The 69,401-nt window shown below is 57.6% G+C and overlaps 2 protein-coding genes across 2 annotated transcripts; both read right to left on the bottom strand.

Moving 5' to 3' along the window:
* Positions 1–40,538: 40,538 nt before the first annotated feature.
* IFITM10 (interferon induced transmembrane protein 10) lies at positions 40,539–54,618 on the bottom strand. The gene is made up of 4 exons (XM_052661708.1): positions 54,476–54,618; positions 53,433–53,721; positions 52,116–52,568; positions 40,539–41,150 (listed from the first exon to the last, which is right to left on the bottom strand). The coding sequence occupies exons 1-4, from the start codon at positions 54,616–54,618 to the stop codon at positions 41,001–41,003; spliced, it is 1,035 nt and encodes a 344-aa protein (XP_052517668.1). The 3' UTR covers positions 40,539–41,000.
* Positions 54,619–57,229: 2,611 nt separating this feature from the next.
* Positions 57,230–66,781, bottom strand: CTSD (cathepsin D). The gene is made up of 9 exons (XM_052661769.1): positions 66,627–66,781; positions 64,456–64,615; positions 62,613–62,736; positions 61,873–61,991; positions 60,508–60,734; positions 58,786–58,908; positions 58,304–58,448; positions 58,120–58,218; positions 57,230–58,032 (listed from the first exon to the last, which is right to left on the bottom strand). Exons 1-9 carry the CDS (start codon positions 66,698–66,700, stop codon positions 57,865–57,867), a joined length of 1,239 nt encoding a protein of 412 aa, XP_052517729.1. The 5' UTR covers positions 66,701–66,781; the 3' UTR covers positions 57,230–57,864.
* Between the last annotated feature and the right edge of the window lie 2,620 nt (positions 66,782–69,401).

Raw genomic sequence — 69,401 nt, 5'->3', positions numbered from 1 at the left:
GACCAAGGGCCCTGGTCAGGGGCAGTGATATTGCTAGAGGAGGTGCGGGTCACAGACAGGGTCCTGGGATGGCAAAGCAGCGGGGGTCAGAGGGCCTGGTCTGGCCCCCACGTCCGCCTGACCTGCCCCCTCCTCCACCTCCAGAGGCGGCTGGGCTGCTCTGGAGGCTGCGGCCCTGCAGACACCTCCAGCCATGCCCTCTCCCCAGCCGGCCCCCTCACAGGGCCACCCCCCCTCTGTGACCCCCGTGGTGTCGGTCCTTCGATTCTGTCGGCCCTGCCCGAGTGACCCAGGCGCGTGGGACGCCTGCTCAGCCGACCTCGGCTCCTCTGCCGGACACACCAGGCTGCCCTGTGCCGCCGCTCCCCTGGGGGAGCCCCGCACGGCCGCCACCCGTGTCCCACCCTCGCTCACAGCAGCTGTCGTCGCAGGCCGGGGTCCCGGCCACCCAAGAAGGATGGGGACATGTTGGCAAACACCCAGGCAGGCAGGAGCCTCCTTGTTCCTTTGTTTTCCTCCCCCCTTTCTTCCTCTCTGCTTTCAAAATTCTGATAAAGTGTGCACACCATCGATGTCGGCATTTCACTAGTTTCTAGGTGCGCAGCTCAAGGGCACGAAGCACACTCACTCGGGCGTGTTGCCTTCACACCAGTATCTCCAGAAGGTTCCATCTTCCCAACTGACACTCTGACCCCGCGGAACACTCACCCCTTCCCCTCCCGCTGCCCCTGACCCCACCATCTGCTTCCCGTCTCTATGAACCTGACCCCCCCAGGGACCTCCTGAGAGTGGAGTCGGACAGCAGTCGTCCTTCTGAGTCTGGCTAATGTCACTGAGAGACATGTCCTTGACTTCCTGTAGCTCGAACGGTAAAGAACCTGCCTGCGATGCAGGAGACCAGGGTTCGATCCCTGGGTTGGGAAGTTCCTCTGGAGAAGGGACTGGCAATCCGCTCCAGTTTTCTTGCCTGGAGAATTCCATGGACAGAGAAGCCTGGCAGGATACAGTTTGTGGGATCGCAAAGAGTAGGACACGACTGAGTGACTCACACACACAGACACACACAGACACACACACACACACACGTCCTCAAGCTTCGTCCACGTTTGCAGCCTGTGTCAGGACTTCTTCCTTCTTAAATTAAGGCTGAGCACTATTCCACTGTGTGGACGGACCACACTTAGACTGCTGTGAATGTGTGTGCCAATATCTATCTGAATCCCCACTTTCAATTCTTCGGGTCTAGACCGAGGAGTGGGTTGCCGGGCCATGTGGAAATTCTATGTTCAACTCTCTTCTGCAAAGGGGGCACGTTCTCCTGGCCGGCACACTCTTTGGTCACTTCCTCGATGCTCCTCTCGGCTTTCTGGAAGGCTGGTGCAATGGCAGGTGCTCCAGCAGCCATCCTGAACGTGAGGGATGGATCCCTCCTGCTAGGAGTGTGGAGCAGCAAGACAGAGGAGCTCGGGCGCCAGGTCATCTGCTGGTGCCTAGAGTACCAGCCTCAGCAGACGCCACCTCTAGACTTGGAAAGTGTGACTGAGCATTAAAACCCTACCTTGTTTAAGCCAATGTTGCTGTGCGTTTCCTGTGATGCACCGTCTCTTTAAAAGCAATACTAGACTGGGGACAAATTGGAAAAATTCTTTTTATTTAGGAAAAGAATGAAAGAAATTAAAGGGGGCCGTAATCTCACCACCCAGATGGGTGCAGGCTCTGCAGTCTTTGATACGGTCTCCGGTTTCCTGCGATGTCCGCCTGACTTTCCCTTGCAGATTGTGGGACTGTTTGCATAGCGCATTCTGCTTGTGTGATTCTCAGCACATTAATGGTTTTTACATCCAGGATTTTAACATTAGTCCGAGTGAGGCTGGACCCCTCTGTTATAACGTTAGATACCTTTAACCAGTACGCCCTTTATGCATCAGGCTGTTAGCGCTCTTGCAGATAAAATGGCATCAGGGAAACTGCTGTTTCCAAGCGCAGGGAGAGGGTGAGGTTCTGGAGCGTTCTGTCAGTTGCTTCCAGAGATGGAGGTCAGCAATCAGTCTGCCCCTGAGCAAACGCCGATAGCGTCTTCCCAGCTGCCCTCGGAGATGAAAGGGCACCTCACTTTTCTCTCCGTGGTGTCCCCTTTCTTTCTCTCTTTTGAACAAGAGGGTGGGCATCATACATGCGGCCAGCATCTCAGCGTGCTTGTTTTATGTGGGTTTTGGCATTTTCTTCATTCTTTATATCCTCCAGATATTAACGGTAACAAGTTTGTCATTATATTTAACAAGTGTTTGACCACAGCCTGAATTTGTTTGGCTATTAATTTAATCTGGTTACTGAAAAATACCATTATTTGTGTTTGTTTAATGGCAAAGGGACATACGGCCAGGGCGACAAATCCCAACAGTGCCTCCATGCACGAAGAGTAAGGCGCGCAAGTTCAGCGCATTTTCTCAGGTGACGTTGCCTGGGGCGACGTAAACACTCACTCGTCCCTGGGGCTGATGGGAGGCCCAGCTTCTCCCTGTCCGGGTAGTGACCTGATGATGTGATTACCTTCTGCCTCTCCCACTCCTCATTCTGGCTGAGACAGAAACCCCTCCATCTTCATGAGAAGGAATCTAGTCGGGAGCCCTTCTTTCAGCTCACACAGAAGGGCTGGTCATGGATTCAGATCGCAGCGGGTAAAGGGCTCTCACTAGTGGCTCCTGGTCAGACCAGGGCTGCTGGGCCATGACAGAGGGCTCTACCCCAGGGGAAGGTTCAGGGAAGGAGTGAACGTGCAGAATGGAGGCTGAGGCCCTGGGTCCCGCCACGGTCCGAGGGAGCCGCCCCCGCCCCCTGCAGCCCGCCAGCCCCGCTTGGGGCCGAGACTGTCCTCCAGGCCCAGGTGCACACCTGCTCCTGCCCCCTGCGGGGCAGCTGGTCCCAGGAGACCCCAGCCCCGTGAAGGCCCCCGGGGAGGCCCCAGTCCGGCCCTCGCACCCCGCCCTGACTCCTGTGGGCTCCAGCCCCACACCCCGCAGGCCCTCCGCACCGCGGGTCACACGGGCCTGGACCTGGTGAAGCCGCCCGCTGGTGAGCCTGCAGGTCCCGGGGAGCAGGGGCTGAGCGGGGTGGCTGCCCTGCAGGGTTTGCTGCGGCCGCAGGGTTGGTGCTGGGGGCCATGCTTGCTGAGCGTCTGCTCCCTGCTCCAGCGTCGCTGGGCGGCCGGGGTTGTCCGGGCCTGTGGGTGTCTCGGGCCCCGATCCCTGCTGGACACTCGGGGCTGCTGGGAGCCTCGAGGCCTTTGTGTCCTGGGGTGGATGGACCTGGAGGAGCCAAGCCCTCGCTGTAGGAGACAGCAGCGGTGATCCCTGGAGCTGAATGCTCAGGGCGAGGGGTCGGTGCAGCTGCTCTGTGTCTGGGGTAGCCCGGCATCCTTGGGGGACCCCAGGTTCCGGGAGCCGGGGGCTCCTGGAGTGTACCCATGGGGCTTGGGACGGGCAGGCGTCCCCGCTTCTCTGATGCAGCAGCCCTGAGCTGGTCCTGCTGCTTTCCCTCTCGGCCTGAGCAGCAGCTCAGCAGCCTGCAGCACCGCTGATCCCAGCCACGGTGGCCTCATCCTTACCCTCCTCCCCTGTCGCCTGCAGGGACCACCCCCTGGCTTCCCAGAGACCAGCAGCCTTTCCCCAGCCCTGCCTCCCTCACCTCCGCGTCCCCGGGGCCTTTCTTCCCCCTGCGCTCTTTGTCAGGGTCCATCTCTGATCACAGCCATTTTCCAAAATCCTCTCTGGGATGCTGCCCTGTCACTTCAGCGAGCGCTGGTCTTTGAGGGAAGGTCTTGGGCTTCCCAGGTGGCCCAGTGGGAAAGCGACTGTCTGCCCCGCAGGAGACTCGGGTTCAATCCGTGGGCTGGAAGATCCCCTGGAGAAGGAAGTGGCAAGACACTCCAGTATTTTTGCCTGAGACTGCCACGCACAGAAGAGCCTGGTGGGCTGCAGTCCACGGGGTTGCCAAGAGTCTGACACGACTGAATGACTCAACAACGTGGGCTTTTAGGCTGCATCTGTAACTCCTCTGTTGATTAGACAGAGGATGGATTGCTTTATAGTGAAAACTCGATAAATGGTACAGACAGCGGCACCGCCTTCCACGCAGGTGAAGGCCGCCAGGTGGCCTGGCCCCATGGTCTCCGTTTGACCCAGTGGTGCTTTGTCCACGTCTGGGCGGCTGTAATGTCTTTTCCGTGGGCCTGTGGGGACCTGACCAGCGGGGGACACAGACTCCTGAGACCCCAGCAGATTCTTGCAGACCCCAGACCCTGAGCCCCAGCGGAACAGTATCTGGACGCCCGCCTTCCGGCCCCGGGCGGGCCCCCGCCGTGTGCTGCTCCCGCCACCAGGGGGCGCCGTCTCACCCCCGCCCACACCTGCCGTCCAGAGCACCTTCCCCGCTTGGCTTCCCATCAGTGGGGATGGGCCCTGCTGTTACCAGGGTCTTTCCAGAGCTGGGGGAAGGAGGTCCTGGGAGCAGGAGCAACCTGGCAGCAGCCACGGCCAGGAACAGAGTCCGCCCTGGAAGCAGTCCCCCCTGAGCCAGGGGCAGGGCTTGGATGAAGGACCTGAGGACCACAGGTGCCGATGAGGGAGACGGACAGGGCACTGAGAGGCCACCACAGGCAGGGCCACTTCCTCTGGGGCCTGGCCCTGGTGGCCCAAGGCCCAGGAGGCGGTCTCAGCTGCAGAGGGACAGGCAAGGCAGGGGTCTGCAGGCACGGGCCAGTCTGGCACAGGGTGAGTGAGAGAGGCCTTGCTCTGACCCCACTCCCCTGCCCAGTCCCGTCCCGCCCTGAGGCAGCTCAGCTCGGTCCGCATGGAGGGACGGGGCCAGATGAGAACGCACGTCACCTCAGGGCCAGGGCTCTGCTCCTGGGAGGAAAGGGCTGCGGTACTGGCCTCTCCGAGTTCTCTGCCCAGGGAACCAGCCTGTCACAACAGCCAGGTCCAGACTGTCCCGCCTGGAGCCATGCTCCCACCCTGACTGCGTGCAGACGCAAAGCTCACGGCACCAGGGGGCACCCACGGGTTCCCGTTGGCCTCTGCTCATCCACTCGGTTCCTCGTCCTCAAAGTCAGCTCCTCTCGTGAGACAGGGGGCCTAGCAGAGGACGAAAGGCCAGAATGACACGGTCACAGCACCTCACAGGGAAACTGCAAGGCCGGTGGCTTTTTGTCCCTTGCACTGGGCAGTCCCGGGTCACTGCGGACCCCACTTGACAGATGGGGAAGCTGGGGCCAGGGAGGCTGCCTGACTGCCTGCGGCCATAGGCGGGCAGGGAAGGGCGGTGGGGTGGGCTCCGAGGCAGTGTGGTCCCACGAGACTCCATTCGGCAGCCGTGTGGGAAGGCCGTGCCCACGGGAAGGCCGTGCCCACGGGAAGGCCGTGCCCACGGGAAGGCCATGCCCACGGGAAGGCCGTGCCCACGGTGCTTAGGGCTGATGTGGTGGCAGGGCTTGCAGGCACCTTCACTGGGGGGTGGGTGGTGGGAGGTGAATATAACCAACTTGAGATGCGGCTGCACTAGGTAAGGACGGCCCGGGTCAAAGGACGGGTGTTCTTAGGAGAGAGATGAAGACTTGAGGTGCAGACACGGGGCAGAGAAGCCGTGTGAGAGCTCAGGGGGCCCCGGGAACGAGGCTGTGGGAGCTGCCCCAGAGCCGGCAGGGGGGCGCAGCCCTGCTGACACCCTGCTGGTGGACTCTGGCTGGCCCCCAGAGCTGGGAGAGAGTTCACGCCTGTTTTCTAAGCATCTGACCGGCTCAATGAACAACTCCGGGAGACGGTGAAGGACAGGGAGGCCCGGCGTGCTGCAGATCACGGGGTCGCAAAGAGTCGGACACGACTGAGCGGCTGAACAACAGCAGCAGTTTCAGTCACCTTTTCCAGCCTCCGTGGAAAACCGGCAGAGGCCGGCAAGGTGAGCAGAGCCTCAGGCCAAGGACCCTGCGCGGCACGTCCCGCGACACGGGAAAAGGGGCTTTGCTGTTTCTCAGGAGTCATGTGATGGAAAATCATGAACTAGAGAGAGAGGGCAAAACCATCACCCCAAGGAGGTCATTTTAGAATAAGTAAACATGTACACGCGTAGAGGAGAAAAGGCACAGACGGGAACCAGAAAGGGACCACGTGCCCAGCATCTCACCTGTCCTGGCAGGCGGGCTCCCAGCCCCGGAGGCCCCACACTGAGCCCCTTCTCTCTCTCCACCTGCTCCTCTGACCTTTTCCACCCTCAACCCACCAGAACCATGGGCTGCTCTGGCTGCTCCGGGGGCCGCGGCTCCAGCCGTGGGGGCCGCGGCTCCAGCCGAGGGGGCCGTGGCCTGTGTGGCTGCTCCCTGTCCAGCTGCTGTGTCCCCGTTTGCTCCCAGTGTTGGACCCGAGGCTCCGGCCTCGGGCCTTGGGGGGATCCGCTCCCCACAGGGCGTGACCAGCGCCCCGTCCCGGCTCTGCATCTCCCGCACCCGGGAAAACTGTCCTGTGGGCTCTGAGGACGGGAATGGCCCTGTCGCGTCCTTGGCCTTCATGCGACCCCTGTGCTGTAACAGTCTCCTTCCCCAGCTGGGAATCTGACAGCTTCAGAGCTCTGAGAACCTGGGATCTCCAGCAAGCCTTCGCTGGGCCCAGCCCAGATGGGACCCCTGCCCCCCACCGGCCCCACTTCCTGGCCCTTCCTCTGCACTCGCCCCATCTCAGCCAGCCTCAGAGCAAAGCGGAGCTCAGAACTGGGGAGAACGGAACGAGGAACTGTCGAGCCCTCACTGTGGTTCTGGTCAGCAGACGCAGCTCACCCACCATCTTGCCTTCACGTGTACTGAGCGCCCACAGCATCTCCAGCTCCCTGTCACCCTGGGGACGCAGCCGTGAGGAACACGGAGACCCCCGCCTGGGGGTCAGCGTCTGTGGGGCGGGCTCCCCCAGTCCTGCGGCCGCCCTGGGGGCTGTCCTCCTGGCAGATGAGCCCCAAGCACTGGGCACACACCGGGGCGAGGCCCGGGTGTAGGCGCACAGGTGAGGGTTGGCGCCTCTGTCTGCCTGCGTGTCCTGCCCATGACCGGGACAGGACTCCCGGCCAGCACCCAGGGCCTCCATCTGTAGAGGCTGCTGGGAGGGCCGAGGAGAGACAGGGTCTGGGGTGGGGTCGTGCACACGCTCTGTTCCCGGGCTTGGAGGGATGGCTCAGGCTTGAATACTCTGACACCTCCTCGCCTGGGGACCTGGGTGGTGGGAGGGGGCTGCCCCGCACCTGCCTGGGGCTCAGGCCCTCCCAGGCCCACGGGGCACACAGGCTGCTGAGGGCCACTCTGGGCTCCGCCTGGGGGCTTCCTTCCTGGGCCTGCTCAGCCTCCAGGTCTGGGGAAGGTCAGGTCCCCGGTGGCCATCAGACTCAGGCCTGCAGAGCCCCATGCCTCCTCCAGGTTGGCCTCGGGCCCCCATTCCCGCCCCTCCTGCTCAGCGAGGGCTCATGGGAGCCACGCCACAGGAAAGGCAGGCATCCCCAGGGCGGTGGGGCTCCTCGGTCACTCACCAGGTTTGACACTTTTGATGCCACTGTCCCAGGCTGGGCTTCAGCCCTGCCAAAGCCTCTGCCCACTGCCAGTCACACGAGGAGGTGGCCCAGAGGGGAAAGGGGCTGGGAGCCCGTCTCCCCACCCCTCCCTCCTGCCCGTAACGCCCTCCCCTGATCACCCATCCCTCCTCTGTCCTGTCAGGAGCCCCGTTTAGTCCTGGGGTCACCATGATAAAGGCTGGGGTCACCTCACACCCCTCTTCACTGGGGCTTCTCCCTGGCCCCAGGGCCAGTGAGGATCTGGGGGTGGGGGCAATGCTGCCCGCTAGCCCCCAGGAGGACCCCGCCAGGCAGTGGCACCTTCTGCCTAGGCCACCCCTGACCCCCAGGTGTGGGCATCCCCCCGTCCCCAGGGACCGGTCTCGGGCAGCAGGGAGGCCTGGCCTCCTTCCGCCCGCTCTCCTTGGGCTGGCACTTTCCCAGCAGCCGGAGGTGCCCTGTCCTTTGACATCTGATTTATGGTTTCCCTTAACATGGAACTGTGATTTAAGAATAATAACAGTAATAGCTAACTTTTACTGACTGTCACACGCCAGGTTAACCGTTAATGGAGTTAAATGGTCTATATACTCTCATGAGTCAGGTTAAATGTTAACTGAGTTATAAGTTAACCGCTTTATATACTTTATCCTAAATGTATAATTAAAAAACAAGGGGTCAAGAGGTAAAGGAATTTGCCCCAAGTCACGGAGCCGGTAAGTCCAAAGCGAGGGTCCAAACAGGGTCACTTGGTTCCCAAGGCCCGATTCCCTTGGATGCTCTTGACTTACCCAGAAGGTGTAGATTATTTCAGAGCAAAAGTTCAGCAGGAACGCAGCCTCCCACAGGAAGAAAGAGCAGGACAATGACATCCTTGCGTCCGGATCTGGGGCGGTGGGAGCCTGGGAGCCCAGCTTTTGCTCTGAATCCCCAGCTCTTTCCGAAAGGGAAAGAAGGGTCTCACCGGCCTTGTCCCCTGGGGGAGGGCGCAGAGCGCTTGCAGAAGCCCTTCCATCCTCTAGAGAGGGGAGGGTCACACAGGGTGGTGGGCCCCCAGGACAGAGGACTCCGCGTGGCAGGGCTCCCGGTGGCTGCCTCAGCGGGGCTCAGGGACCTGTTCTCAGACCTGCCTGGGAAGTTCTGCAGGCCGTGTCCCGTGTAATTCGTGCACGATCGGCAGGTCTGAAGTTCCAGTTCAGGGAAAGCGTGTCTGGTCCTGTGTAAGCGAGGGTGGGACCCGACACGTCCTGGCAGCATGGCCAGGCCACGGCGCCTGGGTGTTGGGTCAGACATCTGGATGTTTCCGTGAGGGTGTCTGTGGGTGAGATGAGCATTTGACTTGGTAGATGCTGAGTGAAGCAGATGGCAGTCCATGAAGCAGGTGGCCCCACTCAATCAGCTGAAGGTCTGAGCCAAATAGAAGGCCGACCTCCCCCAGCGAGAGGAGATTCCGCCTCGGCGGCCTTTGGGTTCCGGCTTGCCAGCAGACCGCCTTCCAACTCAAACTGCCACCCCGTCCTCCTCTGCACCCCCGGCCCCTTTCAGCGGGGGACTCGCCAGGCCTTGGTGATGGTTCGCCAGCGGGGGACTCGCCAGGCCTCGGTGATGGTTCGCCAGCACCTTAAAGTGGGTGTCTTTCTGGAGACACACGTCCTGCTGGCTCTGCTGCCTTGGAGGAGCCAACCAGCGGGCTGACCGCTGGCCACGGGAACGCTGCCCATAGAGGCCTGTCCGCACCCGGAGGTTCCTGGCCCTCCGAGCTGCCTCTGTGAGATGGCACTGAGGATGCTGGAGCCCAGAATTCAGGGAAGACCTCAAGTAACCAGTCCCGGGAAGATGCCTCCCTATCAGAAGGCCTCTGGCCCTGAATCCGGGCAAGCCCGCACACATCCTGGGATCCACGCTGAGGTCTGGGCTGTCAGGCAGGGTGCTGTGTGTGTGTGGGTCTCAGCCTTCTTGTGAGAAGCAGGCTGCCCAGCCAGCTGCTGGTGGTGGTGGTGGAGTGTTGGGTAACCGACACCATTGAACAGTAGAAACCCCACGTGAGATGCTGCAGGGGCCTGACCTCAAAGGCAGCCTGGGTCGGCCGTGGGGGAGGCCAAGGGCCCGATCAGGCCTGGGAGCCCAGCCTCTGTCTCCTCCGCTGGCCCATGGGACCTGGTCCTACCAGCCCTCACCTGTGGGCCGTGCGGCTTCTGGCCTTGCATGCATCGTCCTTGGAGTCCTCCCAGCTCCGGCACACCAGAGGGTGCGGGGCCTGGGGAGTTCCTTGAGCTGAAAAGAAAATGGGACTGTTGGGTAGAAGGAAAGTCCTTCTCAGGCCACGGCTGACGCACGATTTCCAGGCCGGTTGCCACGGGCCAGGTGAGCGCTGCTGGAGGTGGCTGTGAGGGGCAGTGGTCAGGCCCACCCTGCTGTTGCCCCCAGACCCCCAGGCACCGCCTTCCCCGGCCTCGGCTCCTTACACTGGAAAAAGAGAAAAGAAAACCCACAGGAAAGGGGGCGACTAGTACAGCGCCTGTAACTGCGCACGCTGGCCGCCTGCTACAGCCGGCGCTCGGGTGGGGGCAGAAGCTTCCAGCACCCAGGGAGCCACCGCGAGCTGCTGTCCGCCGCTGCCCCCCAGGGCCCACTCGCAGTCCTCCAGCCCGGCGAGTCCTGCTGGTCACGGGTGGTCACACCAGCGCCGCACACTCTATGCGTCCCTCGTGTCCTTTGGCTCCGAGTCCCTTCCACCCAGGCGTGCTGGCGGCTCCGTCCACGCCGTGCAGGGGACGGCGGAGCGCCCACCAGGCGCACGTGCCGCTGTGTCCTCGTGCAGGCGGGGTGCACGGTGGGTGGTCCGAGGGGCTGGGCTGCACCGGCAGGAAGCCCACCCACCCTCTGAAGGAGGGAGCAAGGAAATGTCCTTCCCGAGTCAGAGCTGCAGGTGAGAGAGCGTCTGCCTGAGCGAGGCCCGGAAACAAAGGGCATACAGCTAGAATTCAGGAAAGATGAAGAGAAAGGAAAGCCACGGGCTTGTGCTCATCCCCTCAAACTCAACCGAGCGCTAGCACGGGAAATCCAGCTGTTCTATATGCGTAGACGTAACATGTGTATCTGTTAGATGTAACTACGTGCACGCTATGTAAATATCTATAAATGTGTGTAAGTCGGTGTGTGTGTGTTTTGTGGTAGAACAGGATGAGGGAGGGAAGTAGAGATTTTCATAGGAACTTGTTTAAAGATTAAATACAGGGACTGCTCAAAAATATATAATATATAAAATGCATATTTCCGTGTTAACCATATACGTTATACCCATCATCTGTCTCGTCTATCTAGCTACCCATGTATCCATCTATCTGCGTGTCACCCATCGACACCTTCCTGTCTGCCTGTCAATCATCTGCCTCCCACCTGCCATCTGAGTCCGCCTCCTGGAGCCCCCACGCCGGCGGCGCCCAGCCCAGGCCTCAGCCTCCAGCAGAGCCGCGGTGCCAACCGCTGCCGCCAGGTGGCGCCTGAGGGCCTCTTCTGAGGGCCGGTCCCGGTCCCGGTGCATCAAGGCACCGTTTTCCTCTTTTCTTCTGTTTGACTCACCTCGTGGGGACCGCGAGGCGTTTGAGTTTTCTCTCATGTACATTTTATTTCTCGCCCCCGCAGACTGGAGTGAAGCTTTGGGGGGGAAACCAGGAGGCTCCCGAGTCGCCTCCCTTTGTTCCCCGGCTTTCAGATGGTGCCCGAGGGCCTCACTTCGCTTGCAGCCGGAGGCGGGGGCAGGACAGGGCACGTACCCCACCCGGGACTCCCCGCAGGCTGGGAGGAGGGCAGGCCGCCGCCCGGCCGCCCGGCCCAGCCCTCCTCCCTGCATGAAGACCAGCCTGACCCTCAGCAGCTGCAGAGCCTGCAGAAACCTGGCTCTTTCCAAGGGAGGGTTTTTTCTTGTTTCTTTCATTCGCCTTTTAAAATCACTCAAAAATGTTTCAAAAGTCACACACACACAAAAAACCCAACCTCAAAGACACTATTTGAAAATCCAGAAACAAAATGGTTTTGTTTTTTTTTCCTCAAGAAATGACGTTGGAACAATTGAATGCCGATAGGAAAACAAAGGACCTTGACCTAAACCTCTTACTTTATATAAAATTAACTGTATCAGTCACAGGTCTAAATGCAGACTGCGCAGCCAGGGAGCACTTGCTTTCTTCACTTTTGTCTGGGCCACGCAGCATGTGGATGTTAGTTCCCTAACCAGGGACTGAACCCACGCCCCCCTGCAGCGGAAGTGCAGAGTCTTAAGCAATGAACTGCCAGGGAAGCTCTGTGAAACTTCGAAGCATGTAGAATAAAGCCCAGGGGAGCGTCTCTGTGGCCTTGGGAAACACAAACAGCCAGCAATGAGAGCGTGTATGTGTAGGCTGAGTCCCTTTGCTATTCAGCTGAAACTTTCACAGCATTGTTAATCGACGGCGTGAAGCAGAAGTGTTAGTGGCTCAGTCGTGTCTGACTCTCTGTGACCCCATGGGCTGTAGCCCACCAGGCTCCTGTGTCCTTGGGGATTTCCCAGGCAAGAAAATACTGGAGTGGGTTACCATTTCTTTCTTTACCGTCTGAGGCACCAGGGAAGCCCATACCCCAATACAAAATAAAAAGCTTACAAAAAGAAATAATAAATTAAGCGGCATTTATTACAGTTTGGATGTACAGGGTAAGGGAATAAAACCCTGTGCGTTTGCCAAGGAGGAAGCGCTGGACAGCGGGCAGTGGCCGCAGGAGGAGAGCTGAGTGGGGGGTCCCTTTGGAGGGACCGTGTGTTTCCTGCACCATTTTCCCATCAAGCACGTAGCCGAAGGGGAACTCATGAAAACCTTGCACTGAAATGTCCCTGAATCATAAAGCGGCATGGCACCCTGCTCTCAGCACGACAGCAAGGGGGCTCTGTGGCTCCACTTAATGTAAAACCGGAGAAGACTATTTTTTAAAAAATGCAAATGGCTGTTCTCTGGAAATGACCCTGGAGCCATTTCAAATGAAGAAACATTCATCCCATAAAATCTGCCAGAACTTGGTAAGAACTGGAAGAGTCCAGGGTCTGTGAACCTAGGTGTGTACCCCCGAACCCCTGCACTCTGGCTCACCCCAGGCCGAGAGCCACGCCTGCAGGGGCGCCCACACCTGCCCCCGCCCCCAGATCCCACCGTCGGGCTACCTGCCCGGGAGGGCAGCTTGTCAGCGTTTCCTGCCCTGGCCCTCCAACATCTGCGTTTGAGGCTAAATCCTGAGTGAGCGTGGCTGAGGAAAGGGGGTCCTTCTCTAGCTCAGACCCCACCTGGGCCCCACCCTGGGCTCAGGCGCCGAGGGTGCAGGTTCCCTTCCTCCACACCCTGGCTCGTGGCGGGGCGGGGGGGTTCCCTGCCGAGCCTTGGAGTGGCCGGACCCTGCCCACCAGGCGCTCAAAATCTTCCTCTCCTCTTAATGTTTACTTTTCGGCTTTGCCCCGCAGCGTGTGGGATCTTAGTTCCTCGACCAGGGGTCGAACCTGTGTCCTCTGCAGAGTCTTAACCACTGGACCACCAGGGACGTCTCCAAGCACTCAATTTCTAAAGTGGGGGTGAGATCCTGCGAGCCCGTGGTTCCTGCCCCCAGTTTCAGGGCTGTGGTTCAGAGAGCTTTCCAGGGGAGAAGCAGGCTGTGGAACCAGGCTAAATCCTTCTGCAAAAGAATGACTCCATCTGCAGCAGAGTGAAGTCACCTCTCAGGACCAGTGGCTGCGATTGGGAGGAGAGAGAGATCCTCTAGAGACGCAGGGTAAGAGAGCCGGGAAGAGCGGCGGCAGCCAGGAGCCTCCTGGGTCAGAACAATCTCAGACCCCTGTCCCAGGAGCAAGGAACAACCCCATGGACTGTAGGCCGCCAGGCTTCTCTGTCCACGGGATTCTCCAGGCAAGAACGCTGGAGCGCATAGCCATTCCGTTCTCCAGGGGATCTTCCCAACCCAGAGATCGAACCCACATCTCCTGTATTTCAGGCAGATTCTGTACAGTCTGGGCCACAAAGGAAGTCCCAGGAGAATAATTTGTCCCGCGCAAAGTCTCAAGCTGCAGCGACTGATAGACGTGGACAGAACTGAGCCCGGGCGTAGGAGATGAGGTCCCAGGGCGCTCACAGCTCCTCCGCCCCATGACAGCTCGTGGTTCGTTTCAAGTGCGTGTGGGACAGTAACGCATTCTGGAGCAGGAAGTACGTTTCAGCCAAGTTTTAAAGTTTTGTGTCATAGAAAATACGTTATCTGACCAGATGGAGTTAAATTAGGTCTTAATAGCAGGAAGAGATCTTTAAAATACCTGTGTATTTGGAAACACAATACCAAACCGCTACGAAATCCATAGATCAAAGAATAGGTCAGGATGTAAGTTAGACATTACTTCCAAAGAAAGAAAGTGAAGTGAGTCACTCTCTGAATTTCTGTTTTCACAGTTTAGAGTATTAATGTACAGATTATAAAAGAAGTTCTCAATGAAAGGGCCTCAGTTCTCACCTTAACTGATTAGAGAAAGAAGGAGTTAATTCAACTTAAAAAAGAAAAATGTGAACGATCAGAGTGAGAATCGGTGGAACCGCAGAAGAGCAGTAGAGAGAATCTGAGACTGAAGGCTGGTTCTCTGAGACCAACAGGATTGACTGACTCTCAGCCAGGCTGACCGTAGGAAGAGAGGAAACAGAAGTCCGCAGGATCACCCAAGACAAAGCATTGCTGCTGCTGCTCACTCCCTCAGTCGTGTCCGACCCTTTGCGACCCCATGGACGGCAGCACGCCAGGCCTCCCTGTCCATCACCAGCTCCTGGAGCTTGCTCAAACTCCTGTCCATTGAGTTGGTGATGCCATCCAACCATCTCATCCCCTGAGAAAAGCATAATCACTACATATTCCACAGATATTAAAAGAAAGAAAAGGGAACCATAAGAGCAGCTTTGCATCAATACTTTTGATAATTTAGATAATAAATTAAACTGGACAAAATCGGTGAGTGACACAATCTTCCACAGCTCACTCAAGAAGAAACAGAGATCAGATAACTTTATTTACTAAAGAAGTTTAATTTTGGCTTCAAAAAAAAAAAAAAAGAAACTTCCTTCTAAGAAAACTTCAGGCCCAGACGGCTTCATAGGGTGAATTCTACCAAACACGCTGAAAAGAGGTAAGTATAAAGTCTGCACAGATCCTTCCAGAAAACTGAAGAGGGAGGAAGTGTTCTATTAAAATACACACAGAAATGAAAAAGGTCTGGGTTAACCGAAGCAACTTAGGAAGAGAAGAGGACTGAAGTCACCTGACTTCAAAGCTTATCGTAAATCTGCAGAAATCTCAGAAACCGTGGCCGAGAGGATGCGTTCAACAGGGACATTTGCACGGGGGGAGTTGGGGCCCCAGATCCCTATGTTTGAGTCCTCACGCCCAGGGCCCCTGAGTGTGGCTGTGTTTGGAGCTGGGCCTTTAAAGAGGTGACTATGGCACAGTGAGGTCACGGGGGCGCCCTAGCCCCGCAGGACTGGTGTCCTGTGAGACGAGGCCACAGGGCCCAGGAGGGGGGCCTCCGGAGGACCAGCCCTGCCCGCGCCGGAGTCCGGGGTTCCAGCCTCCACGACTGCAGTCGGGGAGTGTCTGCTGTCTAAGCCCCGTGGGCTGTGCATGTGGGAAACCCACATTAAGAATTCTCAAAGCTGAGAAAGGAACTGAATATCAAAAATGAGCCAGAGGCTGAACAGATGCTTCACCGAAGGAGATACGCAAATGCCGAGGAAGCACGTGGAAGAATACAGGCCTACCTCTGGCCCATCCGTGTCGAGGTTTGACGGAAAAAAAACACAAAATCCTAAAGCAATTATCCTTCAATCGAAAAAAAAGTTCCGCATCATATGCCATCAGGGAGATGCAAATAAAACCTCCGAGAGGAGGCGCTGCGTGCTTTTTGTTTTATTGTTATTTGGCTGTGTTGGGCCTTGGTTGCGGTGCCGGAACCTGTGCTGTGCACGGGGGACCTGTCATCGAAGCTTGCGGGCTGTGCTTCTGTCTCACGGGCTTACTTGCCCCTCGGCATGCGGGATCCTAGCTCCCCAACCAGGGATCGAACCGGCGTCCTCTGCATGGCAAGAGGGTTCTTAACCACTGGAGCACCGGTAAGTCCCCTACGCACGTTTCAGAGCATCTAGAATAAAAAACCCAGACCGTCCCAAGTGCTGGCCCAGATGGCAGCAATGGAAGCGCACACGCCGCTGGCCCTGGTGTCGAATGGGGCGGTCCCGTGGGAGTGAGCTTGCTGGGTTCGTATAAGCTAAGCATAAGTTTATCATATGACTCAGCAATCTGACTTAGTGTCATCCACACAAATGAGATTAAAAAAAAAACCTGTGTTCACACTGAAACCCGGCGGTGAGTGCTGTGTGTTGAGGTTTTGCTCTTGTTGCTGTTTGTGTTTTTGCCGAATGGCTTGCAGGATCCTAGTTCCCCGCCCAGTGGTGGAACTCGGCCTGGGCAGTGAAAGCTCTGAGTCCTAACCCCTGGATCACAGGGGACTCCCTAAATGCTTACTTGTAACTACCAAACCCCAAAATAGCCCAGACTGACCCGCATTAGGGAATGGAAGGTTGCTTAGTGATACAAAGAAGCAGATTCCTATCCATACATCCACTCTCAGAGGCATCGTTACCACTGAGAGAGGATAGACCCGTACACACATGTGAGATTCTGTTTACATTGTTCAGAGTCTCAGTCATGTCCACTCTGCGACCCCAGGCGCCCCTGTCCTCCACCGTCTCCCGGAGCTGGCTCAAACTCACGTCCATTGAGTCGGTGATGCCACCCGCCCACCTCATCCTCTGTCGCCCCTTCTCCTCCCGCCGTCGATCTTTCCCAGCATCAGGGTCTCTTCCAGCGAGTCGGCTCTTCACATCAGGGGGCCCAAGCACTGAAACTCCAGCTTTAGCATCAGTCCTTTCAGTGAACACTCAGGACTGATCTCCTTTAAGATGGACTGCTTTGAGCTCTTCGCTGTTCAACGGACTCTCAAGAGTCTTCTCTGACACCAGTTTGAAAGCATCAGTTCTTTGATGCTCAGCCTTCTTTATGGTCTGACTCTCACATCCATACACGACTACTGTAAAAACCATAGCTCTGACTATACAGACCTTTGTCGGCAAAGTGATGTCTCTGCTATTTAATAAGCTGTGTAAGTTTGTCATAACTTTTCTTGCAAGGCACAAGCGTTCATTTAGATAGCATTCTGGAAAAAGCAACATCACGGAAATGGAGGAAAGATCAGTGGTGGCCTGGGCCCCCAGGGTTGGAGAGAGGGTGGAATGGTCTGAGAGGGTGGCCTTGTTCTATATCGTGATTTTGGTGGAGTTTATATGAGTGTACGTTTTGAAAATTCGAAGAACTGTGAACGTGACTGCACCTTACTTCTATCTCAGTCTTTTTGTTAACAGGGAGCACGCTGTCCAACATCACCGCTCCTACCTAGCCCCCGCGGGCCCCGCCAGTCGGCTTTTGCGATGCTGGCGGTGCAGGGTCTGGATCAGGCTGGGCAAGGCCTTGGAGAAATCCTTCGGCCGCCCGCCTCCTTCAAGGAGAGACAGGCCCCCCAGGACCCAGCCTGCCTGGGAATCCGAGTCATCGGCGGGAGGCAGCCTGTGGCTCCAGTCAAGTGGGGTGTTGGATTTCAGAGCACAGCTGCTGGGACCTTTGATCAGTTACAGTCCCCCAAACGAAGCCAGCAAGTACACGGAGGATTTGCCATCACGAGGAAGAAATCTTACCTACAAGTCACACAAAGCCTGACGCCGACGCTCCTAAAATAAATATTTTTTCAAGGACATACGATATATTAACGAAAGATTGACCATAAAGTAAGTGTGTAAACACTTCAAAAGATTGAAATTGAATACAGAATGTTCTCTGCCCACAGTTCAATTAAGCTAGAACTCCATGAGAAAAATCTAACTAGAATATTCATGTTTGGACATTAAGATATGTATGAAAAACATACTGTGGTGGATAAAAATACAAGGTCATGGGGGAAATATTTTTGACTGCAGTTAATAATGTTACTGATCCATCCATAGGCTAAAGTTATGATATTGCTACTATTTATCTGTTTTTACCATAAAACCAGGAACTTCCCTGGCGGCTCAGGTGGTAAAGAACGTACCTGCCAGTGAAGGAGACCTGGGTTTGATCCCTGGGTTGGGAAGATCCCTGGAGACAGAAATGGCAAATTCCTGCCTGTGAAATCCAGTGGACAATGGAGCCCGCCGAGCTGCGGCCCATGGGTTCAAGAAAGAGTCGGATACGACTCAGCGGTTAGACAACCACCATGAAACCAATAAGATCAAATGGTTCAATTCGATAAAACGGAAAGAAGGCTAAGTGAATGATTAGGGAAGGACTGAAGGAAAAAAAAACAACAACGTCTGACTTAAATGCAGGAGAGCCGGACCCTATGGGTCTCTTTTCCTGAAAACTCGGCTGTTTGTGGAAAAGGGTAGACAAGGTTATATTTCCATTAGCTTTATTATTCTTATTGTCCGCACTGCACAGCTTTTGGGATCTTTGTTCCCCAGCCGGGGATCGAGACGGAGCTCCCTGCAGTGGAGGCAGGGAGTCCCAAACCCTGGGCCTCCGGGGCAGTCCCTCCACCAGCTGTAACGTGAAAAGCTACGAGCTGGGCTGTCACTCCGGATGCCAGAGCTGTCCTAGGAAGCTTGGTCTAATCAGGCGATGAAAACGGTCGGAAATGGATTCGGTTGGTGCATGAAATGTGCCAGAGCTTCGTATTTCCCGTCTTTTTTCTGCACCATTTTCTTCTCCAGTTTTCCAACGCATTTCCTACAGTTATCCTGCACTAAAAAACAAACTGATAGCCCAGGAAGACAGCTGAAGGGCCACCAGGAGCTGATTGTGAGAGCAGCTTGGAACACGTGTGAAGACACAAGGGCCGTGGAGCCTGCCCCCGGCCGTCCCTCCAGCCTGGAGGCTTCTGCACAAACCAAAACAGAAGCAAGCATCCTGGGTTCATCCAAGTGTGGGGCGCACCCCAGACGGCAGAGAGGCAGAAGTGTCTTCATCCGAAACCATAAGGACAGAGCATCTCCTCGTGTTTATTAAACATATTTGGGGAAGAACTCGCCACGTGGAATGAAAAGGAGTGGTTTTTCCAAATGTTGTGCGAATGCGTGATAACCTTTATGGAAAAGGATCATAAGCTGAACAGCGGTCACATCTATATTTGAAATGAGAGGAGATAAGATAACAATAAAAAAAGGAAATGAGAAAAGATAAAAATTAATAAGTTAACACAGACATAGAAACAACCTTATGATAACCAGAGGGGAGGCGGGGGAGGGACCGATGAGGAGCTTGAGATGAACACAAACGGGCCGAGAGGATGGCGCACAGAACTGTGCTTAATACCTTATAACAGCCGACAGTGCAAAAGAATTTGAAAAGGAACATAAATACACATGTACACGCGCAACTGAATCCCTTGGGTGTACACCCGCAGCACAGCGCTTAACACAACGCTAACGCTTAGCGCTTAAGACAACATTGTATTCAACAAAACAGCTGTATTTCAACAAAAGCATTTTTCAAACTAAAATGAACGAGTTAAGCGTTTAGTGTGAGGTATTGGAGATAGGAACAAATAATAAGACAAAATAATCACTATTACAGGAATTGAAACAAAACCGTTCTTCTTAAAAAAAACTTTTAAAGGATCTTGTGGCTTCATCAGCTGCTGCAACAAAAAGAAAGGGCCAAATAAAAATACCCTTGAAAGAACTCAAGACTAACACAGCTTTGCCACCCAAACCTAACAAGGACGGTGTGAGAAGGGGAGCTTGGAAATCTGTCCCCATACTGAACATAAAGGCAAAGGAAAAATATCACAGTAAGCAAGGAAACACTTTAAAATAATAACACAACACGGAGAGCTTTGATTTATTCCCAGCAGGCAAGGTTGTTTTAATATGGGCATGTTGTTCACTCGCTCAGTCGTGTCCGACTCACTGTGACCCCATGGACTGCAGCACGCCAGGCCTCCCTGTCCATCACCAACTCCTGGAGCTCGCTCACACTCACGTCCATCGCGTCAGCGATGCCATCCAGCCATCTCATCCTCTGTCACCCCCTCCTCCTCCTGCCTTCAATCTCTCCCAGCAGCAGGGTCTTTTGTAATGAGTTGGCTCTTCCCATCAGGTGGCCAAATTGCAACTCAACTTCAGCATCAGTCCTTCCAATGAATATTCAGGACTGATTTCCTTTAGGATTGATTGGTTTGATCTCCTTGCCATCCAAAGGATCCTCAAGAGTCTTCTCCAACACCACAGTTCAAAAGCATCAATTCTTTGGTGTTCAGCCTTCTTTATGGTCCAACACTCACATCCATACATGACTGCTGGAAAAACCATACCTTTGACTATACAGACCTTTGGTGGCAAAGTAATGTCTCCGTTTTTTAATATGATGTCTAGGTTTTTCATAGCTTTTCTTCCAAGGAGCAAGCGTCTTTTAATTTCATGGGTGCAGTCACCATCTGCATTGATGTTGGAGCCCAAGAAAATAAAGTCTGTCACTGTTTCTATTGTTTCCCCATCTATTTCCCATGAATATTGGATTGGGGAACGTCAAATGATTTCGTATTAAAGTGGGAAAATCACACAATCGAATCAAAAGAGAAATGTTGCTCAATAGCATTCAATCTCAGTGTAATAGATCTGAGCTATTTCTGCTGTGATGTGTGTTCATAAAATTCAAATTAACTCAAAAGCAGCTGGTCTATAAGAAATATCAGTATGACACAGGAATAATGCTTGTTTAGACCCATTTTCTCCAGCACAGTAATGATTTTATTTTTTAAGGGTTTTATGGCTTGCATTTTTTAATTAATTAATTGCTTATTTCTGGCTGTGCCGAGTCTTGGTTGCTGCGCGCGGGCTTTTCCTGTGCTTGTGGCGAGTGGGGCCGGCCCTCTAGTTGGGGGCTTCTCGTTGCGGTGGCTTCCCTCGTTGCAACTCAGGCTCCAGGGTGCAGTGGCTGCGCAGGCTTAGCTGCTCTGCGGCCTGTGGACTCCTCCAGGACTAGGGGATGGAACCGGCGTCCCTTGCATTGGCAGGTGGATTCTTAACCACTGGACCACAAGGGAAGTCCGGTAATGATCGTAAGTAATTGAGGTGAGCGTGTTTGTTACTGCCCGGAGTTTTTGGCCTGCTGAATCAATAGAAATTGATCAGAGGCCAGAGGGGAAATCCAGAGAGCGCTTTATTGGGCTCCTGCTGCAGAAGGCAGGGAGCAAGACCAGGTAACAGGTTCTCTTGCTCACTTGCTCCCCGGGGTGCAGTGGGGTGTGAACTGGTTCCTTATTGGGGCGAGAGGGAAGGAGTGTGTCCAGGAGTCAGACTGGAGGGGTGGGTGGCCTCGGAGGTTTGCCCAGCCCTTTGTGGGGCAGCCTGCAGGGGCCTGGGCAGTGCCCTGCGTTTGCTCCCAGCCTTTCAGAAGGGACAGCTGGCAGCCGCAAAAAGGAATGAGACTGAGTTAGTTCAAGTGATATGGATGGACCTAGAGTCTGTCATACAGTGAAGTAAGTCAGAGAGAAGAATCGAATCTTGCATAGTAAAGCGTTTATGTGGAATCTAGAAAAACGGTACAGATGAATCTCTTTGCAGGACAGGAATAGAGATGCAGACGGGGAAAGCGGGCCTGTGGACACAGCAGGGGATGCGGAAGGTGGGGCGGGTCAGGAGATTAGCGCTGCCACACACACTGCCATGTGTAAACTGGACACCGGGGGAAGCTGCTGTGTGGCGCCGGGAGCCCAGCCTGGAGCTCTGAGATGACCCAGAGGATGGGACGGGGAGGTGGGAGGGAGGCTCACGAGGGAGGGGATCCGTGTACAAATGGCTGATTCATGATATTGCATGGCAGAAATGAACACAACCCGGTAAAGCAATTATATTCCAATAAAAAATAATGAAAAGGAAGTGGCAGTTGGGTTGGGGCTTTCAGCGTCTTTTGTCCAGTTTGCCCCAGCTGCACGTGCACACAGGCATCCTTAGTCCGTGATGGTTTCCAAAGCTGACTCATTGGAAAAGACCCTGACCTGGGAAAGACTGAAGGCGGGAGGAGAAGGGGGCAACAGAGGCCGAGATGGTTGGATGGCATCACTGGCTCAATGGACGTGACTTTGAGCGAGCTCCGGCAGATGGTGAAGGACAGGGAAGCCTGGCGTGCTGCTGTCCACGGGGTCACCAAGAGTCAGACACGACTGAGCAACTGAAAAACATAGTTTCTGTGTATTTTGTTGCTGGAGGAGAAGTGTGTCCAGGTACCAGTGCTGCAGCGCAGGGCCCAGGGCCCAGCCTGTCTCGGTTTCACAACCTCAGAGAAAGTCTGGGGGACGAGGAAGGCCGGAAGGAACAGCTGGCAGCCCTGGAGGAGATTCTCCTAACGAGGGAGCTGGGTGCCGACCTGAGAACGCCCACTCCAGAGAAAGCAAAGCACAAATGAAAAAGTAGGAAGATGCTTTCTCCTGTGTTGGGGGAAAAAAAGGCTGAAAATGTGCGTGTACACTGGACCAGGTGTGAGAATTTGGTGAGATGGACAGTGAATGTCTTTAAGGGCCCAGTTGTTGGAATAAGAATCCTGGGCAGAGCTGCTGGCTGCCGGGGGACAGTGACCGCAGAGGCGGGCCTTCTCCCGTTCATTCTCCCCTCAGCTCACAGAGCCCCCCGGGTTCTGAGTCGTCTGCTCCCAGGAGCTACTTCCTGTTGGCTGGGTTATTTTAATCCATGCTTCTGCAGAGGTGGAGTTGCTTGTATTTATGGCATGATGGCAAAAAAGTCAATATTCGCATGTTATGAATCACAGGGAGTTTCCTTAAACTAATAAAAGATTTCTACAAATACCTAGAGGAAATATCATCCAAAATTATACAGCCAGAAAGATTTATCTTTGAGATAAGGATTGCGAAAGGAAATCCTGCCCTCAGAGTCTCTATGTCTCCTTGTAATTGAAATTCCAGAAAATGTAGTAAGTCAAGAAAAACAAGTAAAGTGTATGTGCATTAGAAAGGCAGAATAGAATACGCTATGACTGTCTCACCCTCTTGTTGAGGGTGAAGGAAGAGAGTGATAAAGCCAGCTTAAAACGCAATATTAAAAAACTAAGGTCGTGGCACCCAGCCCCATCAGTTCATGGCAAACAGAAAGGGAGAATGTGGAAGCAGGCACAGGTTTTCTCTTCTGGGGTCTGAAATCACTACAGATGGTGACTGCAGCCGTGAAAGGAGAAGACGATTGTTCCTTAGGAGAAAAGTTACGACAACCCTAGACAGTGTGTTAGAAACCAGACGTCACTTTGCCGACAAGCATCCATATAGTCAAGGCTGTGGTTTTCGCAGCAGTCATGTATGGATGTGAGAGTTGGACCATAAAGAAAGCTGAGTGCTGAAGAATTGATGCTTTTGAACTATGGTGTTGGAGAAGACCCTTGAGAGTCCCTTGGACACCAAGGAGATCAAACCAGTCAATCTTAAAGGAAATCAACCCTGAATACTCACTGGAAGGACTAATGATGAAGCTGAAACTCCAATGCATTGGCCACCTGATGTGAACAGCCAACTCAATGGAAAAGACCCTGATGCCGGGAAAGATTGAGGGCAGGAGGAGCAGGGGGTGACGGAGGATGAGAGGGCTGGATGGCATCCCTGACTCAAGGGACGTGAACTTGGGCAAACTCCGGGAGATGGTGAAGGACAGGGAAGCCTGGCATGCTGCAGTCCATGGGGTCATGAAGAATCGGACACGACTTGGCAACCGAACACCAACAATGATTATGTGGAAAATCCAGAACTTAAAAAAAAAAATCATGAAAATGAAAACGTTTTAGTAAGAGTGTGGGTCACTCTTTAAACGTCACTTGCAGGACCTGCCTGGTGGTACATGGAACAGAATCCACCTGCCGATGCTGGGCACACAAGTTGTATCCCTGGTCCGGCCAGGTTCCGCAGGCGCAGAGGGGCCCAAGCGCTGCGGCAGGAGAAGCCCCCCGGGAGGGCCCGTGCGCCGCAGTGAAGAGCAGCCCCGCTTGCCGCAGCTGCAGCAAGAGCCCACTCATGGCGGGAAAGACCCAGCGCAGCCAAACACAGAGGAAAAGAAGGGGTGATAGGAAAAGCCAATGGCAAAGAAGTATAAAAACACTGACTGCATTTCTTCACCTCGGCCGCTAACACCTAGAAGAGAAAATAGTTGAGACTGCGACAGATACAGCAGAAGTCAACTGTCTAGAAATAAATCTAAGAAATTCCGTGGGAAGACCTCTACGCAGATGAGTGTGGAGTATCTGGGGAGAAAACTTGAAGAAAGATGGCTCATAGGAATGAAAGGATGCACTGAGCTGAGAGATTTCGGGTACTCAGTGTTCTAAAAATTGTAAATTCGTTCTAAATGTATTTATAAATTTAGTCAAAATCCCCATAGGTTTCTTTTCTACTTAACCAGCTGATTAGAACATTAAATGACTTATCCAGGCAGAGAGACAACTGCCACACGCTACCATTCACATGTGGAGTCTAAACAGTGATACAAATCAGCTTAGTTACAGAGCAGAAAGGGACTCACAGACACAGAAAATAAACTTATAACGACCAAAGGAGAAAGGGGGGAGGGGTAAATCAGGAGCTTGGGATCAGCTGATACACACCACGATATATAACATAGATCAAAAAGAAAAAGAACCTACTGTATAGCGCGGGTCTTCCCTGGGGGCTCAGATGCAAAAAATCCGCCTGCAATGCGGGAGACCTGGGTTCGACCCCTGGGTGGGGAAGATCCCCTGGAGAAGGGAACAGCTAGCCACTCCAGTATTCTGGCCTGGAGAATCCCATGGATAGAGAAATCTCGGGGGCTACAGTCCATGGGCTCGCAAAGAGTCAGACTGAGTGACTTTCACTGTGTATTGCAGGGAGCTATACTTGAGGTCTTGTAGTAACCTAAAAAGGAGAAGAATCTGGAAAATAATGTATATATATATATATACACACACACACACACACATATCCCCCCTCACACACACATATATAACTCAATCACTTTGCTCTACGCCTGAAACATTGTAAGTCCACAATACTTCAATTTTTAAAAAGTTAAAAACATTAAATGACTCTTGAAAGTAGAACAGTCGAGACTTCATGGCAGTCCAGTGGTTAAGAATCCACCTTGCAGTGCAGGGTACGTGGGTTTGGTGCCTGGTCAGGGAACGAAGATTCCACAGGCCTCGGAGCAAATGAGCTGGTGCCCACACCACTGAAGCCCAAGGGCGCGGGGCCCGAGCCCCACCCAGCGAGTCCGTGAGCCGCCGCCGGAGATCCCGCGTGCCCCAGCTGAGACGAGGCAGCCAGCTAAATAATTTAGAAAGTGGAATAGTCAGAACAGAGGAGAAACAGCCACAGGTCAAGCTGAAAAAGGCAGAACAGTCAAGAAATCCTTGAAGAAGAAAGAAACGAGAGGACCAGTGGGTATTGGGGCTTATTATAAAACTATAATAAAACTAGATATCATAAACCTATACAGGCTTCCCTCGTAGCTTGGTTGGTAAAGAATCTGCCTGCAATGCAGGAGACCCAGGTTCAGTCCCTGGGTCAGGAAGATCTTCTGGAGAAGGAAATGGCAACCCACTCCAGAATTCTTGCCTGGAGAATCCCACGGACGGAGGGGCCTTTGTGAGCTACAATCCATGGGGTCACAAGAGTTGGACGCGACTCTGCGACTACACCGAGGGCCTACAAGTAGGCCTGCCCGTAAACGGCGCTCGGTGTACGACAGAGACAGCGCAAAAAGAGTAAAGGGCGGCTCCTCGAAAATGAGAGAAGAGAGGAAACTCGCCTCCGTCCTCCTACACCCACAGGTGGGCCACACATCTGAATTATCTTTTATGTGCTGATATTTTTATTTTCCCTTCTAGTTTTCCAAAGTCTTAAGAATTTTATGGGAAATGATCTCAAAGCTGTAAAAACAGTGCAAATAATTCCCCTGTGCCTTTCACTCGTAGTTCCCCTCAAATCTTATATTAATTGGCTTTTTCTTTCTCTAGAGATAGATACAGATAGACGACAGGCAGACAATTAGGTAAATAGAGAACAGGGATGACAGGTGATGGCTAGAGAGAAATGATGATTGAGAGACAATTTTTCCTGAACGCTTGGGAACACACTGAAGACATAGGTCCTTTTGTCCCTAAACACTTCCTTGTGTGTTTTTCTCAATAACATATTTTACTGAGGCATAGATGACACAATGCTTCAGGTACACGGCACGGTGATTCGGGGACACATATGCACATATTATTTGAATGTTAAAGGCAAAGTGATAAAGGTGGAAGATGATAATAAAATATGATGTATTATGCAAGTTGGTAAATTAATGACGGTTCATTAAGAAAAAGGCACCGATGAAAAAGGCGTGTGCTGAATAGCACCCCGGACACGACAGAAGATAGAATTCATGAACCCCAACAAAGTGAACAGAAAATGTCAAAATGGGGCACCAAGAGAAAAATGCAGAAGCTGGAGACGAGCAGACAGACCGTAGACGTGGGGAGAAATCGGACGCTCACCACGCCTGAGACGGAAGTCCTGGCACAGATGGCCGTGACACTGGGGCCGGGGTGAGGCTGAGGGGAGGGAGGAGTCTTCTCTGAAGCAGAGCCCAGTCCTGGGACCCTGGCAGGGGGAACCGGAACGTGAGTCAGAGCCTGCGTCCTGGGCCAGTCACAGAGGCACCACCCCGGCAGCCAGAGCCTCAGGGTCGCCTGCTGAGAGCCGGAGCTGCGGAGTCTGAATGCAGCCGCAAGGGCAGCCTCTGTGGGGAGAAGCGCCCCCGTCGCTGCTGTTGGCCCTGCACACGCAGACCCCGAGGTGCGAGACACAGGGGCTCGGCGGCGGGCGGGGGGCGGCTCTTGTCCCGGGGGGACGCAGGGTGGGGGAGGACAGAACCCGGTGGGAGGGTGGGTCCCAGGCCTCCCTGGGGGGCTCCCGTCCCCGATGACGCTCAGACACACTCGGAGCGTGGCGCTGGGCGCTGCCGCGGGCTCAGGGCCGCAGGCTGGCTCAGCCCCAGGCGTGTCAGGCTCTGCGTGTGCACAGCGGCTGGGGGCCCCCGGGCACCCCAGAACTGCGGGCTCTTCTGGGGCTCAGGAAGGAGCACGGAGGAAGGGTGGGGGCGGAGTAAGGGGGTCAGAGAGGGAGGACCCGCGCGACCCCAGCCCCACAGCACGCAGAGGTTAACTGAAGGTGGGCCAGAGGCCCCAGAGCAAAGAACGAAAGAAGAAAGAAGCTGTTGCAGCCAAAGGAGGAGAAAGCTTCAGGACCTCGGAGCGAGAGAAGCGTTAAAAATCAGCAGGACAGTCATCACAGCGACCGGAACATTGATCCTACAGGGAAAAATGATAAATGGGGCTTGAAAAGCAATAACCTGGGCTTATCAGAGGGCAGTGTTCAGGTGTGGACCAGGTGGGCGACATGGTGGGAACACTCATAGCTGCTCCTTCTTTCTGTGGCTCCTGAGTCTGGAACAGGTCTCGGCCTTCGGTGACCCCCACGACCCCGGCACTTCAGGAGGTCACAGGACTGCTGAAGCCCCCGGGCTGGGTCTCCCTGACCCTGGGAGGGATTGGGGGCAGGAGGAGAAGGGGATGACAGAGGATGAGACGGCTGGATGGCATCACTGACTCGATGGACGTGAGTCTCCCTGACGCTGGGCTGAGTTTCTGGGGGTGCCTCAGTCTCCTCTCGCTGGCCCAGGGCTTCTGAAACCCTCGTGAGCTCCTCGGGGTGCAAGCCCAGGAGAGCTTAGGTTCTAACGCTTGTTTTTGACCCCGTCACCCAGCTCCTAAACTCCTTGGGGACTTCCAGGGCAGTGGGAGTGCCCTTTGTTGTCACGGGTGACCCTGGGTGGGCTCCTGGCTGGAGGCTGGTCACCGAAGACCAAGCTGTAACCAGAAGCGTGGGGTTCGGCAGCGCCCTCCACCCTCCGGGAGGCTGAGCTCATGACTGGCCATGCCACGTGGGAAAGCTGAGCTGCGATCCCCAGGGCACGAGGTTTGGAGAGACGCTGCATGGAGATGCGGGGGGGGATGGAGCATCCAGAGCGGGTGTGGGGCTCCGCTGCCCTTCCCCCGCCCCGCCCCGTGCAGCCCTCCGTCAGGAGGGTCGCCTGCAGCCTGTTCCCGTTGTTACATCCTGTTTTTTCTGGCCATGTGGCACGTGGGACCTTAGCTCCCTGACCAGGGGTCAAACCAGATTCCCTTGCATTGGAAGCTCAAGTCCTAGCCTGGCTGGACCACCAGGGACGTCCCCCTAGCCCATCCTTTCATCGTGCACCGGTAAGCAGAAGACGAGTTTCCTGAGTTCTGTGAGCTACTCTAGCAAATTAACCGAACCCAAGGAGAGGGTTCTGGCAACCTCTGATTGGTGGCCAGTCAGAAACAGGGCTGACCGGTGGGGTTTGCCGTGGGCATCTGAAGTGGGCAGGCTTGTGGGAACGAGCGCTCCCCCGTGGGGTCGGCGCTGTTTCTGGGTAGACAGTGTCAGAGGTGAGGTCAAGGGTAGGGCCCCGCAGCCAGTGCCAGACAATTGCGTCCTGTGGAAGAACAGCCACGCAACCCACGCCAGGGGTGCCGTGAGTGCTGAGACCCCGTGAAAGCCGAGGGGACTCGGGGGGCCGGTGTAGGTTCCCTCTCCAGGCGGCTGGAATAGAACGCTGCTGGCCCGGCGGCTTCAACAGCGGACAGCGAGTCTCCAGGGTCTGGAGGCTGGAGGTCTGGGCTCAGGTGCTGCCGGTCGGGTCCTGGTGAGGCCCTGTCCCGGCGTGTCTGCTCGAGGAGGAGGGGGTTCCTGCTCTCTGCTTCTCCTCGTGAGGAAGCCCACCTCAGGACCTCAGCTAACTCTCATCACCCCCCACAGCTCTGCCTCCAGATGTTGTCACACTGGGGCATTTGAAGCTGGGGGCACAACACTGAGCCCACAGCAGGAGGGGTGCCCGCAGGGAGGGCTGTACTCAGCGCATCCTCTGGGGTGGCTGACGATTCCCACGTGCCCCCTGGCCCGATGATGCTCACCGGATCACTAGATCCACCGGGCCTGCTGGGTTCTCCAGCTGTGAGGTTACTCAGGTTTCCCTCTATAATTATAATTATTCTCCGAGATGCTTCTTTGAAACCGAAGATCCCAGTGTCCATTAAACTTCCAGTTGATTTATTAGCTAATCTTAGCATGGACTCCTGTTTCCTATTTTATTCAAAGGGTTATAATTGTTACTAATATTGTCTACTGTGACCTCAGATGGCTCTGGATTTGGGGAGGGGTCCTGCAGCCATGAGATTGAAAGACGTTTGCTCTTTGGGAGGAGGGCTATGACGAATCTGGGTAGCGTATTAAAAAGCAGAGGCATCGCTTTGCCAGCAAAGGTCTGTATAGTCAAACCCATGGCTTTTCCAGTGGTCGTGTGCAGATGTGAGAGGTGGACTATAAAGAAAGCTGAGTGCTGAAGAACTGATGCTTTCGAACTGCGGTGCTGAAGACCCTTGAGAGCCCCTTGGACTGCAAGGGGATCAAACCAGCCCATCCTAAAGGAAATCAGTCCTGAATATTCATTGGAAGGACTGATGCTGAAGCTGAAGCTCCAACACTTTGGCCACCTGATGTGAAGAACCGACTCGTTGGAGAAGACCCTGATGCTGGGAAAGATTGAAGGCAGGAGGAGAAGGGGACGACAGAGGATGAGGTGGCTGGATGGCATCACCGACTCAACGTACATGAATTTGAGCAAACTCTGGGAGATAGTGAAGGACAGGGAAGCCTGGTGTGCTGCAGTCCATGGGCTCGCGAGGAGTGAAACATGAATTAGCGACTCAACAACAGCGACTCGCGTATTTTGGACACACCCTCCTCTATCCTTTTGCCCTTCTTGCTTCCCCAGTGTAGGACCGTCTAGGTCCTCCCGGGACGCTCCCTGGAGCTGGCCATTTTGCAGGGAGCCTGGGTCCTGCAGTTGGCAGACGGTCCCTGGGCGCTGGGTGGCTTTTGCTGTTGGCAGGCTGCACAGCCTCTCAGCGGAGGGGCCAGAGGACCCTGCTCCAACACCGCCCAGCATCCCAGTGCTCCCCCATTTTGTCCTTTTCGAGCTCCCACCTGCTGCACCAACTCCTGACTCCCATCAGCTGTGATGCATTTGCTGATGTGGCCACTCACACGGTCTATCACCAACCTCCTGTCGTTACTGGGCCCCCCCCACAATGTAGATGCCCTTCTCACCCCCTCCACGTGGTCACTTCCTCTCCAGCCTCGGGCTGCCCCCCTCTTTCCTGGACAGCCCCTCCAGGCACCCCCATCCTCTCTGTGCGTCTCTGTTCACAACACGAATGAACATTTCCTGCTCACCCGTTTCCCTTCCCACAGCCATTTTTCTTCCAGAGACATTCTATGCTCTGCACCGTCACTATTTATGAATAAACATAAGGGTGAACTCCCCAGGGGAATTACTTGAGTCTAAACAAAGATGTGCACGTTTGCCCTTTTTATTTTTGAAGGTGCGTGACAATGTACGTAGCAGATATTTATTTCCCATTGACACGTATGAATGACACTGCTATAAATATACATTTGTATACACAGATAAAAGTGTGCATTTCTACAGAGAAAGGCTATGTATATCATGTATAAAACTACGTAAGGCACAGCCGTACAACTTAACGCTTTTATAAACCAGGTATTCATGTAACCACCAGCAGCACCAAGAAATAGAACGTTATCAGCACCCAGGTGTCACCCACGCGTGCCTTGACTTGTCAAGTGTATCGATGCCTTTCTTGCGTTCCAGGGTTTCTGAGCTATATAGCACTGTATGGTTTTAAGATGTGCAGAGTGATGATTTCACTTACATACATTAAGAAACGATGGCCACAAAAGTTTGCTCAGCATCTATCATCTCATGTGGATATAGAACAAATAGGAAAGATTTTTCCCTTGTGATGAGAGCTCAGCATTCACTTCTCCACTTTTGTATATGAAGTAAAGAACACTGTACTTTGTGTCCCTAGGGCTTAGCTCTTTGACAACTGGAAGTGTGTACCTTGTGATTGCCTGCATCCAACTCCCCCGTCCCCTCCTTCCAGGAGCCAATGTCCGATCTCATTTTTCTATATGTTTCCTTGTTTGTTTTTAAAATATAATTTGAGGGCTTCCCTGGTGGCTCAGCAGTAGAGAATAAGCTTGCCAGTGCAGGAGAGGCGGGTTCAGTCCCTGGTCGGGGAATATGCCACACGCCATGGGGCAACTATGCCCACGCACCCAGATACTGAGCCCACGTGCCCTAGAGTGACCCGCAGCAGAAGAAGCCTCCTCGCCGGGAAGCCCGCACACCGCAGCTGGAGAGTAGCCCCTGCTGGTCGCAGCTAAAGAAACGCCTGCGCAGCAGCGAAGGCCAGCACAGCCAAAAACAGATAAATAAGGCAACTGAAAAAAAGTGTAATTGACTCACAGCACTATGCTAATTCCTGGTACACAGCACAGCAGTTTGACATTACCGTACACTTTATGAAAAGATACTTACAACCCACTCCGGTGCTCTTGCCTGGAAAATCCCATGGACGGAGGAGCCTGGTAGGCTGCAGTCCACGGGGTCGCACAGAGTCGGACACGACTGAAGTGACTTAGCAGCAGAGGCATGCAGTCACAAGCATAATGTAGATGGACCCTAAACTACATATCATGTGTAATTCATAAATGAGATTGTGCTTACATAAAGAAATGATCCTCTCAAGTGTAGAATTGATAGACTTTCAGATACGCAGATGACACCACCCTTAACTGCAGAAAGCGAAGAGGAGCTAAAAAGCCTCTTGATGAAAGTGAAAGGGGAGAGTGAAAAAGTTGGCTTAAAGGTCACCATTCAGAAAATGAAGATCGTGGCATCTGGTCCCATCACTTCATGGGAAATAGATGGGGAAACAGTGGAAACAGTGTCAGACTTTATTTTGGGGGCTCCAAAATCACTGCAGATGGTGACTGCAGCCATGAAATTAAAAGACGCTTACTCCTTGGAAGGAAAGTTATGACCAACCTAGACAGCATATTCAAAAGCAGAGATATTACTTTGCCAACAAAGGTCCATCTAGTCAAGGCTATGGTTTTTCCAGTGGTCATGTATGGATGTGAGAGTTGGACTGTGAAGAAGGCTGAGCACTGAAGAATTGATGCTTTTGAACTGTGGTGTTGGAGAAGACTCTTGAGAGTCCCTTGGACTGCAAGGAGATCCAACCAGTCCATTCTAAAGGAAATCAGCCCTGGGGTTTCTTTGGAAGGAATGATGCTAAAGCTGAAGCTCCAGTACTTTGGCCACCTCAAGTGAAGAGCTGACTCACTGGAAAAGACTCTGATGCTGGGAGGGATTGGGGGCAGGAGGAGAAGGGGACGACCCAGGATGAGACGGCTGGATGGCATTACCGACTCGACGGACAGGAGTTTGGGTGAACTCCGGGAGATGGTGATGGACAGGGAGGCCTGGCGTGCTGCGATTCATGGGGTCGCAAAGAGTCGGACACGACTGAGCGACTGAGCTGAACTGAACTGAACTGACACAGTATCCTTTCTGTGTTGGTGCTGGTATTAAAGACTGTAAATCTCATCAGCTTTTGCACAGTTAATGTCTCTATTAGACTCTTTAGAAAAGTATCTTTTACGGTTAATAAAATGTAAAGACTGCACCTGCTATTATGCTAGCTTTCATTCTTACATATTTTCACAGGAAACTTGCTTTAATGAATTTATTTTGAGAAGTTTTAAATCAAATTCTATGTCAGGATTTTACATTAATGTCCAATAGGTGGTTAGATTTGTTCAATGTTAAAATAGGTATTATGGTAACTTCCTCATCAGTTAAATTACTAATTTAAAGTATAACATGTTTTTTGTTAAGGGAAACTAACTTACAGAGAAGTTTGGCTGAGCGTAGGCCACTGTTAAGGCCCTTTGTTGTGCAGAATGCTATGTTTTCATGAATCATGATGTTGTGATAGAAAAAAAAGAAAAGATACTTACAAAGCTATTATATAATTGTTGACCATGTTTCCCACACTGTACTTTTCAGCCCCGTGACATTTAGTCTGTAGCTCGAAGCTTGTGCCTCTCAAGCTCTTTCACCGATCTCTTTCCTTCCCACCCTCACCTGGCAACCACGCGTTTGCTCTCTGTGTCTGTGGCTCTTTCTGTTTGTTACGCTTGCTCATCTGCTTCAGATTTCACATGTAAGTGGAATCACACAGCACCCGTCTCTCTCTGTCTGACGCCCTCGAGGCCCATCCGTACTGTCACAGACGGCACGATTTTATTCTCTACTATGGGCGAGCAAACTTCCATTATGCATAACCCCGCGCCGTTTTCCAGAGGCTGCACCGACTTACATTCCCACTAACAGAGCACAAGCGTTCCCTTTTCTCCACGTCCTCACCAACACTTGTTACTTGTAGACTTTTGACGATGGCCATTCTGACAGGTGTGAAGTGATGTCTCACTGCAGGTTCAGTTTGCCTTTCTCTGTAATAATTAACAGTGCTGGGTACCATTTCGTGCCTGCTGCCCACCTGTATGTCTTCTTCGGGACAGAGATTTCTATTCAAGTCTTCTGCCCATCTTTTGATTGGATTATTTGGGAAGTGTGTATTTTGGATATTCATCCCTTGTCAGTCACATCATGTGTAAATATTTTCTTCCCAGTGTGTAGGGTCATTTCTTTCTTTTGTCAACGGTTTCCTCTCTTGTGCAAAAGCCTCTAAGTTTAATTAGGTCCCATTTGTTTATTTTTGCTTTTGATTCTCTTGCCTGAGAAGACAGCACCCCAAAACTATTGCTGCAGTTTATGTCCGAGTGTTCTGCTCACGACTTCCCTGGTGGCTCAGACGGTAAAGCATCTGCCTACAATGCAGGAGACCTGGGTTCGATGCCTGGGTCGAACTGGTTCTGCTTACGTTTTCTTGTAGACGTTTTATGACTTTTGGCCTTCCACTTAGGTCTTTAGTCCTTTCTGAATTAATTTTTGTGTGTGGCGTGAAAAAGTGCTCTAACTGGATTCTTTTGCGCGCGGCTGTCCGGTTTCCCCAGCGCCACTCACTGGAGAGGCCTGTCTCCTCTCCGGCGCGTGTTCTCGCCTCCTTTGCTGTGCTGGCTGAGCACGGAAGTGTAGGTTCATTTCAGGGCTCTGTGTTCTGCTGCACTGGCCTGTGTTTCTGGTTTTGTGCCAGGACCACACTGTCTTGGTGACTGTAGATTTGTAGTTTAGTTTGAAGTCAGCGACCAGGATTCCTCCAGCTCTGTGCCTCTGTCTCAAGATTGTTTTGGTTATTCAGCATCTTTTGTGTTTCAAATTTTTAAATTATTTGCCCTAGTTCTGTGGGAAAATTCCATTAACATTTCGCTAGGGATTGCACTGTATCTATTGATTGCCTTGGGTAGCATGGAAATATCAACAGTATTAAAATGTGCAATTCACGCGCGTGGTGCATTTTTTCATCTGTTTGTGCCGTCCTGAACCTCTGTCGTCAGCGCCGTAAAGTTTTCTGAGGACAAGTCTCTCACCTCCTTAGGTCTGTCTGTTCTCAGGCATTTTATTCTTTTGGATGCTATAGTAAATTGGATTGTTTTCTTAATTTCTTTTCCTGATCTTTCATTGTTAGTGTAGAACAGAAGATTTCTGTGTCTTAATTTTCAATCCTGCAAATGTGCTGAATTCATTGATGGACTCTGGCAGTGTTCTGGACGCTTCCTTAGGGTTTTCTGTGCGTAACATCATGTCATCTGCAGACGGTCACAGTTTCACCTCTTTCTTCCCAGTCTGGGCTCTTTTTCTTTCTTTTCCTTGACTAATTGCTGTGTGTGTCTCATACTTTCAATGCCACGCTGAGTAAAAGTGGTAAGAATAGGCATACTGGTCTTGTTTCTGATCTTAAGGGAAAGCTTTCAGCTTTTCACCGCAGATATGCCATTAGCTGTGGCCTTGTCATATACGACCTTTCTTACGTTGAGCTATGGACCCTCTATATTCACTCTGTGGTGAGGTTTTTTTAAAAAATATATGTATCATAAATACATATTGAATTTTGTTAGAAGCCTTTCCTGCATCTGTTGAGGTGATCATATGATTTTTATCCATTTTGTTAATGTCGTCTATCACATCGATTGATCTGAGGATCCATGGGAATTCTCCAGGCAAGAATACAGGAGTGGGTGGTCTGTCCCTTCTCCAGCGAATAATTCTGACCCAGAAATCGAATCGGGGTCTCCTGCATTGTAGGTGCAGTCTTTACCAGCTGGCCTCACAGGGAGGCCCAGTGTGGCACGGCACGTGGACTGCTTTGGAGATGCTAAAAGCTCCTGGCATCCTTGGGGCAGATCCCACTTGCTCCTGGTGTGCCATCCTTCCCACGTATTGTTGACTTCCGTCTGCTTATCTTTTTGTTGAGGGTTTTTTGCTTATCTTTTTGTTGAGGGTTTTTTGCTTATCTTTTTGTTGAGGGTTTTTTGCTTATCTTTTTGTTGAGGGTTTTTTGCTTATATTTTGTTGAGGGTTTTTTTTGTATATATGTTCATGAGTGATACTGGCCTGTAATTTTCTCTTTTTTGTGTGTGATCTCTTTGTCTGATGTTGGTATCAGGGTGATAGTGACCTCAGAGTATAAGTTTGGGAATGTTACTTCCTTTGCAATTTTTTGGAGTAGTTTCAAGAGGACGGGTGTTATCTCATCTCTAAATGTTTGAAAGAATTTGACTGTGAAGCCATCCGTGTGTTCAGTCGCTCAGTCGTGTCTGACTCTTTGCAACCCCATAGACTGCAGCCCACCAGGCTCCTCTGTCCATGGGGTTTTACCGACAAGAATACTGGAGTGGGTGGCCATTTTCTTCTGGTCCTGGACTTTCTGTTTTGGGGGCATATATATATATGTATAATTGCTTCCTGACCTGCATATGTGTTTCTCAAGAGGCAGGTCAGGTGGTCTGGTATTCCCATCTGTTTCAGAATTTTTCACAGTTTATTGTGATCCACACAGTCAAAGGCTTTGACATAGTCAATAAAGCAGAAAGAAATGTTTTTCTGGAACTCTCTTGCTTTTTTGATGATCCAGTGGATGTTGGCAATTTGATCTCTGGTTCCTCTGCCTTTTCTAAAACCAGCTTGAACATCTGGAAGTTCACGGTTCATGTATTGCTGAAGGCTGGCTTGGAGAATTTTGAGCATTACTTTGAGAGCATGTGAGATGAGTGCAGTTGTGTGGTAGTTTGAGCAGTTAGAACTGGACATGGAACAACAGACTGGTTCCAAATAGGAAAAGGAGTACATCAAGGCTGTATATTGTCACCCTGCTTATTTAACTTATATGCAGAGTACGTCATGAGAAATGCTGGGCTGGAAGAAGCACAAGCTGGAATCAGGATTGCTGGGAGAAATATCAATAACCTCAGATACACAGATGACACCACCCTTATGGCAGAAAGTGAAGAGGAACTAAAAAACCTCTTGATGGAAGTGAAAGAGGAGAGTGAAAAAGTTGGCTTAAAGCTCAACATTCAGAAAACGAAGATCATGGCATCTGGTCCCGTCACTTCATGGGAAATAGATGGGGAAACAGTGGAAACAGTGTCAGACTTTATTTTTTTGGCCTCCAGAATCACTGCAGATGGTGATTGCAGCCATAAAATTAAAAGATGCTTACTCCTTGGAAGGAAAGTTATGACCAACCTAGACAGCATATTCAAAAGCAGAGACATTACTTTGCCGACTAAGGTCCGTCCAGTCAAGGCTATGGTTTTTCCTGTGGTCATGTATGGATGTGAGAGTTGGACTGTGAAGAAGGCTGAGCACCAAAGAATTGATGCTTTTGAACTGTGGTGCTGGAGAAGACTCTTCAGAGTCCCTTGGACTGCAAGGAGATCCAACCAGTCCATTCTGAAGGAGATCAACCCTGGGATTTCTTTGGAAGGAATGATGCTAAAGCTGAAACTCCAGTACTTTGGCCACCTCAAGTGAAGAGCTGACTCACTGGAAAAGACTCTGATGCTGGGAGGGATTGGGGGCAGGAGGAGAAGGGGACGACCCAGGATGAGATGGCTGGATGGCATCACGGACTCGATGGACGTGAGTCTGAGTGAACTCCGGGAGATGGTGATGGACAGGGAGGCCTGGCGTGCTGCGATTCCTGGGGTTGCAAAGAGTCGGACACGACTGAGCAACTGACCTGAACTGATCTGTGTAATTTGGCTGTGCTGGGTCCTTTTGTGGCACGAGAGACCCTCCACCCTCACTGCTGCGTGTGGGGTCCCGCTCCCTGACCAGGGACCAGACCTGCGCTGGGAGCAGAGTTCTAGCTGCTGGCCGCCAGTGCTGCTGGCAGTTTTCAGTCGTGGGTTTCATCCGGCGCTTGTGACTGGCCGTTCATGTTTTCTCTTTCTTCCTGGTTCCGCCCTGAGAGATTAGACCTTTCTAAGAATTTGTCCATTTCCTCTAAGTTTATCAGAACAGAGTTCCTCATAGCGGTCTCTTGTGCTGTTTCGTATTTCTGTGGTGTTGGCTATAACTTTTCCTTTTTCACTTCCTGTTTTATCGACTTGCCACCCCTCCTGTGATGTGTGAGATCTACCAGTGTTTGCACTTCGATGCTCTTGAATTTGTGGCCTAATTGATTCCATCTCCTTTCCCCTAGCCCCTCTATCTGTCCTCCCAGGTGACGTCTTTCTGTCCTGGAAACCAGTCCCGAGACTCCCCTTTGGGGTCCCAGCCCCAGCAGGTGGAATTGAGAGGGAGGGGTGTGGCTCAGAAGAGCCCCCCATACCTGACCTCTCTGCTTTCTGGTCCTCAGGTCAGGCGCAGAGGAGCGAGTCTCGCGAGCCTGGGGTTTGCAGTGGTCTGGGACTCGCCCCCCGACCCAGCCCGGTCACCCCGTCTGAACTGGTCTTCGCTATTCTGTAGGAGGGGGGGTCCTTGGGCAACAACAGGAGCTCTGCACCCCTGTGAGGAGCTGAGAGCCCGCGATTCAGGGAGAACATTCTGTGGGTTTCCAATGTCTGCAGAGTCAAGCTGGAGTGGACTGTGGGTTTGGAAGTGGGTGGGGACCCTGCAGGACTCTGAGGGGCTGTGGTCACGGCAAGAGAGGCCAAGCCTGGCCTTGCGGCACCTCTACCCCAACACACACGTGCCTGCGGGCAGGTGTGCACACACATGCAAAGTGCACACACACTCAAATGCACGCGCGCAGCCGGACTCGCCCTTTAGACCCGTCCCCCATTTGGCTACTTGGTCCTGATCCTTTCAAACGGGAGACTGCAGGCTGGGAGAGCAGTGGCCAGGCCGTCCAGGGCAGTGCAGGGGGGTGGGGATGGGGAGGAAAGTCACCTGCTGCCCCCAAAGCTGCAGGAGTATGGGCGCCGCGTCCAGGAGGGACAGGAAGAGAGCGAGCCAGGGCAATTCGTTCATATGTAATTCCTGAGTGCTTACTGCAAATGGCTCACGCGTGCCAGGCTCTGCGGAAACCAAAGGCGGGGAAGGGGTAGTGCGGAGGGGAGGGCGGTGGGCCAGAAGGTCGAGGAAGACCCCAGGCCTCGAGGAAGAGCTGGAAGGCAGAGAGCGAGGCGGAGCCTGTGCCGCCCGCTGCCTGCACCGGCGGGGTCTGCCTGACCCGCGTGGTCCCTGCCTGGGCTCCGCCCTCCCCTGAGCCCGAGGGGCAAGGCTGGCACCTCTGGGCTGCCTGCCTGCTCCCTGCTGCCCAGGACCGGACACGAGCTCCCGGGAGCCGAGGGCGCCTCCGCTGGCTATGGGGCGACAGGAGCCCGAGGCCTGCCCTGGGCGGGCACGGCCCAGGGAGAAGCTGGCCGCAGCGGCATGAACACGATGCCCTCCTCCCGGGACCTGTCCCCGGTGGGCAGTCAGCCACCGGCATCCACGGCGTGAGGACAGTGAGCCAAGGAAGCGCTTCCCCTGCACTTTCCCCACCCCCGCCCGGCAGGACATGGCCCTGGCGCACCGGGGCGGGGCGCGTCCAGGCTGACCTGTGACCCACGGCGCGCAGCCGCAGCGCCCCCATCATAACTCCTCCCGGGACCCCTGGGCTGCGGTGGGCGCCCTCCTGGGCCTGACCCTGGAAGTGTTGGGAGTGCCTGTAACTGACCTTCAGGGCCAGGCATCCAGGTGCTGTGTCCCCCAGCCCCACCCAACCGCACCCCTGGCTGCAGCCCTCCGTGGAGACCTCCTGAAGGCTGGCCGCTCCCTTCCAGCCCTCCCCTTCCGCCCCCACACCTTGGGGTCAGGGGTCAGCACCTCCATGTCCCTGCGTCCCCTCCCCTTCCCTGCCCCCCAGCGCTCCTGTTCTCCCTCATGGCTAGAGTCCAGCTCACTCACCCATCTCTGCCTCCGTCCACCCAGGCCTCACCCCCTTGGCCTGAAGCTTCCAGACCCAGGTCTGGTCTCCACTCCGAGTCCTGGGCCGTGTCCTGGGGGTGCAGCCAACACCCAGGCCCTTTATACTCCCACCTGGGAAGCGCTTCTCCAGGCCGAGGGGTCATAGCACTCCGAGCTGCTACTCCCGTGAGCCCCGCGCCCCACCTTGACTGCTGTCTCCCCTGAACGAGGACCCATGGGATTCTAGCCTCTGGCCCGCTGCCTCCTCCCAACCGAACTCCAACCTCATCCCACTCCAACCCCACTGCATGGATGCCCCTCCTGGCCCGCCGCCTGGTCTTCCCTTCCCACCCCTGGGCACGGGGCACAGCTGAGCCACGGCTGATACCCTTGGACCGTCAACCACCAAAGCCAGCCAGGCACGCACCTCCCTGGAGACCAGCAGCTGTCCCGATGACCCGCTTCCCCAGCAGACACCATGGCGGGGGGTCCCTTCTCTGAGCAAGGCCTGAGGGGAAGCCCCTGCTCCCAGGCCGGCACCCACACGCCTCCTAGCATCATCGCCCTGGTGAGGGACACGGTCTGTCTGTCTGGATGTGGCCCTCGCTGCCTGCCCCGCCCCCTCTGTCTGTCCCCTTCCCGTCCCCCAGGTGCCGGACCTGACCCTCTGCGCGCCCCTCACCAGCCCTCTCCCCTCCGTCCATGTCCACTTCTGGGAGGGGTGACCACACCCCTCCTCCACAGCGCCCCTCCCAGCACACCCACCCCTTCCTGGCTCCTTCCTCCCTGAAGTCCCGGGAGGCTTCAAGCCCCTTCAGGCGCTGTCCTCCCCGCCCCCCGGGGGTGCTCATCTCAAACTGTCCCCATCCTCAGTCTCCCAGTCTCAACGCTCAGCCGCCCCGCCCACCCCGCCCGCCCCACTGTCCGTGCAGGAGACACGGGCTCCCTTCCTGGCTCCCCCCAGCCCGCCTCCAGCCTGTCCCCAAACTCTCCCCCTCGCCCCCCCTCCCAGTGCCCCCCTCTCAGCCCACTGCCCACACTCCCAAGTGCCCACTTCCTGCCGCAGCCTACGCCCAGCCAAGCCAGCCCTGACCCTCAGCGCCACCTCCGAGCCCTGCGCGTGCCAGGCCTGCCTGGAGGCCTCGTGCACGGCTCCCGGTGCCCGAGAGGGACTGGGCACGGCAGTCACCGCCCCGTGCTCCCTCCTGCTGGTGGGCTTTGCCAGATCTCATTCTCTGCCAGGCGGCAGCCATGCCCTCCCCCTTCCTTCCTCTCCAAGGAGGCAGCCACCAAAAGCCCCCTCAGTCCCATACCTGCAGGGCAGGCAGAAGACCCCCGGGGTTACGGGGCGGACGCTCCCTGGAAAAGTCAACTGGGTGCGGCACTCGGGACCCCCAGGCAGTGCCTGAATGGGGTTCCCAAAGCCTCTGAATCCCACCCGCCTGGGGGCGGGGGTGGGGGGCGGCCAGGAGACAGGGGCACAGCTGGGCGAGTATTTTATTGGAGGTTCACAGATATAAGAGCTCAGAGCAGGGTCACAGCTTGGAGGGGGCGGGGTCGTGGGGGGAGTGAGTCCCCAGATGCTGGCATGCCCCTGCCCCACCCTGGGAAGCCCCCATACGAGCCCTTCTTGCAGGGTGTCAGGTCTGAGGGGCCCCGGGAGCCCAGGCGGGGGCACAGGCAGGGAGGGGGGGCAGCCACTCACAGCCGGGGTGCAGCAGCACAGAAGGGAACCCAGGGGCCCCAGAAACGGGTGGGGGGCCAAGAGGCGGGGAGGCTGGGCCAGCACGAAGCTCGCTGCCCCCTTGACAGACGAAGCTTCCGACGGCCCCACGGCCTGGCTCACAGCTTCGGGGCGGGGGTGGGGGGGGCGCCAAGGGTGGACGCCCGGCTCTGCCCTGGCCGTGTCTCAGGGCTGCGTGTCCCGCTGGCGTGCCCACTGGGGCCTCAGTAGTCGGTAAGCGGGTACCGCAGGAAGATGAAGACCAGGATGATGCAGGAGGCGGCCAGCGCGGAGCTTGTGATGTTGAACAGCCGTGCCGTCTTGGCGTCCTCCACCGCCCCGTTCAGGTCATTGAGGAGCTTCTTGTCCCGGACCTGAAGCCAGAAGCAGCAGTAAGACCAGCAGTCAGGGCTGAGAGTGGACACACGGGCCCGGCGGGAGGGCCTGAAGGCAGAGGGCCCAGGCTAGGGTAGCCCTGAGCCCCGGTCAGTTCCTGATCCCTGACCGCCGCGGGGGCTACTGCCCGAGGACGTCCCGGGAGAGGGTAGCCCTGAGCCCGGGTCAGTTCCCGGTTCCTGACCGCCGCAGGGGCTACGGCCCGAGGATGTCCTTTCTGGGTGGAAACCTGCGCTGGACTTTGGGGGTGGGGCGGGGGAGGCTTAGGGGCATCAGATCTGAAACTTACTCTCAGTTTGCGAGACAAATAACCCGTATTTAACAGGTGGCACCAGTGGTGAAGAATCTGCCCACCAGTGCAGGAGACATCAAGAGACGTGGCTCAATCCCTGGGTAGGAAAGACCCCCTGGAGGAGGGCGTGGCATCCGCCTAGTATCCTTGCCTGGAGAACCCCGTGATCAGAGGAGGATGAACCCCTGGAGGGCTACGGTCCATGGGGTCGCAAAGAGCCGGACGTGACTGGGTGAATGAGCACACACGGAGGGGACGCTCAGTGTGGTGAGCTGGTAGCTGCTGGGGGTCTGGGGGAAGGGCATGCAGGGGCTTTGTATCTCCTTTCTGGCAACTTTTCTGTAAATCTAAAACTATTTAGGGGACTTCCCTGGTGGCTCAGCAGCTAGGACTCTACACTCCCCACGCAGAGGCCCGGGCTGGATCCCTCGTCAGGGAGCGAGATCCCACAACTAAGAGTTCACATGCCATAACGAAGACCCAGCACAGCCAAATAAACACGTAAATAAAATAAATATTAAAGGCAGAACTATTTAAAATAGCACGGATTGTTAATGCTGTTTTATGTACTTGAAAGTTGCTAAGAGGGTAAAAATTCAGTGTTCTTACTACCAAAAAAAAAAGCCAAACAGTAATTATGAGAGGTGATAGAGTGCTAACTAACCCCGCTGTAGAAATCACTTCACGCTACACACGTGTCCGATCATCAAGTAACCTTAAGTGTATTCACTGTCACAGGTCGGCTATATGCCAACAGCCCTGGGAAAATAAATGAAAGAGGAAGCCGGCCTCAGAGGAAGTTCTGTGACTGGGCGATGGGGCATCACAAGTGTCTGCTAACCTGACTGGCTCCACCTCGTTTAAAGCTAACTGGGATTCCCTGAGCACACATACTGTGGCAAGGGGCAGCCCCCGGTCTCCGAGACGGGATATTAAAGTGAACGGGGGGCCTCCCTGGTGGGCCAGAGACTCTGCCTTCCAACGCAGGGGACGTGGGTTCGATCTCTGGTCACAAAACTAAGACCACATGCCATGGGGCAACTCAGCTCACGCACCGCAACAAGAGAAGGCCCCGCACTGGAGCTAGGAAGCCCGCGTGATGCAGCAGAGACCCAGCACACCCACACACGTGCCCAAGTGACAGGGGTGGCCTGGGGTCCAGGAAGCCCTGGGGAGCCAGTGGGCAGCGGTGGGCCTGCTTCCAAGACCCTCTGGCTGGGAAGAAGCGTCCCTGGGGAGGCGCCCCTGGCCTCATCCAGGCCGGGTGTTAGGGGTCCCCTTTCCTCCCACCTTCTGCTTGCACAGAGCCCAGAGAGGGGCGGGTCTGAGCATGCTGCAAGCAGAAGCTGGGAGGAGGAAGAAAGGGAGCACGGAGAGAGACAGGAACGGCAGGAAGAGAAAGTCTTTGCATCAGCAGATGGGTGGGTGGATGGGTGGGTGGATGGATGGATGGATGGATGGATGGATGGATGGATGGGTGGATGGATGGATGGGTGGATAGATGGATGGTTGGATGGGTGAGTGGGTGGATGGATGGGTGGATGGGTGGATGGGTGGATGGATGGTTGGATGGGTGGGTGGGTGGATGGGTGGATGGATGGGTGGATGGGTGGATGGATGGATGTGTGGGTGGATGGGTGGGTGGGTGTATGGATGGTTGGGTGGATGGGTGGATGGATGGATGGGTGGGTGGGTGGGTGGGTGGATGAGTGGGTGGATGGATGGGTGGGTGGATAGATGGAAGGATGGTGGGTGGATGGAAGGATGGGTGGGTGGATGGATGGGTGGTTGGGTGGATAGATGGATGGGTGGGTGGATAGATGGGTGGTTGGGTAGATAGATGGGCGGTTGGGTGGATGGGGGGATAGACAGAAGGATGGGTGGATGGATGGGTGGGTGGATAGATGGAAGGATGGATGGGTGGATAGATGGATGGATGGTGGGTGGATGGATGGGTGGGTGGATGGATGGGTGAATAGATGGAAGGATGAGTGGGTGGGTGGATAGATGGGTGGTTGGGTGGGTATATGGGTAGGGGGTGGATGGATGGATGGGTGGGTGGATGGAAGGATGGGTGGGTGGATAGATGGGTGGGTGGGTGGATACATGGGTGGGTGGGTGTATGGAAGGATGGGTGGGTGGATGGATGGATGGTGGGTGGATGGATGGGTGGGTGGATGGATGGATGGGTGGATGGATGGGTGAATAGATGGAAGGATGGGTGGGTGGATGGATGGGTGAATAGATGGAAGGATGGGTGGGTGGATGGATGGGTGGTTGGGTGGATAGATGGGTGGGTGGGTGTATGGAAGGATGGATGGGTGGATGGATGGGTGAATAGATGGAAGGATGGGTGGGTGGATAGATGGGTGGTTGGGTGGATAGATGGGTGGTTGGGTGGATAGATGGATGGGTGGGTGGATGGAAGGATGGGTGGGTGGATGGAAGGATGGGTGGGTGGATGGATGGATGGATGGATGGATGGGTGGATAAATGGATGGGTGGATGGAAGGATGGGTGGGTGGATGGATGGATGGTTGGGTGGGTGTATGGACAAAAGGCAGGGCCTGGGCTGGCAGATAGATGGCACTGATGTCTGGATGCCTGGAGGGTGGAGGAGGGTTGGCGAGCTAACACAGGAGACATGGATGAGCAGGAAGGTGGGGGTGTGGAGGGGTGGATGGACTTCCTGTGGACACTCAGAAAGAACCCACGGAGCAGGGACGTCTGGGGAAAGCCCAGGAGAGTGTGGAGACATGGTCATATGCTCACCTGCAGGGAAAACAGGTGTCTAAAGACAGAGCTCCCAGGTGTAGGTGTGCTGAGGTCAGAGGGATAACCAGAGGCCAGTGTGGGGAGGGCAGAACCCACAGGTGAGGGTGGCGGGGGGCTTAAAATCAGAGGAGACTGCCAAGGAGCAATCTGTGTGGGGCTTCACAGGCACTTTTTAGCAGAAAAATGGCAGGCTCTGGTGTTTTCACTCTGATAATCCTGGATGCTGTGTGGAGAACAGACCGCAGGGGCATAGGCTGGAGAAAAGCAGAAAAGAGGCTCCCTTAACAGCCCAGGTGAGTGGTCAGGGTGGGTCGTGTCAGGTCAATAGACCTGCAGGTGGTAAGGACTGACCGTCTTCTGGATCTATTTTGAAGACACAGCTGACAGTATTTACTGGGATCAGATGTGCAGTGTGATAAAAAAAGAAAGGGATTTGAGATGATTGCAAGGCTTTTTGATCTGCTGAAATAAGGGGTTGTAGGACACTCCAGGAGGAGGACGTTTGTGAGTGATTCAGTAGTCTGATTCTTCACGTGAAGCTATAAATGTCTTCTAGACATAGAGCCAGATATTTTAAGCAGGTAGGTTTTGTAGAGCCTAGTTCAGGGGTGAGGTCTAGGGCAGAGATACAAATTGGAGGGGCATCACCATAAAGATGCTACTTAAAGCTCGGAGACTGGACGGGAGCACCAAGGGACTGAACGCCGATGACGGGAAGAGGAGGACCGAGGACCACGCCTGGGAGCACCCCGTTAGGAGATCCGGGAAGCAAGAGGCAGTGAGGAGGGGAGGCTGAGACGAGGAGGGGAAGCTGAGACGAGCAGGCGAGAAGAGCAGAAGGGACAGGACGTCCCTGGCGGTCCAGTGGTTAAGAATCTGCCTTCCAGCGCAGGGAACTTGGGTTCGATCCCTGGCTGGGGAATTGAGATCCCACGTGCCGAGGGGCAACTAAGCCCATGCTGCAACTAGAGGGGCCCGTGCTCTGCTATGAAGACCCAGAGTAGCCTCCCCCCAAACAACAGGGCAGAAGAAAGGCGGAGAGAAGGGAAGGGTGGCGGTGGGCGGAAGGGGCAGAATGGAGGCGGAATCAACACGGAGGAATGGAATGGATAAACGGATGCGTGGCATGGGGGCAGAGAGGTCGCTGGGTGATGTTGGCTGGATAAGCGAAAGAGCAAGAAGGCCCTTTGGCGAGTGAACAGACTGATGGATGGGTAATTGGGTAAGTCAACTAAAGCAAGGAAATGAGAAAATGGGAGGGTGAGCAGGCGGATATTGGATGGGCAGCTCTTGGATGAGCGTGTATATTACCGGGGTGGTAGACTGACAGTGTGTGAAGGGAAGGGCGGGAAGATGGGTGGGTGGGTGCACAGACGAATTGACGCCAGCTCCAGAGCGGACTGCCTGGGTGGAGGCAGTAAGCAACTGGGGGAAAGGAACAGAGGGAAGACAGGGGAGGCAAAGACGCAAACGGATGAATGAGCAACAACTTAGAGGTGACTGAAGAGGGAGCGCGAATAAACGAAAGGGAGAGACGGAAATGTACTGACGGCTGGCAGACGACTGGCCGGGGTGGCGCGTGGGTGGATCCAAGGTCACGAGGAGGAAAGAGTCGAGAGAGAAGAAAGACTGACAAATCCAAGTTCTGATGGATGAATGATTGGCTGTATTGATAGGAGGGGTGGCTAGACAGAGAGAAAGGGTGGAGAAGAGCAGAAAAGAAGGCTGCGCAGTTGCATGAGTGAATGAGTGAAGTGAGAGACGGGTAGAAAGTGCAGTGAACTAGAGCGGAAGAGGTGAGTGAATGAACAGGCAGGAGGTGATCACCAGCTGGGGCCTCCCTGGTCCGGTGGTTTAGACTGTGCTGCCGGCGCAGGGGCTCAGGTTCAATCCCTGGTCCAGGAACTAGGATCCCGCACGCCACAGAGCACGGCCAAAACATGCTTTAAAAAAAGAGATAAATGAAAGCAAAAGCAAACAGGTGGGACCTGATTAAACTTCAAAGCTTTTGCACAGCGAAGGGAAACCAAAAGCAAGGTGGAAAGACAACCCTCAGAATGGGAGACAATAACAGCAAACGAAACAACCAAGAAAGGGTTAATTTCCAAAATACACAAGCGGCTCATACAACTCAATGGCAGGAAAACAAACCACCCCATCAAAACGTGGGAAAAAGACCTAAACAGACACTCCTCCAAAGAAGGCACACAGACGGATAACAAACCCACGAAAAGATGCTCAACATTGCTCATTATCAGAGAAATGCAAATCAAAACCACCATGAGATATCACCTCCCACCGGTCAGAATGGCCCTCATCAAAAAGTCTACAAACAATAAATGCTGGAGAGGGTGTGGAGAAAAGGGAACGCTCTGGCACTGTTGGTGGGAATGGAAACTGATATAGCCACTGTGGAAGACGGTACGGAGATTCCTTAAAAAAACCAGGAATAAAACCACCATATGATCCAGTCATCCCACTCCTAGGCATACACCCTGTGGGAATCAAAACTGAAAAAAACACACGCATCCCACTGTTCACTGCAGCGGTACTTACAGGAGCCAGAACAGGGAAGCAACCTAGATGTCCGTCGACAGATGGACGGATAAAGACGTGGACATACACACTACGGAATATTACTCGGCCATAAAAAGGAACACGTCTGAGTCAGTTCTGATGAGGTGGATGAACCTAGAGCCTATTATACAGAGTGAAGTGAGTCAGAAAGAGAAATACCGTATTCTAATGCATGTATACGGAATCTAGAAAAATGGTACTGAAGAATTTATTGTCAGGGCAGAAGTGGAGAAACAGAGAGAACAGACTTATGGACATGGGGAGAGGGGAGGAGAGGGTGAGATGTATGGAGAAAGTAACACGGAAACTTACATTACCATATGTAAGCTAGATAGCCAACGGGAATTCGCTGTCTGGCTCAGGAAACTCAAACAGGGGCTCTGTATCCCCCTAGAGGGGTGGGACGGGAGGGAGATGGGAAGGAGGTTCAGAAGGGAGGGGATGTGTGTATACCTATGGCTGATTCATGATGAAGTGAAGTTGCTCAGTCATGTCTGACTCTTTGCAACCCCATGGACTGTAGCTTACCACGTTTCTCCGTCCATGGGCTTTTCCAGGCAAGAGCACTGGAGTGGGTTGCCATTTGAAGTCTGTAAATCAATTATCCTTCAATTAAAAATAAATTAATTTTAAAAAAGGGGCGAGGACTATAGAAAGAAGAGTGTAACGAGTCAAAGGGTCCAAGAAAGGAACTTGATGGTGACCTCAAGGAATTTACCTGACGCCTCTGTGCCCCCCGTTTCCTCATCTGCAGTTAGCTGCACCAGTCTCATAGGGTTTTGCTGCTGCTGCAAAGTCACTTCAGTCGTGTCCAACTCTGTGCATAGATTCTGTGCACAGCCCACGAGGCTGCCCCATCTCTGGTACTCTCCAGGCAAGAACACTGGAGTGGGTTGCCATTTCCTTTTCCAATGCATGAAAGTGAAAAATGAAAGTCAAGTCGCTCACTCGTGTCCGACTCTTAGCAACCTCATGGACTGCAGCCCACCAGGCTCCTCCGTCCATGGGATTTTCCAGGCAAGAGTACTGGAGTGGGGTGCCATTGCCTTCTCCGATAGGGTTTTGCTACCTTTAAATAAAATATTACATTTAATTAAATAATGAGACATGCTTAGGACGGGGCCTAGAATATATAAGTTCAATAAATAACTGGGGCTGTTTGGTGGTTATTGGTATTTGCTGGCTTTTTGTTACTATTATTGCTATTAATGAGTAAGGGGGGAAACTGATGAATCCAGGGAAGAAAAAAGATTAGATGGCGAGCTGGGTGGATGGAACAGAGTGATGGATGAGGCTGGTGGATAAACAGCGGGAGGAAAGGAAGAAAGAAAAGGAACATGAATTTAATAAGTAAGTGGATGAGTGAATCTAGGGATGGTTGGCAGCGTGGAAGAGAAATTCTGGAAGGAAGGAAGATGAGTATGTGAATTTGTAGAGAGAAAACGGATGGGTGAAGAGCTGAAAGGGTGGAAACACGAGTGCGTGCATTGGTGGGTGGACAAGGTGAGCGAGGGTCTTTTCCTCGCAAACCTGTCCCTTCTACGGCCTCCTTTCTCATGTGCAAATGGCGCCTCCGTTCTCTCAACAGAATAGATGAATATCCTTTGAGCTCCTGGGCAGCTCAGAAGTAAAGAATCTGCTTGCAATGCAGGACACACAGGTTCCATCCCTGGGTGGGGAAGATCCCCTGGAGAGGGAAATGGCACCCCACTCCAGTATTCTTGCCTGGGAAACCCTGTGGACAGGGGAGCCTCGTGGGCTACAGTCCGTGGGGTCGCAGAGAGTCAGATCCGACTGAGCAACTCAACAACAGCCGTCTTAGGCCCTTCTCTCTTTTCCCTCACCTCGTGTCCAACCCACCAGGACAGTCTACTGACCTTGCCTTCAAAATACGGGACCTGCTTCCATGCTCTGCTCCCACCTTCTGAACCAATTCTTGACTGAGGCAATAGCCTTTGATCTGGCCCCCAGCTCCCCAACATCTGAAGTCCTTATGGGCTATCTCCCCCAGTAACAAGGGCAATCTTTTTTAAATACAAGCAACATAATATTGACTCTTTGTTTGAAATTCATCAAAGATTTCACTCAAAGCAAAACAAAATCATACTGGGGCAGACACAATGTACGTGGTCTGGCCCCGTACACCCCCTCTCTGGACCCAGCTCCAAGACTCACCCCATGCCAGCTACGCTGGTCCCTGAACCTGGTTTTGCCTCGGGGCTTTTGTAACACCCAGTCCGTTTTCCTGAAATACGCTTTCCCGGATGCATTTATGGCTACTGCGTGAATTCATTCAGGCTTAGACCCAAATATCATCTCATCAAAGAGGCCTGCCTTGCCCACTGTATATAAAATAGCAGCCCATATGTCCTTGGCGATGCTTCACTTACTCTTCATAGCTGACTTTACCACCTGACTCACCTAAGTGTACGTTTTATTATTGTCTGACTCCTGACCAGGATGTAAGCCCTTCTAGACAGGGACCACGTGTTGCTTGTCACTTGCTAGGCACTAGGCCATTATTTATTACTCGTGGGACCAGTGGGTGGAGAGTGACAGGATGCTGAAGCGTCTGAATGAACAGATGACCGGGTGACTGGCTAGAGGAGTTTAATGAATGGATACGGCGGCTATACGCGAGTCAGGGAGGGGAGGGGCAGAAGAAGGCGACAGGTACGAGATGGGCAGATGAGTCCATGCACAGATTCAGGGAAACTGGCAGATGAAGGTGTCAAGGAAAGACGAGGGAGGAGAAAAGAGATGACATGCATCCACGAAGGTGTGTGGGCAACCAGACAGAGAGAGCTGACGGATGGACAGCGTGGATGGTGGGGTTGGGGGAGGAGCTGAAGAAAGTGTGTTACACGGTGCGGATGGAGGAGTTAATGGGAGGCTACAGGAAGGTGTGGGGTGAGCAAGTGGGAAGGAGACGAGAATAGGAGAAAGTGGAGCTGAGAGTGGGTGGTGCAGGGCCCGGAGTGCCAGGAGGAGGGGCCAGACTCCTCCCGACCAAGAAGCGGGGCTGGGGGTCATCGCGAGCCCCGTCTGGGCCACCCACACCCCCAGGCTCCCATCTGTGGCCACGCCTGCCCAGACGGACCTGACTGCGCCTGAGGGGGGCCGTGGGGACAGATGGGGCTGTGGGGACACGGCAGGCCGTCCTGCCCCTGGCGCTCCCGGGAATGCTGTTTTATTTGGCCGTACTCTGTGAGGGGAGGAGGGGACAGGCTCAGTGATGCAGGGTCAGCGCCCGGAGGGATCCAGGAGTCCAGCCAAGGCCTCCTGACCCCAAGGCCGTGAGGTGCCCTTGCAAGTGCCCACGACTGGCTGCAAACAATGTCCAGAGCAGCAGGCCAGGAGACGTGCAGCTGGACGGACAGATGGCCGAACTCCCGGATGCGGGAGCCCAGGCCAGCAGGTCCGCCCTCCCCTCTGCCAGGGACAGAGGCGGCTTCCCTTGCTGGCTGCCCGTGTCCCACCCCCACCCACCGCCCAGTAAGCCCCACGCCTCTCTGCCCCGAGAGCCCCCAGGGAGGACCTCGGGGAGCGCCCGGCTGGAGGCACAGAGGGGCTCCTACTGCCTCTCAGAAGCACCATCTCCCACCCCCTACCCCAGCGCGGAGCCTTGCATTCAGTTCAGAAACCTGTGACCTACCTACAACCCTCGGCAGATGGGCCTTCCCGGGGCCAGTAGGCGCCCACAGGAGCCTCACAGCCACGCCCAGGTCCACAGGCTTCTGGTGGGACTAGCAGGAGGGCCCCGGAGGCAGAGCTGAGGCTGGGGGGCTTCCCCCGGATTCCCTGGGACCCCCTTCCCTTGTTGCCTCTGCAGCACACATGCACTCTCACGCACACACAGCTGTGCACACGTGCACAGACACACTCATACACTCACACATCCACACACACAATTACACACACATGCACTCTCACACCCTCACACAGACACACATGCATTCTCACGCCTGCACATCTCAAGCACACACATACGTGCTCACATCTATATGCACGCACACGCTCTTGCACACACACTCATGCCCTCGTGCACACTCACACGTGCCCACACGCATGCACACTCATTGGACACAGTTCCTGTCCGATAGAGCCCAGGGCTGGGTACACTAGCCTGGAGATGAACGCGTGAGCAGCGGGGGTGATGGAGGCCCTGAGGATGAGTCAGAAGGCGGGAAGGCCAGGTGGCCAGGCCGTGTGACGCTGGGACAGGGACGGGTGGGGGTGCTCCACGCTCAAAGCAGCAAGCAGAGCTGTCCCAGCTTCCGTCCCCCTGGGTGCCAGCCCCTCCTCTGCCTCCAGCCTGCCCGCCTCCGTGTTCCCCCTCCCCACCCCCACCTTGGGCAGCTGCAATCAGTGAAATGCGCCTGGCCCCAGACACTCAAATCTGGGCCCAGGAAAAGGGATGACCTGGCGAGACAAGACCCCAGCCCCTGGGGAGGTGGGAGGAGACGGGGAGGCCCGGGTCTCCCTCTGCCCCTCTGTGGGTTGGGCTCCAGCAGCCCCAGGCTCTTGGGTCCTGACACACCCGCAGGGATCTCCGGACCCCAAGTGTGAGTCAACCACAGCTCCCTTCCCCCATCTTGGTCCATTTTTTTCCACTGCGCTCTCGAGGGTGGGGAGCAACGGATGGGGGTATCCTGTCTGCTCCGCTCCGGCAGCTCCCGTCACAGCAGCGAGGGAGGGCCTTCTGAGAGTCGTGCACACCCAGAGTGCGGCGTCAGGCCTCCCTGCCCCGGCCTCCCCGCCTCATCCCCCAGGATGGGTCATGGGAAAGCATGTGAGGGAGCAGAGCAGTGGTGGGGGCAGCGCCCCGTCTGTCTGTCACAGGCCCCTCGAGTGCCTGCCTGGCATCAGGCTCCCTGCGCGGGGCTGAGACGAGGTCTCCAGCAGTGATGTCAGCCCTCTTCCTGTCGACAGGGGAAGGAGTCCAAGCTGTCTTCACCTCCATGCTGGCTCCATCCCAATGCCCAGGGGCAGCTGCACCCAGGCCCAATTCCCAGGTCTCTACACAGGGGACAGGACACTGAGGTCCCCACCCCAGAGGCCAGACTGGCCGTGCAGAGACCCTGGCCCCGAGGACGCTGACCCTGCCAGGACACCCTGGAAGGTTCCCCAGCTCAGGACGCGATGGGTAGGCCTTCTGCTGTCCCGAGCTAGCCGGCCGACCTCTGCATTGCCCTAGGTCCCCCAGGCTCTCCGCTAGACCTGCCGCACCCACGGGCGGATGGCCAGCAGCACCGCGCGGCTCTCCGGCCCCGGCTCCTCCTCCGTCCTCCCGGCTCACCTTGAGGGAGTAGGCCAGGGCGATGAAGCCCAGGCAGCAGAAGTTGAGGTAGACGAAGTTGAAGATGGACCACAGGTAGTAGTCATTCACCTCCGTGGAGTCTGGGTAGACCTCGATGACGGCCGTGGGGTTCGTCATGGTCTTCTTCTCTGCCAGGTGCTTGCAGGCCGGGGGGGCGCCGGCAGCCCGCACGCTGTCCGTCTTGCTGCTCTTGGGTTCCATGGGGAACAGGGTGGGCGCCATGGGGGGCGAGGCCGAGGGCTCGGGGGCCGGGGCCGCCGGAGCCTGCAGAGCTGGGGGCTTGGACACGCAGGCGAAGCAGCCCTTGGGCGAACCTGCTGGGGGCCTCGGGATCCAGAAGGCCCCGTCCAGGGGGACTCGGGCTTCCTGGGCGCCGTCCGTGGTGCTGGCTGGGGCTCCCAGCGGGGCTGGGCACTGGGTGGGGCCCTGGGCCTGCAGGGAGGGGGAGACAAAGAATAAGCCGGGTCCTGATCACCCTATGGGCCCACCTTGGCCCCTACAGCCTCCCCCCTGCAGTCTCATGAACAGCTCCAGGGACACGGAAATCCCGCGGGGGCAGCCAGTTGCCGGCTACCACCTGCCTTCCCCACCGCCCCCGCCCCTCATGCCAAAGCCCTCCGAGCAGCCTTGGCAGGGACAGCAGGGGCTTCCCGTTACTTCCCCATATGCACACAAACATTCACCCACTGACACACAACAGCAACACCCCCACACTCCCCCCAGCACCCCGACTGACAGGCTCTTTCAGTAATCAGAGCAAGCAGCGCCCCAGGCCCTGCGCACACACAGGGCACGCGCGCCCACAATGGCACGGCCTCTGCCAGGCTTGGCAGGCGGAGCGGCGCTCTGCCCGGCACCTGCACGCTGGCACAAGCTGACGCTTGGGACACAAACGCCAGCATTACCGCCTGGCTCTCCAGACACAAGCACACCCCGTGCGCCCGGAGAGGCCGCCAGGTAAACAAGCCCGCACTGTGACCCTCGCACACACCGCGCCACAGGCCCCGACACAGTCGCGGAAGAATGAACCCGCCGCCCGCGGGGGCTCCGAACTCGCGCGCATCGCCCCTGCCCCCTGACCCGGCCTGGAGCAGCGCCGGGACCGCAAGCGCGCACTCGCCGGGTGCCAGGAGCAGACGCACAGCGACACTCTGCAAAACGAGCCGTCTCGGACCACGCGCCGTCGCCCCGCGCCGCCCCGGGGGTCCGGCAGTCGGGGCCCCGCGGAGCCCGCCCCCCGGCCCCCAGCCCGGCCCAGGTCTGCCGCAGCCGCCGGGAAGACGCGCGCTCACCTACTGGCGACTCCTCGGTGGCCGGGCCCGACCCTGCGCTCGCTGCGCGCGTCCTTCCGCCGTCCCGCCGGTGGCTGGCTGTCCCGCCGCTCCGCGTCCCGGCGGCCCGACCTCGGCGCGGGGAGCGCGCGGGGCGGCGCGGGGAGGGGCGCGGGCTGGCAGCGCCGCTCCTCCGCCGCCTGCGCGCCCTCCGCAGCGCCAGGGCCAGCCGCCGGCTGCAGCCCAAGCCTGACTCACGGCGGCGGCGGCGGGCACAGCCACCTCCCCGCCTCCTCCCGCCGGTGGGGTGGGCGCTGCGGGCACCAGCCGGAAGCGGTGACCCTCGCGGGTGGGCAGAGCTGGGCAGGGATGGGCTCTCCCGCAGCGCCCAGACCCGGTGCCGGCGCCACCCACCTGGGTCTCCCGGACCCCACCCCGCCCCCAGCCCCTCGCTGAGCCGTCCCTCCTGTCTGCCTGGGGAGAGCCCTTTCCTCCTCCTGAGCTTCCCCCTGTCTCGCCCTGCCCGGGTTCCCAGGACCCTTCCCCTCTGTGCTGCCCCTTCTGGTGAGTTTCCTGCTCCATGGGCTCTCTCTGCATCCCAGCCCTTGCCCCACCCACCTAGTCCCAGGCCGGGTGGGTGTCTGGGCCTCCCCAAGCCCTCTGCCCACAAAGCCCAGGTGCCCCCAGCCTGTCCTCACCAAGTCAGTGCTCACGTCTAGCCAGGCTGTCTGCGCGCCTGTCCCCACAGGACCCCGCTCCTATCCAAGCCCCCACCAGGGCCCTAGTTCCTCGTGAGTCTCGGGCCCCTCCCAGCCCTGGGGCCCCCAACTGCAGCACTTCCCCAAGCAGGGTGCCCCTCGCCAGGCCCCCACCCGAGCCCCCACTCTGCCCAGTCTTGCCCCTGCCCCGGGCCCGGGACTCTGTCCTTCCTGAGCCCACCCCCTCCAAGTTCCTGCCCCCACTTTCCCCCAGATCTGAACTCAAGCTCCCCAAGCCCAGAGCCCCTGCGTGAGCCCAGGTAAGGTGGCTCCCTCACGAAGTCTAGTCTTGGAGACCGTGACCCCTCACCTGACAGGTCTCTTTGCCCCTGGGGCCAGGTGTCCCTTCCCGGGCCCGGTGACACTCGTGCCCCTGGAGCTCAGGCCCCCCACCTGCCCAAGCCATCTGCGGACTCTGTCGCCCTCTGCCCCATCCCAGGCCCCTAGCCTCATCTACACCACCTCCCTGCCATTCTGACACTTGCCTGGCATGGCTTGCCCTCCCTGCGGTCGTCCCAACCACACCCTTGCCATGGGAAAGCCCTGGCCCCCTCCTTGCTGCACAGGGGCCTCCTGAGGTGGTCCTCCTCTCCAACCGGCTGCCCCTAGGAGCAGCGGCCCTCCCTCCACCCCTGCCCCATGCAGTCGCCCTCCTGGTGGTAGCCTGTGCCCGCCTCTCCGAGCCCTTGTTCCCCCCACAGGCTCTAAGCCCTTCCGCCCGTGAAGGCCGCTTCTGCTCTGACCGGCTTGACCCACCTCTCTTGTCTCCAGGGCCCCCTATTCTCCCAGCCTGGTTCCTTCCCAGGGGCCCCTCCTCCTCAGAGTCCTGGCCTGCCTGTGCCAGGCCCTCTCTGAAGCCCCTTCTCTCGAGAGCCCGAGCCTTTGTTTGCAGGCTCTTCCCTGGTCAGGCCCCCTCTCCTTTCCAGGCCCTCCCCTCCCCTGCTCAGCACTCACCCCTCTGGCCCCTGGCCTGGCCTTGGTAGGGGCTGATCAGGAGCCCACAAACAGCTGGCTTTAAAGATGCTGCTAAAACTGTCTTCCAGGGGGCAGGGTCCCAGAGCAACATCCCACTCTGCCTGACCACATGCTCGGTAGGCCCAGGCCCACAGGTGAGAGGGCGATGGGACTTCTGGGAAGCTGGACTCAGTTCTCCCCCACCCATCCCCCAGCAACCCCTTTCCAAGGGCCTGGCCTGGGGGTGGCCAGACCCATCTCAGATGGCGCCTGACCTAAGGGGCCAGTGAGCCTCTGTGTGGCCTGGGAACCCGGTCTCCCTGCTGGGCTCCCTGGGCCAGGCGCTGCCCAGGGCTGGGCAAGCTGCAAGGCTGACGGGCTGGCCTGCCCCTGAGTCCAGCTGGTCCTCGGGCGTGGGAGAGGGCACCAGGCCCACAGGGGTCTGCTTCTGGTCACTGGGTGGAGCCAGGCCGCCTCTCCCAACTCCAACCACCCTGCCCCCGACCCCCAGCCCACTGCCCAGGATGCATCATCCCACGAGCCTTCACCGGAGCGGCCAAGGGAAGGCGCTGGACTCAGATCAGCTCCTGAGAGTTCACACTGGGTGTCCTCCAGGCAGGACGTGTCCACCAGAGCCCGCTGGGCTGGTGCAGAGCAGGGCCAAGCCAGCCAGAGTGAGAGCCAGCGTTTGGAGCAGCCAAACGCCAGACCCTGTGCTCGGCTCCTCCTGGCATCCATCAGGCCCGCTGCCAGGAATGCCCAGCTGTCACCCACCTTCCCGGGACAGAGCCTCGAGGCTTAGGGTCGGGTCCCAGAAACTGGGTCTGAGCCCAGAGTCAGACTCCAGGGTCCAGAGAAACCCGGCCAGCTGGGTGGAGCCGACTCTGAGCAGGACACCGGTGCCCTGCCGGTCTGGGTTAGGAGCTGGGGGCTCAGCCTGCGCTAATAACCCACGTGGCATTTGGGGGCCTCATCCTTGTGTCCCCGAGGGGAGGACACAGGGGCCCCCTTCTGCCCAGTCTCAGTGAGCGAGGCAGGGGGAGGAGGGGGCCCCTGCCAGCCTTGGGGGGGTGGGAGGCTTTGAGGACAGAGAGGCCTGCTTGGTCAAGGGGCGGGGCGTGAGGGGCGGGCAACCTCCTTCCTGGCAGCTCCTCCCTGCAGGCTCCCAGGTTGCGGTGCTGACAACTGTCTCCCAGGAGCCCTGCAGCCCTGCAGAGCTCTGCCCACTCCTGGCTCAAATTTCAGGTGCAAGGAACACTGGGCGCGTGCTCACCATCCCTCTTGCAACTCTGGAAGCCGCCTGCGAGGGCCCGGCTCTGGGGTGCAGTCTCCAGGCCCCCTGGGGCCAGGCCGGTGACAGCCACAGCCCTGCCGGCTGAGATGGTACCAGAACGGGGACAAACGTCACATCAGAGCCGTACCCCTGCAGGGGGAGTGGGCTCCACGCAGGGTCCAGAGTTACCTATCCCGGAGGCATCTGCCTCACCACCAAGCGTTCACAGGCTCCTATTTATCCCTCAAAACCTCCTGGCTCTGCAACCGCTCTGACCAACCCCCACGGCCTCTAGCAAACAGGCCAGACCAGCCTGAGGGGACTCCTGTGTGGACCCTGCCACCCCAGGACACAGGCTGGCCTGCTCCAGGATTGGCAGGGCTTACTCACAGAGACACTGCTTCCACGGGCTGGTGAGGAGGCCCGGGAGGGAGGCAGGCTGCCCAGGCACCACCCGCCCCATCAGGCCCCTCCCAAGGCCCCAGTCAGGTATGCAGGGGACTCGGGGAACACTTTCTAAGGAGGTGTGGTGGGCTCTTGCCTGGACCCGAAAACCGTGCCTCAGCGCAGGTGCTCACGAGACAGGCCCCCAGCCAGGCCCCCTCACTGGTCACTGCATTGGAGCCCCCCAAGAGCTGGCACCCCCAGCAGCAGACCTCGGCCACGAGGCTGGGCGGGAGGCCAGTGTCTGGTCCGGGCCTGGCCTGGGCCCCGGGCGCCCCAGACTGAGCCCGCCCTCCCTTTGAGGTGAGGGCAGGGCTGCGAGCACCAGCTCCTCCCCCGCCTCCACGGGGAGCACGCCCTCCCCACTAGGCACAAAACACGCCGACACTCAGGCAGAGGCCTCAACGGCTTTATTTTCGTGCCAACTTTGGCTCCCAGCCACTCAAGAAAGGGGCAGCCGCGGAGAAGGCTGGCCCCAGCCCCCTCTCATCCAGTGCCACCCCCCTCCCCAGGGCCAGAGAATGCCCTGGATGCCCTGCGCGACAAGGTGAGCCCCCGCACGGCCCTGCAGGCTTCGTGGGACTGGCTTCTGGTCCCTGCCACCCTTGCCAGCTTGTCCTCAGGCCTCGGCCCTTCCTCAGGGCGTCCAGGATGAACAGGCGGGCGGCAGGGGCCTGAGCTGTGGGGTGGAGCGACCAGGAGGGTAGCTGGGCCCGAGGGAATCACCCAGGGCAGGGGTCCCGGGACACAGCCGCCCAACAAGCTGTGTCTTCCAAGTCAGAGAGAGGACTCTGTGCACCGGAGCTGCCGGCTGCCCCAGGCCGCCTCTCCATCAGACAGACAGACAGACAGACAGACCAGCACGCAGCATTTCAGACACCAGGGAGGGGAACCCACAGAGCAGAACTGCGGCCCAACGGGCCTCGGGATAATCGGTGCGGTGTGAGTGTGAGTGCAGTGTGAGCGTGAGTGTGTGTGGGTGTGCGTGGCGGGGCAGCCCCCTCCAGACTCTAGCGGGCGGGGGCCAGCTAGAGCCGGGCAGCCTCAGCCAAGCCCACCCGGTTCTGGTCGCGGTCGAACACGGTGTAGAAGCGCCCGATGAAGACGTCGCCCAGGATCCAGAGCGGCCCGCCGGGCGGGGGGATGTCCATACCCATGAAGCCGCTCAGGCACACGGTCGTCCCGGCCTGCGACACCTGTGCCAGCAACACCGGTCACCACTGGCCGCCACCCGGGCCGCGCCCCAGGGCGTCTGCACCCCGCGCCCCGCGGGCCCCGCTCACCTTGAGCGTGTAGTCCTCCGGGGACAGCGTGTAGTCCTTACCCCCCAGTTTCAGGGTGACCTGAGGCAGGCTGGACACCTTCTCGCAGGGAATCATGTACTGCAGAGGGTGGAGAGAGGGAGCCGGTGTATGGGGTGGGCCCGGCGGTGGGGCTGCCCGCCTCCCCAGCCCTGCCGGCGCTCACCTCGCCCTGGATCAGCGGCACGGCCCCGATGGCCTTCTGCAGCTCCCGCACCTCCTCCACAGGGCCCACGATCAGGGACGTGCCCGTGTCCACGATAGCCTCACAGCCTCCCTTGCACACGGTCAGACTGCTGCCCACGTCCAGCCTGCGGGGAGGGGCGGGGCCTGAGTCCCCTCCCAGGGCCACAGGAGCCCCCGCCCGCCCCCGGAGGACTGGGTTGTGAGCAGATTTAGGGGGCGTGGGGAGGGGGCTGGAGGAGCCAAGGACAGGTCACCCGAGGGGGCTGTGTGCAGGGGACCCACTGGCTGGACATCGGGAGGTGGCAGGAAGCAGCTGGGGCTGGCGGGACACGGGGCCCAGGTCCCCCGGGCCGGCCCCCTGGCGCCCCAGAAGCCCCTGCCGCATGCAAGGCCACGGGCAGGGACCCCACGAGCCGCGTCCCACCCCGCGGAGCCGAGGGCGGGACCCCGCCCCGCGCTCACTGGTCCATGTGGATCTGCCAGTAGGCCTTGCGGGTGACGTTGTGGTAGGTCAGGCTGCCTCTGTAGTACTTGGAGTCGGTCCCGCCCAGCATCAGCTCTCCCCCGGGCTGGGCTTTCGGGTCCCTGCCAGGGAGGAGGCGGCAGTCAGATGCCCTGCCCACCTCTGTGCCAGGCGTCCAGCCTGCGGGTGGCCGGGCTGGATGGGCACGGGGGTCAGGGCAGGTGCGGGGCCCTCAGAAGGTGACCCAGAGAGGGGCCCTTCCTGGGCGTGCTGGGGTGGGAGGAGCCGGCGGGGGGAGGTGGGGGAGTGCTCCAATCTCACACCCCGGGGACTGCAGGCCAAGCTCCTTCCTGACAGGAGATCCTGCCTGGGCTGCAAGGGGTGCCAGTCTGCCCCCTGAGGACGGCCAGGGTTGGGCCAGCAGGCAGAGGAGGACGCGAGTGCTAGGGGCCCTGGGGCGGGGACCTCACAGGCCTGGAAGGAAAACCAGGGGCTCCCAGGAGGAGGGCTGGCTGCCCCGAGCGGCGCGGGGCCACTGCGCCTGCCCCAGGCCCTCTGCACCTGCTGCTCTGGAAGACGCCCTCCACCCAAACCACCGTAAGACCAGCTCCCACTTCAGATTTCAGCTTCCGACCCTCCCCACCTCTTAGTCACACTCGTGGGTTCACTCGCCAAACCTGTCCTCCGCCCATCACTGTGGCCGCCACCTCCCGTCACCTCCACCACCCACATGTGGAGGACACACGGTACCCTCCTCAGTCCTGCCCTTGCAAGCCAGCCGCCCTGCCCCCACTTCCTGCCCGCGCCCATGCCCGGGGAGTCGCAGAGCTGGGCCATCTGTCCCGACCTCCGGCCTGGCCAAGCTCCTGGGTCCTCTGTACCTCACCTGCCTCCCTGGGACCCGAGAGCTCACAGGCACCCAGCACTTAGCGGGTGGCTCGGCCCCAGCAGCTGCTCAGTTTTTGCCACTGACCGAGCAAGGGGCAGAGGCCAGCATCCATACAGAGACCAGGCCAAAGGCTCTGAGCTGAATTCCACCAGAAGGGCCCAGGGTCAGACCCAGACAGGGCATGTGGGGCGTGGTGACCAGCGACCAGGAGCAGCAGGCTGCCCAGCCCACCCCCTGCCCATGGCCCCCCCTTACCACCTCTGCACACTGCCCCCTTGGGGGCTCCCTCCCAGGACCTGTAGCACCGTCCTGGGAAAAGGCCAGGGGCTGTGGGACTGAGACCCCTTTCCAATGACCCCTCCCCAGCGTGACCGGCACCAAGTGTTGCTTCTACAACGTGGGAGCATCGCCCTGAGCTCTCTGGGGTCACCCTCATGGGAAAGCCCCAGCCCCCTTGCCTCCGGAGTTCCTGGCACAGATCAGGGCTCGTGGCCTGATCCCCTCTGGGCCGGAAACGACCCAGGGGCAGGGACCAGCCTGCCCGTCACCGGGCCCAGGAACACCAGGCAGACTGACCGGAAGGGTCCCTGGCCCAGCTCGGGCTGTCAGAGGCGGCAGGCCCAATGACCAAGAGCCCGGATCCAGGGCTGCCTGGCTGGAGGACCCTGGTTCGAGGACCCTGGTTCGGGGACCCCGGGGAGACCCAGCCTTCGGTATGGACTCTTTGTCCACTTGTGAGAGGGCGCCAACGCATTGGGCAGTGAGAGCCGAGGCTCAGCGCCTGGCAGGGGACCACGGGGAGGGCCGGCACGATGGAGCCCCGCCCCCACACCTGTTCAGGAAGAAGGAGAAGACGTTCTGGTCCACCAGCTTCTGCTGCATCAGGTTGTCGAAGACAGGCAGCACGTTGTTGACGGAGATGCGGGGGTAGGCCATGCCCAGGATGCCGTCAAACTTGGCCGCGATGAAGACCACGCCCGGCTGCTTGATGGCCTCCCCGAAGGTCTGTTTCTGCACCGTGACGCCGCCTGGGCTGGACGAGGACGGGTTACAGGGCACCTGCGGGCCACGGGGAGGGCGAGCAGGCGTCAGGCATCGTGTGGACACCAAGCCCGACGCTGGGCCCCAGGTGGCTCCTCACCCCCGTCCCTGCACGGGCAGCTATGGCCACGAAAGCCAGCTCGGTCAGTGCCCGTCATCTGGTGCTCGGGACTCGGTCCTGGGGAAAGGGCTGCTGACCCTGCACTGGAGCCGGGTGAGGACAGCAGGGGTGCGGGGCCCACGCTCTGCTAGGCCAGTTTCAAGGACGGGTGCAAAGCCGGGGAGCAGGGAGCAGCGCGCTCCTCCTGAGCTCAGGCCCTCCCACTGGCCTAACTCCGCCCTTGGGGAACCCTGGATCTAACCGTGGACTCAAGGCCACGATACCCCCTCCCCCAAGCCAGGGCGGAGACTGCAGACACACACAGGGCAGGATGTGGGGAGAAAGGGCTGCTTGGGGTTGACACTGGGGGCGGAGGACGGGTGCGCGACATCCTGTCTCAGGCTGAGAGAGAGCCTGGCAGAGGCCCCCACTCCTGCCAGGCAGACGCGGAAGGGGAGGGCAGCCGGCAGGGAGCTGCGGGGGCCCGCCAGGCCGGCTGGAGGAAGGGTTCTCCAGCCACCAAGGCTCGGGACAGGCCTCCCGCGGCCTTCCTGGGGCTGGGGGCTGGGAGGGGACGAACTCCTGCTGTGCTCCCCGCAGCTCCCAACCCAGATACCTCCTGTGGCCAGGCACCAGGGGCTCCGCCCTGCAGCCCTCCCCAGACGCTGCCCAGCATTCTGCCCGACACCCTTGGCAGCTGCCCCTGGCCGGCAGCTCCGGCTGCAGTGGCCCCTCACCATCCGCCGGCTCCTCTGCCTGGCTGTGAGGCTAGAAGCCTCACCACTCGCCAGTCCTGGGCCCAGACCCGCGCCCGGCACTCTCCCTTCTGCAGTCTGGGGCTCTTGGCCTGCCGTTCCTGCCAGCCCTTCCAGCATCAGCTGGCCTGCACATGGGACCACGTGCCCCCGTCACGTCCCCCCACCAAGCTCGCCCAGCTGTTTCACCTCTGGGTCTCTGCTCAGCTGAGACCCTGGCTCCCCTGCTCAGTGGGCCCCTGCCTGGCCCTGGGGTCAGGGGTGAAGCCCCCGGCCTGGCGAGCAGCCCCGAGACACTCACCGACACAGTGTCCTGGCTCAGGTACCCTGAGAGGCTGCCCGAGCCGTAGTGGATGTCGAAGGTCGTGCCGTTCTTCACATACGTGCTGGACTTGTCGCTGTTGTATTTGTGGTGGACCCCTGCGCCGAGTGGGACTGTCAGCCCGCCTGCCCGGCCCCAGCTGCAGCCTCAACCCCCCCAGCCCTCGCAGCCCATCCCGCAGGCCCCCGGGCGGGTGGTCCAGCCCACAACCCCCATGGTCCTGGCCCTGAGTCAAGGAAGGGAGGAGGGTGGAGAATCTGGAGGGGCTGCCTTTTCGGTGTGGCCGAGAGGTGGGAGCGGCAGGTGGCCCAGGAGGCCCACCGGGACATCTCTGCCCTAAGACGGGAGAGGGTGGGCTGAGGCTGGATGGCTGGCCTCCAGCGCCTGAGGGGAGAGCGAGCACCGGGGTGGGGGCGGCAGGCCCCGGCCCGGGGTCACGGCAGGCCCCGGCCCGGGGTCACGGCAGGCCCCGGCCCGGGGTCACGGCAGGCCCCGGCCCGGGGTCACGGCAGGCCCCGGCCCGGGGTCACGGCAGGCCCCGGCCCGGGGTCACGGCAGGCCCCGGCCCGGGGTCACGGCAGGCCCCGGCCCGGGGTCACGGCAGGCCCCGGCCCGGGGTCACGGCAGGCCCCGGCCCGGGGTCACGGCAGGCCCCGGCCCGGGGTCACGGCAGGCCCCGGCCCGGGGTCACGGCAGGCCCCTGGGACAGACGGACTCACAGCAGGCGATGTCCAGCAGCTTGCAGTGGATGGATGGGACCCACAGGTTGGCAGAGCCGGTGTCGAAGACGACGGTGAAGCACTGGGGGGGTGTCCCGATGCCGATCTCCCCGTAGTACTGGGCCTGGGGGGTGGGGTCTGTCAGGGCAGAGTGCGGGGCTCCCCACAGGGCCAAGAGAAGGCCCAGACCAGGATAGGGGCCCAGGGCCAGGCAGGCTGTCTCAGCTGCCCACCCCAGCATCTCCGCCCAAGCCCTCGGTAGGGTCCAGGGCTCTAGGAGGGAAGGCCTCCTCCCTAGCATGAGGGTCGAGTGAGGATCCCCCATGGCTGATCCTGGAGGGCCCTGGGCAGAGGGCTCCAGGGAACCCCGAGGCGGCGGCGCACAGGCAGGCCGAGTCCCTCAGTGCCGGGCACGCTGCCCCCACTGCCCTGGGCCTCAGTTTCCCCTGTGCACACGGGGCAGCAGAGGCAGCCTGGAGGGAGGCCCAGATGAGGGGTGAGGGCTCTGGTGAGCATGTGGGGGGAACACGCCTCCAGGAGGACCCCGTCCTCGGCCCCTCAGAGATCAGGGGCACGGGCGTCTGTGAGTCTGGGGTCCACTGGGCCCTGCCATCTCAGGGACGGAGGCCGGGCCCCGGGTCACTGCAGGGCTCCGGCTCCAGCCCCTCTGGGCGTCTCTCTCCAGCCACTTGGCTCCAGGGAGCAGCGGCCGCCACTGACTCATGACCCAGCAGAAGTGTCCAGACTTGGGGTGGGGGGGGCTGGGGGGGGGTCAGAGAATGACTCAGCAAATCTCCATACCCGTGGTATGCGTGCATATGCGTGTCTGTGTGCGTGCATACTGGGGGGCAGGAATCAGGAACTGGTCAGGCCCCAGGCAGACCCCCCCGCCCCCCCGCCTGATCACATGCCTGCAAGAGGCCACAGCTTCCTGGCCCTGGCTCCAGCCAGGCAGGACAGAGGGCACAGCTACATGCCCTAAACCTGAGTGGCCCAGAGGCCGGAGAGCAGCGAGGGGCTGGCTTCCCAAGACTCAGGGAGTGGGGGGCATGGAGAGGATGTCACCTGGGCAGCCCCAGAGGGCCTGGCCCCAGAGCTGGGACCAAGGTGACCTGTCCCAGCATGCTGTGTGTTCCACAATGTTCCACCTCTGAGCTGGATTCCCCCTCTGCGAGCAGTGGGCACACGGGCTGGTCACTGACCGAAAAGGAAGGCAGGGTGCAGGGACTGGGCTGTGGCTGCCACAGGCCTTCCAGCAAGACAGGCAAGACAAGCACAGGGGCTCCAGGGCGGTGGGTGCCCCCCAGGCAGGCAGGCCCAGGTGAACTGAGCTCAGGGACCCCCGGCCCCCACCCACAGCCTTGCAGGCAGGCCCGGGCCTGATTCTGGGCTCCTCCGTGCCGGGCCGGCTCCCCCATGTGCTGCAGGCGCTAGGGCAGTCCCGTGGGGATGGCCACCAGGATGAAGATGCCAGCCCGGCTCTGAGCTGCTGCTCAGTGGCAGGCAGGGAAGCAGACGCCAGGGAGGCACTCAGGCTGCTCCAGCCAACCCTCCTAGCCCCCTGGGCCAGGACGGGCAGGGGCGCCCGGAGCTGGGGCCAGGGAGGTCACAGCCCTCAGTCAGGAGGGAGTCGTGGAAACACCCATCACAAGGGTGTCTGGGTGGAAGCCCTGCCCCCCACACGGCTGAAGCTCGCAAACCACTGGAGGCTGAGAACAGAGAATTTCACCAAAACCCACACCGGCTCAGGAACGTTTCCTGAGAGCCAGCTCCTGCCTGCAGCGCTGTGGGCAGTCAGCCCGTTCCCCCAGCCCCAGGCTGCCTCCCCAGGCCCCATACTCACGTCCATGTAGTTCTTGAGCAGCTCGGGAATCGGCCCCTGACTCACAGCAGGCTCCCCGGCGGCATATTTCGAGATGGGGCCCTTGGCGATCAGGTGCTCCACGGGGCCCATCGCCTCCGACATGGTCCGGCGGATGGACGTGAACTTCTGCAGTGGGATCCTGTCAAGACGGAGGTCAGGCTCGTCAGGGCTGGCTGGTGCACAGCCCACCGGGAGGCTCCCACATCCGTGACCAAGCTGGAGGCCCAGCACGCCTGCTCCCCACCACCCCCCAGACACGGGGCTCCAACACGCACCGCTGTGGTCTCCCGTCCCCACTCTGAGTGGGTCCAGGGTCAGCGGTCAGCTATCGCGTCTGCCCAAAGCCCTCCGAGGGGCCCCATCTGTGTGGCCCGCATCATCCAGACACCCCAGAGATGGGTCCCAGCTCACCCGTCTGACTTGCGGGGGGGGCCACCTTCTGGCCGCCAGAGGGGACTTCCAGGCCACCCACTCCGAGCAGCCAGCTCTCCCTGACCACCCCCAGACCCCTCAAAGGACCCCCCCTTTCCTTCCAGTCCTCACCCCAGGCTGCACTGAACCCCGTCACTCTCTCCCCATTAAGCAGGCCGCTGGAGGTCAAGGTTGACACCTGGGACCTGGAGGTGGGCGCTGCTAGGCTGGCCACACTCCATGCAGGGCCCGGTGCCCCTCCTTGGAGGACCCTTCCCAGGAGCCCCACCGCCCAGCACACGCCAGCCTGGGTGGTCTGCCCAGCAGCAGGGGCAGCGTGAGGGGTCCTTCTCCACCCCCAGCTCCACAGGGGTCTGAACTTGCCCCAGGAGGTGGCACAGGAGACCACCTGAGCAAGACGCAGCTGCTGGATGAAAGGTCTCCCCAGCCTGGGGATCTGCGAGTTCAAGGTCGCAGTGGCTCCTCCCAGCAGGCCAAGGGCATGCTCCAGGAAGATGTGGGCCTGGCCTCTTGCCTAAGAAGGGACAGGCTGGGAGGGCCTGGGCTTCTTGTCTGGGGGCGGGGGAGGGGGCCACACCCTCCAGTAACGAAGGAGACAGATGCCAGCAGTTCCCCCGGACATGAAGATGTGGGGGCTCCGGTTCAGCTGCCCCAACCTGAGAAGCTCCAGGCTCGTGTCCCCAGTGGAAGGCCTGGGGGTGAGGCCAGGGCAGGTTCAGGCCTGCAGCTGCTCCCCACAACTGCTCCAGCTAGGGCTACTTGCCCCCAGGCCACAGCCTACGCAGGGGCCCACACAAGCCAGCCTTTTGGCAAGGCTCAAGTCTGCTGCAGCCCCGAGACCCCACCCACCTGCCCACAGGCAAAGGCCCACAGCAGAGCTGGAAGAATGCCGGCCCAGGTCCAGCACTAAGGCTGCAGGCCTGGGCAAGGGTGGGGGCAGGGTAGAAGAGGGTGGGCCCTCTGCACCCCTCTCCTGCTGGGCAAGCAGCCTGCCTGGCAAGGCCTGGAGGGTGGGGGGACCCTCTGTCTTGCTGACGCAGCATGGCACAGCCCTGGACCAGCCTGATAGTCCTCGGCCTCGCTGGATCCAGTGGGGGCCCCCAAGGCTGCGGAGGGCGTGGTCTTTACTGAGGCAGCAGGTGTTGGTGGGACAGAGCCCCAGCCCAGCAGTGGGGGAAGCCGCCCAGGGCCTGGCGCCAGCTGGGCCACTCCCCCAGATCCATCCTTAGGTTGACTCCCTCACGACCCTGAGGGCCTCCTGGTGTCCAGAGGGTCCTCCAACCGGCCCAGGGCCTGTGGGAAGATCTCATAGGCTGAACAGACCGGGATGAGGCCAGGCCCAGTTCACAGCTGGGAAAGGAAACCCCAGGCGCAAAAAAGACTTACCCAAGCTCAGGGGCCTCCTGGGCCTGCCTCCGGGTCTCCCGTCTTCCAGCCGAGTGCGGGCCCCTGAGCACAGGCTCCCACCCTACCTGTCCTGGGGAAGCTGAGCCGACTCCCAGTCACAGCCCTCCTGCCACCTCCGGTCCCCACCCCATGATGGCAGGGAGGAGAGGACGCACGGACTCCCGGGCGAGCCCCGCACCTGCAGAGCTCCCCCGCCCCGCCCGCGGGTAGGCCCCACAGGAGGGTTAGGCCCCGGGGGCGGCCCAGCTGCACCCCGGCCGGGGCACAGGGGTGCGCGGGCGTCCGCGGGGCGCGCGAGCTGCGCGGCTCACCTGATGACCGCGGCGGCGGGCGCGGCCAGCAGGCCGAGGGCGAGCAGCAGCGGCAGCAGGCTGGGCGTCTGCATGGCGGCGGCGGCCCGGTCGAAGCGGAGAGCCCGGGAGGTCGCGCGCTTATAGCCGGGATGACGGCGCAGTTGGGCCGCGTCAGCTGACCCGCTTGTTTGCACCGGGGCTGGTCACGTGGGCTGCGGCCGGCGACGGGGGGCGGGGCGGGGCCGGCGCGGGGCGGGGCCTGAGCGATGAGGGGCGGGGCCGGGCCGGCGCGGGGCGGGGCCACCCGCGACCGGGATCTGCTGCGTCTGCTCCGGCGCGCCGTCCGCCTGTCCCCGTTCGGGCCACGTGCTGACCCGGAGGATTGCCACGACCCTGTCGGGGCAGAAGGGGACCGGGCCTGGCCTCGCTGGACCCCTCAGCCGGGCGTGGCTCCCGGAGCCGTGGCTCCTTCCCCGCCTCGGGCGCGCGGCTGGCTCCCCACGGCTCCCCAGGGCTCCCTGCTCCACCTGCTCCTTCCCTGGGCGCCCTTGTCCCCAGCTCTTCCTTCGCCCGGGAGTCTCCCAGGTGGTCTCTCTGGAGGCTCCAGCCGCCCTCATTCTCCAGGTGGCCCACAGCCCTCCCAGCCCCAGCGCCGCGCCCCAGAGCAGCACCTGGCCTGGCCCGGCCCTGGTAACCCTGGGCTCTCCTCCTCTGTAAATTGGCACCATCCCAACGTTGTGGCAAATCTCAAAGGCTGCCATGGAGTGTGTGTGTGTGTGTGTAGGAGGGGAGGGGACAGCAGGTCACAGTTCAGCCATTTGGGATCAGTTTTTACCAGCTTCTGGGGTAGGAGAGCGAGTCCCTTGGTCTGGCTAACGCACAGCCCTGTCTGAGGCCTCAGTGACCCCTCAGCCTGGGAGCTGAGTTCCTGCTGCCTAAGGGGAGGATCAGCTCCATCCTCCACCCTGGGTCGCAGCCAAAGGAGCAGGTGGGTGTTACCAAGGAAAGGAATTTGGACAGGTCATTTCAGAGAAGGTCATGTGAAGAAGGAAATTCAGCAGGAGAATATGCCGGGAAGTGACTGATATGGGGGTGTCGACTTAAAAAATTGCACAGCGTGAAAGTTGTCCCTTTCCTTTGGAGCAAAGCTCTCATGTCATAAATACCTTCACTTTTATCCTGACAAATTCTATTAAGGTAGCTTTTCTATTGAGGAAAAGTGTCAGATTAGCCTCTTACCTAACCACTTCAGCCAAGACCACTCAAGTCTCCTACAACTGAGCAAACCCTGGTATCTTTCAACAGAGCCCCACCCAGTATCTAGACCTTAGGTGAGTGTGCCCTGGTTTGGGTCAACCAGCATCTTTGCACCCCACCCCCCTGCCAGTATCTTTCAGTTGGAAGGGGGCAGGTACCTGTTCCACCACCAAATAAAACTCAGGATTATTGACCAATACGGGAGATCCGAGAACCAGGAGTTGTTGTTCCAACTCTTTGGGACCCCAGTGACTGCAGCATACCAGACTTCACTGTTCACCTACCCAGATTTGTCTGGACTCTCCAAGGAGGCGGACAGGTATGAGAGGCCTCTGGTTGTATACTAAGGCTCCAGTCTACTCTGGGTAACTTCGTCAGTCGCCATGAACTGTCGACTTTAAAAATGCACAATGTGTGAGTGGCGACTACGTTTTATTTGGGGGCAAAATGAGGATTGCAGCCCAGAAGACAGCACCTCAGATAGCTCTGAGAAACTGCTCCAAAGAAGAGGGGGATGGTCAGCGTATGTGACTTTGGTGAAGGGGTCAAGCACATATTTTCCCAGAAGGATTCTACTAGTCTTGTGAAGCTTTGCTAGTCGTGAGGAACAGGTGTCACCATGCAGGGTTTTAATGCTTTTCTAGGTGTGAGGAGATGCCAAAATTGGGCCCATAAAGTCAGTTCCTGAAGCCCTCTAACTCTCTGGAGACCTGTCCTGCCAGTTTTCCCCCTGAGCACCAAGTGCCCTGTTTCTCTTCTTCACCTTGGACTCCCTTTGGGGGGGTGTTGGAGGTCAGCAGCTGCAGCAGTACATACTTAATCCTTGAGGCAGATGACAGGGGCCAGGCCTCTTGGAGGAGGTGACATTTGAGCAGAATGTGAACAGGGGGAATCTTCACAAGGGGAATCTTCACAAGGTGACTCACCCAGGGACACTTTCTCTTGAGTGGTCCTCCCAGTTCCCCACCTAAAGGGGGTCAAACCGAGGTTCTGTGGCTTACAGAGGCAAGGTTGGAATTCCTTTCTTTTCTGTAACTACCAAATAAACCAGGACCCTGACCTTAACCACCACCACCCCCCATGCTGGTCAGCCTGATGTCCACGGATGAGTGGCCCTTCCTTTGCCCTGCCTCCTCTCCTAGCCATTCCACAAATGTTTGCTGGGTTCCCCTGATGTGGTTCTGAAGGAGTAAAGCCAGAGGCCAAGCAGGTTCATATCCTGCCCTTGAACCTGCCCCTGCCCCCTGGGGGCCAAGGCTGTCCCCCACGCAGTCCCAGAACTGGGACCCTTGCACCGGTCGTTACCCGGCCCTGGTGCGGGAGGGGTCACTGAGGCCCTAGCTGGGCTGGACTCTGGCACTTGGTGGAAGGTAGTCCCAGCTGGTGTCCCCTGATCCCGATGCTCAGTGGGGACATGACATCTGTAACGGTGGTGCTCAGAGGTGGCCGCTAAGAAAGCACAGTTAGAGCGTCATCTTCTTCAGAGACACTTACAAGTCCCCTGGGGGTTCTGGGCGTGAGGCAGTGTGAACTGTT

This window comes from Budorcas taxicolor, chromosome 25, assembly GCF_023091745.1.
Source record: "Budorcas taxicolor isolate Tak-1 chromosome 25, Takin1.1, whole genome shotgun sequence".
Lineage (NCBI taxonomy): Eukaryota > Metazoa > Chordata > Mammalia > Artiodactyla > Bovidae > Budorcas > Budorcas taxicolor.
The sequence above is the reverse complement of the archived record's forward strand: the minus strand, read 5'-3'. Positions and strand labels throughout refer to the sequence as shown.

Coding starts and splice junctions, on each gene's coding strand:
- IFITM10 (XM_052661708.1), bottom strand. CDS start 54,618: ATGAGGCTAGGGGCCTGGGATGGGGCAGAGGGCGACAGAGTCCGCAGA. Junction 53,722..54,475: donor GGGGCAAAGAGACCTGTCAG/GTGAGGGGTCAC, acceptor TGGTGCCCGCAG/CGCCCACCCCACCGGCGGGA. Junction 41,151..52,115: donor CCCTGGCCTACTCCCTCAAG/GTGAGCCGGGAG, acceptor TTCTGGCTTCAG/GTCCGGGACAAGAAGCTCCT.
- CTSD (XM_052661769.1), bottom strand. CDS start 66,700: ATGCAGACGCCCAGCCTGCTGCCGCTGCTGCTCGCCCTCGGCCTGCTG. Junction 64,616..66,626: donor CCCGCCGCCGCGGTCATCAG/GTGAGCCGCGCA, acceptor CCGTCTTGACAG/GATCCCACTGCAGAAGTTCA. Junction 61,992..62,612: donor GCTGCTGGACATCGCCTGCT/GTGAGTCCGTCT, acceptor CACTCGGCGCAG/GGGTCCACCACAAATACAAC.